General features: G+C 35.7%; 13 protein-coding genes and 1 pseudogene across 16 annotated transcripts in view; 6 read left to right on the top strand and 8 right to left on the bottom strand.

The window, feature by feature from the left end:
- LOC105163083 (cellulose synthase-like protein D5) overlaps positions 1-1,444 on the top strand; it is a 4,381-nt gene extending 2,937 nt beyond the window's left edge. Inside the window, exon 3 of the mRNA XM_011081303.2 lies at positions 1-1,444. This exon is cut by the window's left edge and continues 684 nt beyond it. Within this exon, the coding sequence (XP_011079605.1) occupies positions 1-1,089 (1,089 nt within the window). The 3' untranslated portion in view covers positions 1,090-1,444.
- On the bottom strand, positions 4,962-7,221 carry LOC105163082 (probable galacturonosyltransferase-like 7). Its single transcript, XM_011081301.2, is given in 2 exon segments — positions 4,962-6,471; positions 6,473-7,221. Coding segments are annotated over 2 exon segments (1,128 nt in total). The 5' UTR covers positions 6,611-7,221; the 3' UTR covers positions 4,962-5,481.
- Positions 12,025-12,798, bottom strand: LOC105163081. The gene has a single exon (XM_011081300.2). The coding sequence runs from the start codon at positions 12,582-12,584 to the stop codon at positions 12,129-12,131; it is 456 nt and encodes a 151-aa protein (XP_011079602.1). The 5' UTR covers positions 12,585-12,798; the 3' UTR covers positions 12,025-12,128.
- On the bottom strand, positions 16,933-17,956 carry LOC105163080 (histone H1-like). Its single transcript, XM_011081299.2, has 2 exons — positions 17,757-17,956; positions 16,933-17,656 (listed from the first exon to the last, which is right to left on the bottom strand). The coding sequence occupies exons 1-2, from the start codon at positions 17,832-17,834 to the stop codon at positions 17,165-17,167; spliced, it is 570 nt and encodes a 189-aa protein (XP_011079601.1). The 5' UTR covers positions 17,835-17,956; the 3' UTR covers positions 16,933-17,164.
- On the top strand, positions 20,368-21,874 carry LOC105163079 (annotated as a pseudogene).
- Positions 22,713-23,812, bottom strand: LOC105163078. Its single transcript, XM_011081298.2, has 2 exons — positions 23,595-23,812; positions 22,713-23,414 (listed from the first exon to the last, which is right to left on the bottom strand). The coding sequence occupies exons 1-2, from the start codon at positions 23,742-23,744 to the stop codon at positions 22,845-22,847; spliced, it is 720 nt and encodes a 239-aa protein (XP_011079600.1). The 5' UTR covers positions 23,745-23,812; the 3' UTR covers positions 22,713-22,844.
- Positions 25,423-26,763, bottom strand: LOC105163077 (GATA transcription factor 15). The gene is made up of 3 exons (XM_011081296.2): positions 26,268-26,763; positions 26,068-26,175; positions 25,423-25,968 (listed from the first exon to the last, which is right to left on the bottom strand). The coding sequence occupies exons 1-3, from the start codon at positions 26,286-26,288 to the stop codon at positions 25,705-25,707; spliced, it is 393 nt and encodes a 130-aa protein (XP_011079598.1). The 5' UTR covers positions 26,289-26,763; the 3' UTR covers positions 25,423-25,704.
- LOC105163076 (importin subunit alpha) lies at positions 29,803-34,769 on the bottom strand. Its single transcript, XM_011081294.2, has 11 exons — positions 34,319-34,769; positions 33,858-33,954; positions 33,673-33,764; positions 33,448-33,579; positions 33,131-33,316; positions 32,874-33,037; positions 32,662-32,740; positions 31,452-31,580; positions 31,025-31,152; positions 30,581-30,954; positions 29,803-30,328 (listed from the first exon to the last, which is right to left on the bottom strand). The coding sequence occupies exons 1-10, from the start codon at positions 34,526-34,528 to the stop codon at positions 30,582-30,584; spliced, it is 1,590 nt and encodes a 529-aa protein (XP_011079596.1). The 5' UTR covers positions 34,529-34,769; the 3' UTR covers positions 29,803-30,328; position 30,581.
- Positions 37,725-40,592, top strand: LOC105163075 (kynurenine--oxoglutarate transaminase 1-like). The gene is made up of 9 exons (XM_011081293.2): positions 37,725-37,985; positions 38,097-38,227; positions 38,332-38,417; positions 38,537-38,631; positions 38,813-38,909; positions 39,144-39,258; positions 39,405-39,559; positions 39,867-39,992; positions 40,099-40,592. Exons 1-9 carry the CDS (start codon positions 37,804-37,806, stop codon positions 40,300-40,302), a joined length of 1,191 nt encoding a protein of 396 aa, XP_011079595.1. The 5' UTR covers positions 37,725-37,803; the 3' UTR covers positions 40,303-40,592.
- Positions 41,331-46,806, top strand: LOC105163074 (heparan-alpha-glucosaminide N-acetyltransferase). Of its 2 annotated transcripts, XM_011081292.2 has the most exons (14): positions 41,331-41,599; positions 41,768-41,905; positions 42,118-42,199; positions 42,459-42,535; positions 43,082-43,188; positions 43,607-43,736; positions 44,134-44,250; positions 44,348-44,439; positions 45,018-45,084; positions 45,190-45,268; positions 45,355-45,446; positions 45,523-45,666; positions 46,125-46,266; positions 46,357-46,806. In XM_011081292.2, the coding sequence occupies exons 1-13, from the start codon at positions 41,405-41,407 to the stop codon at positions 46,263-46,265; spliced, it is 1,461 nt and encodes a 486-aa protein (XP_011079594.1). In that variant the 5' UTR covers positions 41,331-41,404; the 3' UTR covers position 46,266; positions 46,357-46,806. The 2 variants fall into 2 exon arrangements, with proteins under 2 accessions (XP_011079594.1, XP_020550749.1); XM_020695090.1 differs by lacking the exon at positions 41,768-41,905.
- Positions 49,968-50,921, bottom strand: LOC105163072. The gene has a single exon (XM_011081291.2). It carries the CDS (start codon positions 50,838-50,840, stop codon positions 50,487-50,489), a length of 354 nt encoding a protein of 117 aa, XP_011079593.1. The 5' UTR covers positions 50,841-50,921; the 3' UTR covers positions 49,968-50,486.
- LOC105163071 lies at positions 54,339-55,251 on the top strand. The gene has a single exon (XM_011081290.2). It carries the CDS (start codon positions 54,466-54,468, stop codon positions 55,021-55,023), a length of 558 nt encoding a protein of 185 aa, XP_011079592.1. The 5' UTR covers positions 54,339-54,465; the 3' UTR covers positions 55,024-55,251.
- On the bottom strand, positions 56,024-63,762 carry LOC105163070 (CTP synthase). 3 transcript variants are annotated; one of them, XM_011081288.2, is made up of 23 exons: positions 63,367-63,757; positions 62,997-63,076; positions 61,864-61,950; positions 61,726-61,776; positions 61,518-61,635; positions 61,354-61,410; positions 60,788-60,852; positions 60,601-60,684; positions 60,345-60,395; positions 60,180-60,242; positions 60,043-60,089; positions 59,789-59,858; positions 59,645-59,707; positions 59,224-59,313; positions 59,093-59,131; positions 58,380-58,529; positions 58,223-58,300; positions 58,046-58,131; positions 57,537-57,585; positions 57,357-57,437; positions 57,088-57,181; positions 56,819-56,926; positions 56,024-56,395 (listed from the first exon to the last, which is right to left on the bottom strand). In XM_011081288.2, exons 1-22 carry the CDS (start codon positions 63,482-63,484, stop codon positions 56,859-56,861), a joined length of 1,689 nt encoding a protein of 562 aa, XP_011079590.1. In that variant the 5' UTR covers positions 63,485-63,757; the 3' UTR covers positions 56,024-56,395; positions 56,819-56,858. The 3 variants fall into 3 exon arrangements, with proteins under 3 accessions (XP_011079590.1, XP_020550644.1, XP_020550643.1); XM_020694985.1 differs by having other exon boundaries at positions 56,838-56,926; positions 59,645-59,858; positions 63,367-63,762; XM_020694984.1 differs by having other exon boundaries at positions 59,645-59,858; positions 63,367-63,761.
- On the top strand, positions 65,561-67,177 carry LOC105163069. The gene has a single exon (XM_011081287.2). It carries the CDS (start codon positions 65,869-65,871, stop codon positions 66,943-66,945), a length of 1,077 nt encoding a protein of 358 aa, XP_011079589.1. The 5' UTR covers positions 65,561-65,868; the 3' UTR covers positions 66,946-67,177.

The following is a 69,036-nucleotide window of genomic DNA, read 5'->3' as shown; positions in this document are numbered from 1 at the left end:
TTTGGAGGCAGGCTGCTTCATGAACTGAGGGGAAAAGGCTGTCTGGGAAGACCGGCTGGTTCTCTTGCAGTGCAACGTGAACCGTTGGATGCTTCAGCACTAGCAGAAGCAGTTAGTGTCATAACATGCTTCTATGAAGATAAAACCGAATGGGGCAAGAGGGTTGGATGGATATACGGTTCTGTGACTGAAGATGTTGTCACTGGTTACAGAATGCACAACAGAGGTTGGAGATCGGTATATTGCGTTACTAAGAGAGATGCATTCAGAGGAACAGCCCCAATAAACTTAACAGATCGACTCAATCAAGTTCTTCGTTGGGCAACTGGTTCCGTCGAGATCTTCTTCTCTCGCAATAATGCTCTATGTGCAAGTCCTAGAATGAAGTTCCTTCAGCGAGTGGCATATTTCAACGTTGGAATTTACCCCTTCACCTCCATTTTTCTCCTTGTATACTGTGTCCTTCCTGCACTTTCGCTCTTCTCAGGAAAGTTCATCGTCCAATCGCTGGATGTGACTTTCTTGGTATTCTTATTGACCATCACTCTCACACTCTGCATGCTGGCTCTCCTGGAAATCAGATGGTCCGGGATCACTCTCCACGACTGGTGGCGGAACGAGCAGTTCTGGTTGATCGGTGGAACTAGTGCACATCCTGCTGCTGTAATTCAAGGCCTACTCAAAGTCATTGCAGGAATCAACATCTCCTTCACACTGACATCAAAATCCTCAGCACCAGAAGATGGAGAAGACGAGTTTTCCGAGCTATACAAGTTCAGATGGACAACATTGATGATCCCACCAATCACAATAATCATGTTCAACGTCATTGCAATTGGAGTAGCCATCTCTAGGACTGTTTACAGTCCTTTCCCACAATGGAGCAAGCTACTTGGTGGTGTATTCTTCAGCTTCTGGGTGCTTTCTCATCTCTACCCTTTTGCAAAGGGATTGATGGGGAAGAAGGGGAAGATTCCGACGATCGTGTATTTATGGTCCGGACTCATCTGCATTATTATTTCACTGCTCACAGTGTATATATATCCTCCTCTGGGGACTCAAGGAAACATAAGGATTGAGTTACCTTGACCAAAATAGCCATTGCCTGTCCCGGGCAGCATCCGATTCTTCAGATTTCAAGTTGCACTCCACGAGAATGAAGTTACTCTACTTCATCTTGAGTTAAGTTCTTCAGTTTTCTACTACATATATTTATTGTTGGATGACAATATTAATTTCCTTGAATTCGTGTTCATCGTTTGGTTCATTGTCTTGATTTCTTGAGTGTAACGTCGTGTAATTGTAGTTTATGTTCAAGAGTTTTTGTACTTGTCTCATCTTTGCGTAGAATGCAAATGTTGTACATGATGTAATCAACCTGTGTCTTGTTTTTTCCTAATATGTGCAGCAACTATAGTGTTTATAAATGGACAAGGATTGAGCATTGACACAGAATCTTCTGACAGAAACACAGTTAAGTTTCTAGTTATCCTAAGAAGAAGGTAGAGATGGGGACCCAGAAGAAAGCACATGATCAACTTCTTATATCTATTTATACCTTCCATATTGAATGCGGCCTATTTTATATGTGCAACATGAGAGGACCATTTGGATATTATTTGGATGTTTGCCGTCTTTGTGCTGTGCTGGGCAATTATTATCATCTTAGGACTCAAAGAATAGCAAGCATGCAATTCCACAGAGTTGTACCACATCCCAATCTTCTCTAGTTAATGTGCATCCTTCCTTCACATTTGCAACGCTAGAGCATTAATTTAAGACCTAATCAAGGTATTAAATTTAGATGGCGATAGTGAAGAAGATGGATGAAGTCTCGTTGACATCAGATGTGGTCACGTTCAACCAATCACATCGCACGTAATTAAGCAATCAGATTCTATAATATTATAATGTGCAGTATTTTAGAAGTGCCTCTAATTTGAGGGGTTAGGCAAGAAGAAGAACAAGGTGGAGAATATTGGCAGCTCACCCTAATCCTTAATGGATGAGACACAAAAAATTGTGATTGGTCCACACCCAATTGAAATTGCAGTTTTCCAGCTGTAAAGTTGGGTGCGGGCTATGTGGGAGGGTTTCACTTTCACTTTCAGTTTCATTTCACCCATTCGCAATATTTTGTTCCAATGAAGCCAAGGCAAGGTCCTTAACACACATGCTAAAACGACAGGGGAGGGGTACGCTGGGAGTACATGGTTAGGGTTGGCAGGTCAACATGTACAAGCTTCAATTCAAATGAGCCCAGTCTGTCCGATGCCACTGTCTTTTTGCCCCCAACCATTTCAATTTCATAATAGGAATTGTTGAATGAATGTGTAGTAGGGGCAGATAGAGATAAAGAAGGCAACAAATACGGGGGATTTCCTTTTTGTACAAGGGATTTCCTTTTTGTACAAGGGATTTCCTTGTTCAGATCTCCCCACTAGTCTTGTTTCTATCATACCATGTTTCAAGTTAGATTTGCACGTTCAAAAATCCGATTTAAATAAATAAGTTAAATTATAATATTTTTTTTAAATTTATTATAATTATAAATATTCTTTCGTTATTTCAAAAATTATAAATATTTTTCTAGATCATGACAGCTCATTGTTAGACGATGAGCATGAAACTTATTGTAATTTGTCCAAATAATAATAATAATTTGTCACCAAATAACAACAAGGTTACTATGTTGAAATAAAAAGGCCAAATTAATTCTAGAAGCATCTAGTAATATTTAATTCCGGATCAAGATTAAGTTAGTGAAGCTATGATTAGGATAATTAGGATTTAGGACGAAGCTGTCAAGGCCAGATTGATCTTTTTGGTTTACCTTTTTAACAATTGGGTAGGGCAACTGTCAGATGCCCAGTCCCAATCACCCTTTCTATGCGATTATAACAATAAAATATATATCTATAAATACTTGACGCATATTAAATAAAATTAATGGTTAACTATACCTAACACTACTAAAGTATATCCTATGTCACAAATACCCCCTAAAAAACTCAATCTGATTAGTGTCAGATGTGGGATTAGGATAGGAGATATCAACTAAAACTGCATAAAAACTCGTATATGCAAATGTTTCAAGGGCAAAACAAACCATGTACTTAACTAATATACTTACAACGGTAACAAGGACCATGTCAATGTTAATGTCACTAACTACAACACATGCGTATCAACCAGAATGGGTCATTTTAGTACGTTTTAAATATTAAGCAAGTCTTTGCCACACAAAACATATTTAAAGAGTAATTGACCTTAAAACTAATTTCAAGATAGAGAAACAGAGAAATTGGAGGTGCATTGAAACAGTCCAATTCTGGTTAAGTTAATAGGGAGAAGCTGGGGTTGGGCACGTGTGGTTGGAGGGGGAGAGGGAATCGGGCCTTCTTTTTCAAACTTTGGACACTCTGTACGCAACAGGGAAAGCTGGGTCCCCATATTGGCTGCCGTATTTTATTGATATCTCCTACGCTCCACCACTCCAAATAATAATAATACACCACTATTACAACTCTCCTCCATTTTGAGAGCATTAGTTACAACGTTTTGACTAGCCGAAAAGAAGCCAACATCCATGTGGTGTGGTGTGTATTCTTCTACAACGGCTAATTATAATTGACTAACGTTGCTCCTAAGCGGTAAGCGTTGCCACACTTTCTATAACCGAATTTTGCTTATCATGGATGCAATAACAATGTGTTAGAAATCCCAATGATCGTAATCAAATAAGTAAATTGTCAGCAAGCAGTTGGAGTTTAAAAATTATCATTGCCTCGACCAAAAAAAAAACCAAGAAAAGGTCAATACCTAAGTGCCAATAAAGATTGGACAAAAATAAGAATAGAAAAAAGAATTTTCTGGTTCATGGCTTTCAGAAAAAAAAGAGTGCGACTTTGCTATTACAGATGCAACAACAGGACCAACACTAGCCAGCCAACAGTAAATTCAATAATAACAAGTTATAATAATGGTAACCAATGATCACAATTCACGTAAAGGATAGAAGGGTGGTGGTTAGGATGAAGGGTGAGATCACAAGACATCCGCCATTTCACAGGGAATCCCGTGAACTTTTTTGTAGCAACAACATTATCTCATCCCACTGCTGAAAGAATCCAATTCCAGAACAAACACTTCTCCGATGCCTCCAACAACAGCCGTCGCCCCAGCCCAGCCCAGCCCAGCCCGCAGCCGAAACACTATGTTTTATCTTATCCCACCTTATTATTAAATGAGAATTTAAAAGAAAAAAAAACATGGGCATTTTCTTCAATAATACAAAGCTTACAATTCTTCAGTCCACCTAGTTTCTTTAACGCATACAGGCCAGCACCACATGTGCTCCCCACTCACCATAATATTCGCCCCTCTCCATAATGTTTCGTCCCTTTAACATTATTTTCTATTGTACTACTCCAGAATAATTGTTCCAATTATCTACTGTGAAATGAGCTAGTTTTTTCTAAGTATGTTAAAAGGGTTGTTAAATAAGTCAACCCAATACCATGATTCCTTTACGACATCCACAGAATGGAGCATTTACTTTGTCAAAAAAAGGAGTAATTTCAAGATTACATATAAAAAGTCTGATCCAGGTGAGGAAGTAAATAATCAAGGTTACAAAGGTGGGAGAGAGGGAGAGCATGCCTCTCATTCCTCTCACCAACCTTCTATGAATGACCATTCAACATTTCCCACAAAATATGCCTCCATAATTATATCATATTCTTCCATAAACCCACCCACTAAGTCCAGCTGTCTACGAAAGTGCTATAAACATATACATATAGAGCAGACCAGTTTTTAGGAGAAAGGAAAAAACAAAAGAAAGAAAGAGACATCGTATAATAGACCAAAATTAGGAAAAAAGAAAAAGAAAGAAATAAATGAATAAACATATACAACGACAAAGTACAGACTGAAATTACTAAACTAGACGCAAGTAGACCGACAACATCGAGTCCTCTTAACGCTTTTTGGAATCCTTTAAGTTTCTGTATTCGAAGGCAATTCCGTCATTTTACTAGAACTTCCAGCCATTTCTCCACTAAAACTAATTTTGCGTTATATTGTATTGTCAGTCCAGCATGAAATCTTCGATTTTCCGTTCAAAGATTTCGGCAGAAAATGCACAGGAAATGGGAACTGTGAACATTCCCAGATAGAAAACCACACAACATCCGAATATGATATCCTTCTTTTTACTTTTTTTTATTTTCAAGAAGATAATAATAATAATAATAAAATACAGAGTACAAATCGATCATCACAGATAATGAGTTAATAATCAAAAGTTTAGAAGAAGAAATTAATAATTAAACAAAAGGAAGAATTGTAATGGAAGAAGGTTAAAAAGAAAAAAAATGGAAATTGTAGAAAGAAATAAAAAATATGAGCAAATGTAACAAAATGGGAACAGTCACTGGAGGAATTTACCGGCGGATTGCGGAGGCCAACCAAAAATTTTCACGTTGAGCGCCCGAACAAATCGAATGGCGCCCACAACGAGTCGAGTGGACACGGCTCCTTCGAGTCTAGCCGAAGCCAAGGCTTGCCGCTGCCGCTCCAGTGCAGGAGGCTCACTGGACCAGGATGAAGGTCCCTGCAACTCCCCCGTACGTTATCCCCACCCAGCCCATGCTGATTCCACCTATGCTCGATGGGCGCCACGTGTCCGGCGAACACCAGTAAAAATGGCGGCAGTGAACCGAGGTCGTAGATCCGGTTAACGCTTGTCTTCTGTATCTCCATCCACCGTTCTATGCGGCGCGTGTACCCAAACCGCCTCCATTTAGCCAGATCTATCACCATAACACCAGTGTTGAAATAACACGGCCTCCGACCAGAAAACACGCCGGAGAATCTAGAATCCGACCAGAAATATTGAGTGAAATATTTTGTGAAGTTCGCGTGACAGTATTCCGGTGCGCCGATTGTTTTCTTCCCTAAGCTTGTGCTCCAAAGCTTTGATATATCATCGACAACAACCAGATCCGAATCCAAGTATATCACTCTACTCACACAGGTTTCTAGAAGATCCGCCAAGTAATTCCGAGCGTAATTCAACGGCTGTTCAAGCGCCTGCCTAACGGAGCTTGAAATCAGGCTCCTAACTCTCTCCGGGTCGAAATAATACACTTTGAACTTCAATTCCGGGAAAGTGGATCGCACTACGGCTTCAAGACCGGTTTCCGAAACCAGGAAATGGAAAAATACGCTTTCCGGACACTTGGCGTGCTGAAGAATAGAATGAACTGCGGCGATTGAGCCACGTAGGTATTCAACATCGAGAGTAATCGCTACGTGAACAAGAGATGGATCGCAGACGCTGGACTTTTCTAATTTTGGCGAACGGCACTCATCTGCATTGCGGAATGCCGGGGCTCTACGGAAGGAGAATTTGTCCAAGGAATGTGTGGCTGTCGGCAGGCGGAGATACGAATCAACCAAGGAATGTTGTCGGCAGGCGGAGATACGAATCAACATGAGAAGATTTAATTGCCTCCGCCGGTGGGAAGGATTGAAGAGAAGGGGAGAGCACAATCATCACCATTGCCGCGGAGAAGAACCCCGAAAATCTCATTATCCACAGCATTTTCGCTCCTCTATAGAAGAACTTGTGCCCTTCTTTACTCGATTTGAAACCGAAACCACCGGACGAAACCGACGAGATAAGGAACGCTAGGGTTCCTCTGAGGTCCGCCAGAGTTAATGTGAGAAACAAACACGATACTGGGAGAAATTTATGGGGGGGGCCAAAAAGAATTGAATAAAATCCCAAATCCCAATGGGCAATTTGTGCTTTGCTTTTTGTAATTTCTTTTCTGTCTAATGGTATGCCGTGGGAACGAAGCGAGGTTCCATCTGAGAGTGTGGAGAGAGAAAGAATCAATCCATGAAGCGGAACGGTAGTTCAAAGCCAAGGTGAAGGAGAAAAGGCAATAGGCCTAAGGACTCTTGACGTCAATATCCGCCGACGTGCGTTGCAGTCACCCAGTCACACACGCACTCTCTCTCTCCTCTCTCTGTACATATCTCTTCTTTGGAGAAGGCGACAAACCCAAGCACAGAATTTACACAACTAGAGAGAGAGAGAGAGAGTCTGTGCGTGTGTGTGTGTGTTTTTGTGAGGGTTTTTTGTTTCCCCCATTGAGTTCTCCATCATAGAAATACAGAGACAAAAACCATGTTGTAATTTTTTCTGATTTTAATTCACCGGAGCATAATTCCCTTAATCAAATTCAGCACCAAAAGATTTCTTTCCATAAAATAAAAAAAAAAGAAACTAAAATTAAATTTAATATAGTGAATAGAATGTGACATAATAGAAAGGCCAGCTGTCTTTGTCCTCCCTCACATTCACAATCACAATTGCCTCCCAACACGTCCCTATTCCATTCAAGAAACACACACATCCTCTCTGTACACATGTGCTTTTACATACATCATCATCATCTACCTTCTCTTTCTTTTTCCTTTTTTCTTTTTAAAAAAAAATTCTGATTTCTTTCCAAAAAAACTACCAAATTTACAGGGTTTTTTTTCATGTAAATTAGTCTCAATTGTAATTGGGAACTCTTTAAATTGAATTGATTTGATGCCCATTCAGTCGATCAACATTATTATGCAATCACAGTTGTCTGGATGAGCTTATAAGATGTAATAAAGTATTTGGTAATTATTTAATAACTTTTAAAATCTTACCGAATTCTTTTAAATTAATTACAAATTCGTTATTATACTATAAATTCTATAAATTCAATATTTTGGTTCCGAACCAATTGAATTAACAATAATTGGGCTGTTTTTGTTTAGATTTGCATAGGCTACACAATAATATATTTAGTTATGAAAGGGTGCATGTACAATAATTGGCATGAAAATTATGCGCAATCATAGGACAAGGTACTTGGTACATGTACTCATCTACTCCTCCTTAAACTTATCAACTTGGATGCATACATTTTTACATAGTAGTAACTTTTCTTCCACATGTATATTAATACTAGTTGCATAATTCACATAGTTTAATATTCTTATATTGGGTATATGTATACAAAAGAAAGTCCACTGAGAAAATAATAATATCACCAAGTCAATAATCTTATGACAATAAATCCTTCAAGGAAACATTCTAGTTCATGCATAGCAGATTTGTTTTTATAAGATTGTCGTAATCTTAATTTGCTCTTTTTCTAACACGCTAACGTATTAAAAAAGACTTTAAAGTTTTGTAATTGTTTTATTGCACACACTAAAAGTATATAATACGCAGAATTGTATTTTTGTTATATTTGTTTCTTGATTTACTGTATCTACTTATAACTCAAACTTTTAGTATATTACCATAAATTGCTTAAATCATAAAAATAAAAAATCACAATTTCCGTGTATATATATATTAATCCCAATTCACGAAAGAAACGTGAGATAAATTGGTTTTCCCAAACAAACAAATATGAGCAACGTAGTGCAATAAATAGTCTATTTAAATTTTTTTGTCCTGAAGCAGAGACCGCTTCTGAAATATTCTCTCCGGACTCAACATGGGCTGGCCCATCTATTCACCGATGGCCCCATGTTTGGTAATGGGCTACTACCATAACTTCAAATTGTGTTTCTCAGGGTAAATTAGATTGATTTTTTTTTTATATTAGCTATAATTATAAGTAAATCGTCATTATTTTAAAAATTATTAATAATTTTTATAATTAATGATATTTTAATAAATATATCCATCTAAATAGGCTGTTGAGGTGATACATATTAGACGGTTTATTAATTTAAAATTTATTAAATAACGAATAAATATTTATAATCATACTTAACGTTATTCAAATATTTTTTCTTAAACCACAAAGATAAGAAGGTGAGTCCATCAAACAGAGAAAAGCTATTCTATTGAGAAAATTGAGTATAAACTCTTCAATTGATGTGTTAAGAGTGATCAAATCAAATATATAGTGTGTTGGTGTGACTATAGCGATTAAATTGAATAATAATTCAATAAGTTTTTATGGTGGTTACATCTTTTAATTAGAGTAAAATAAGGTGATTTAACCTGATTTAGTTTTATATTTTCCTTTTATTCTTTTGTAAAAGGAAAGTGTGGTGCATCGTACGACTGCCTCCAATGGAAGAGAGAAAATCTAGAGGAAATGAATGAGTGTAGTCATGATCATTGACTGAATGCATCTTTCCGCCAGTTATAAGGCGACACCTGGAGAATCGTAGTCTGGTTTGTCGTGTCATGTCAAATGAAGACAGCGACTGCAGGCGTACGGTGCACCAGTGGCAATGGGATTCATTCAAGCGTGCCTCGGTCCGTACGACATGCTCCGCCATTGCCAGCCTGGTCTCCATTTATGGGCTCGGGGTTCCCGCCCGCCCGCAGGATCCATCTTCGTTTAAACGGGTGGATCCGACCCGGAACCACTCACCAATTATTGTAGAGGTACACCCATTCTGGTGCCCGAATATGGATTGGGCCATAGACAAATATAGAGATCACTAACACCATAAACTGTAACGCCACAGGCAAACGAAATCAGACTCTGAAAATATTTTCTTCTTACTGGGCCTAATGGTGGGCCACTCATTAAAACCCTATGAGAGGACTTCTCCACCGACATTTAGCTCAGCCCGTAGGAGTTGTGTGAGGAAGGCCCACATGGAGTTCAGGCCTCACTTCTGTACATGCACAATTATTTTTATGTCATTTAGCAAATATTCAAACGTTAAAGATCAATTAAATATACATCTAAACAAAACATACTAATTCAGACAAGCATTTTATATTGATGGTAAACGATGAGATTGAGCAGCTTATAGATAATAGCTTGTGCGATGAGATACCAACATAAATGTAAACGTAGAGTTGGCAATCTTAATTTATTTTGAATTTAGACAATTAATTATTTTATGACGTGTGAAGAAGATTTTAGAGAAAACTTGTTGTTGGAGTTGCAAGCTTTGTCTGGTCCCAGAAACTATGGGAAGAGTCAATGGTCATACTTAGGATTGAATATTAGACAGCTAATAGATTTGTTTTGTGTTTGAGATTAGTCAAAATTCAATCTGAATATAAAAAAATAAAATTATTGTTGCTTATCATGCTGACTATCTACATCTGTAATTACTTGCCACATTTCTCTCCTTCATTCAATTCAAATAATACGTAACATATTCACTTAGGTTTTTAGTTTCTAAGTTTGGATTAAGTTGATAATATATTGAATGTCAACTTTCTCTTATTTATTTATTTTGAATCTGCATCTCAAAGTTGACTTCCCTATATCTGAAATGGTATTGATCGTGTCCCATTCTTCATACACCTTGATGCCTTTGCAATATAAGCCAAAAAGGCGTGAAGAAACATGTCAAAGAAACGCACAGAATAGCAGAGCTCTCGGATCGGAATCTTTGGCTGTCTAATGGAAGGATTGCACGGAATTATAATAAAGTATAGGCAGCAAGGACCAAATTGTAGTAAAATTTTAATACGTAATTAAATTAATGAATGGGATTGGGATTGGTTGCATGGTTGAGTTTTTGTCCAACACTTGCAGTTAAGCATCTCATGTATTGTAATTTGTGCACTGGCACCAACCAACCTAGGGATTCGGCGGTATTAAACACGACTTTACCTGTGATGTGATGATGCCTATTTCCGTGTGGAACTCCTTTTCCCAATTTCCTTTCTTTCAAGTTTCAACATCAATCACTTATCATAAGTTTGGTGCAGGTAGAATTGGTCGCTTATTAAATCATCATCATACTTTCACTATACTCACTCTATTTATCGTCCATGGATTCCACTCTTTTCCATTTGATCTTTTTGGCTGGATTTACATCAAATTCCCTTTCAGTTTGTTTCCATTTTCTATTCTCGCAATCCGAATCTTTTTTTTCATCTTTCTAAAAATTTAATTTAATTTTTCAAAAACAGCATGTCCAACTACCAATCAAATCAAACAACTGTGCACATATGAGATGTGGGCTTCTCATTCAATTGTCAAAATTGTACCGCAACACAAACGCTTAGGATGAGTCAGAAGTAAAGTTTGAATCTACTTAGGGCTCCTCTAGTTTTGTGGTTTGGATAAATAATTGATAAATTTGATAAATTAATAAAAATTATAAATTATTTACCTAATTAGATTGAGTGATGGATGAAAAAATTTTAATACTAAAAATATTAAATAGTTTGTGGATTTCTCAATCAGACCATATGTGGTTTGATTTCATATCAAATCCAATCAAGATTTGTCCTGAATTTGTAAGATTAGAACTGAGTCGATATCTTGAAAAGAAAATAATTTACACAATCAGATAAATGGCTCAATCCAAATTTATAGCTAAATGTAAATAGACCATAAGGGAACAAGTTGAACTCAAATTCAGTTCCAAATCGAGTTGGCTCGAGAGGTTCAACTCGCCTGCCATCCTTACATTAATTTTTTATATTCTTGATAATAAATGATATTAGTTATTTCATATTGTACTTCATTATCTCCAAACTATAAAGGACGATTAAATTATAGAATTAACTTCAATAATTAAAGGAACTATTCCAGAAAATTAAAGTTTTAGCAAATTCATCTGATCTAGTAATTTCTTCCACCAACCAAAACCAAAAAAAAAAAAAAAAAAGGGAAAAAAGACTATGTGTGTTGAGGTTAAAGCAAGAGAAGAAACATGAATTGATGTCACAATCAAGCAGGAAACAGTAGGCATTTGATGGTAATATGGGTAATCAGCCCATAAAAACACACTACCAACTTTTCCAAACATTAATTTATCACCAATTTTAAAGAAATAGGATACGTTAGTTCAGTTGACATCATCCCCTACCCTATCATCTATATCATTCCGGGTAAAAATTGAATGGAAAAAGAGATTTCTAGTTAATACATGGAAAATTGCAGTCGTATTTCAATGGAGTGAGATTCATTTCATTCATTTGTTTTGTGTGTGTGTGTGGGGGGGGTTGATAAAGCAAACAAAAAGTTAAACGAGAAAAGGTTGAAGTCGACTTGAAATTTTATTGATCTGAATTTACTGGAAATTGAAATATAAACAACAGCAGTTATGAATTAGTGATAATTTATTCATTACCGTCGGCAGGCAATTTCGGAGTCAATACAGGCGGCGTCGCGGGGCACCAATTGTCCCTGCGCCATCACAATTGATTTGTAGATCTCCACAAGCATCCGCTCGTCATACTCTTTCATCGGTCTCAATCCGAATTCCGCAACACCAGAGCCGGTATACGCGCCGCCAAATCCACCGGCTATTACCCTCGTGTTTGCGATTTTCATCATCATATTAACGTAGGCATCTCTCAAACCCAGAAGGAATTTCTTCGGTGAAAAGCGGAGCTTCAGTTTCAGCTTCAGGCGCGGCATCAGCTTTATCCGCCAAAATCGACGCCTCCGTGCGGATCCGCCGGGAGCTAGCTCCACCACATGAGTCTTTCTTTTCCGGCCGGCGCCGTTGAGCCGCTCGTAGCCTTTCCTCCTCCAGTATCCTCTAACTCCTTTGTATACTGTGGCTGAAACTCCTTCCATCCGGATTCCAATTTTTCTCTCTCTTCAATTCAATTGAGTGTATAAATAGTGGAAAGAAATGGGATTATCATGTCGAGATAAATAGGTGGGAGTTTGGGAAGAGGCGTTGGATATATTAATAGGGAGGAGAAAGAGGAGGAGGAGGAGGAGGAGGGTGAGCAATTAATGCTGCCTACTTGAAGTCAATCTTTACAAAACTTTTCATTATAGGGCGCGTTTGGTTGGAACAAAATTTAGTGGAAACTCACTTCCATTTACTGATAAAGTGGGTGATATCACAACCTTTATTTATTTGGCCGCAAAGTAAAAAACCTAATGAAAATTTCGAGTTCAAAAGTCAAATTACAAGTTTTCGGATAAACCTTAACCATTATAATTATTTTAAAAATAAAAAAATAGGACAAGATTAATGCTTAACGTAAGCTGGAAACAAGATTGTTTTTCAATTATGGACCATTCTCAAGTTTTCAAGTCTTGCATGAGTTGTCGTCCTCGGAGCTTTAAATCACTATAATACATTAGACTACACTAAATAGGTTTTGATTATAATTTCAATGTCTAAGTCATAGAAAGTCCTTTTGAGAATAATATCACTATATTAAATGAACCAACAATTATGAGTTATCGATCTATAGTAATTAGACAATTTTAATATAAAAATAGATCAGCTACATTCAACCTTATAAAAAATGCAATTTTTTAGGTCGGGAAGTTATTTATTCACTTCCTGACCAAGTCTTGGTACAAGCTAACTAGTGGGTACATTACACTTGAACATGTAATATTGAATTCTGTTATTATATTAGTATTTGACTATAGATTAAAAATTTTAATGCAACGTCATTTGATTTAAACCGATCGGATCCAAAAACTTCATCAACCAAACGCAGCCTAGCTCCCACTTCCATTTTTAGTATAATATTCACGGCTGCTGCTGTAGCAGGAGTTAAATGCATGTGTGAGCACCGAGGCACGCGGTATCCGTCGTATGTCCAAAGCATCCAATAACATAGATACAAAATTTTAATTTAAATTGAGTTTGATCCAACTGTTGGCTAAACATAAGATAATTAAAATTTTTTGTGATATAAATAATATAGAGTTTAAAAAAAATAATCAATGTCATATAATAAGTATATCATATTTATTTTATTTTTTAAGAATTATTATTTAAATAATTCAATAAAATCTGATTAGAATTAAAAATTTAGAAAATGAAGTTGCTTGACCGAAAACCATGGGCTCTGCGGCCCACCTGCAATAATGTGGCCTTCTTCCCATACGTCCAAAAAAATAATGTAAATTTTAATATAAAATTATTATTGTACTTTCTCAATATATAATCTCTTGATTATTTTATTGCTTTTTTTATTTAATTTCATCAAATTAATAATTGAGATATGTTTATATTGCCAACATGGAGTCATGATCTCTGAAGCCGATGTATATGTGTGCGAATGAGAGATGAATAGAGACAAAACATTAAAAAGTGGACGAGAAGTGGGTTAATTAATAATTGGGTTTGCAGATTTGGGACCAAGAAAGATAATTTTTTTAAAATGGGGTTTGTTGGAATTAAACTATTTATAAAATAAGTGTAATATACTTATTATATGAGTAATTATTTTTTAAATTAAAGACCAATTATACTTTTAATGTATTATATATAATTATTTTAAATTCGATAAAATTTGGATTAATATTTAAAAAATATAATATATATTAATAGAGTGAGACAGTGGTTGGAGGTGATTTAATTCATATAAATTGGATGGCATGAAGGAAGGAGATGTAATGGTACAATAATGAAGGTGCGAGAGAATTGTTTTTCACCTCATTTATGGTATGTGGTGGGTCCTGTATTTTAAATTTTGCATTTCACGGACAGACAACCAATATTATTCAACATTCATTATTAATCTCCTTCTACATCTCATCAACCTCTAACTTGTACTGCATTTTTTCCGATAATTTCCTCTAAAAAACTTGAAATTTATCTGAAAAATACACTTTTTGATTCTTCAAAAAAATTCTTTGCTATTAATAAAGTATATTTAGTATAAAAAAAAACAGCTAATCTTTACTTTTTGATACTCCAGTAATTACATTCGCAAAGTCTACTAAATCTTATGGGTGTTCAATATTACAGTTTAGGAGTTGGGTTCTACTCGAGAAGACAATCGAATCGATAGGTAAATTGTCAACATAATTCTACCTTCAAACCACGTAAATAAACCACTACGAGAGATGTCTATTTCATCACATAATTGTTGAAAAAATATTTTCTTTTTAGTGTTACTATATGATAGTATAGGTGACCCAAAAGTCAATTAGTTGGTTCTTTTTGTAATTTTTGATAGTAATTTTATTCGATATAATGTTAAGTATCATAACTACAGTTTATTCTTATCCAATCTATAGAGACTATGCATTCATATGATAAATGTAAAGTCTATGCACTTTAGTGGGTGCTTATGTGGCATCTTTGCATTTTTATATATAATTGTAAGACTAATCGATAATTATTAAATAAATTCAGATTTGATCACGAATAGATTGAAAGCAAATTTAAACGGAGTAAATTGTATTACAGTATAATATTTGAAAATAAATTATATAAATTAAAAAAAATAAGAAAAATTTAATGGATATTCCTAAAAAAAAAATTAAGTTAAAAAATGAATAAATCATATATATATGTGTGTGCAAATAGTATTGAGAAAAGAGAACGTGTCGTGTGGGACATCACCCCCACCGCCTCACTGCATACATGCAAACTATTGTTGGAGGAACAATTGAAAAGCATAAATTTTGCACATGCACACACATAAACTTATTCATATACACATTTGCACACACTCGAGGGTGTGATTAAACAAGTAGGCGAGTTTTTTTTTTTTTTAATTTTAATTAATTAATTTATATAATTATATTATTTGATTAGTTTATTTACAAAATGCAATTTATAATGACTGATATACTGTTTAATCGAAAAATTTTTATGAGTTTGATTATTAAAATTAGTGTAAAATTAAATAGTCCAATTAACTTAAAAATACTATAGTTGGTTAATTAAATTATTAGATTGTTATATTTAACCATTACCATAATTAATTTACTCAAATTCAGCGAGTTTACTGACCAAATACTTAATTATATGTATTAGTGTTTCATCATATTATATAGTAAAGAGGAATTGATAGAAAATTACTAGAAAAATTAAAGAATTATACTTAAAGAATATTAGAATGTCATATTTGAGAAATATTATGATTATGATGATGATGGTCTCTTATGTCCTCTAGATTATGTTAATTTAGAAGTTTTTGGCCACAACTGTCATCAAATAGGAAAATAGTTTCCGACATTGATTAATGAGAAACATAGTCAAAAGTGGAAAAATAGTTGCAGATAAGTTACATTTTTGTCATCAGAATAATACCCGTTTTTATATTGTCTTTTTTTTTTTATGAAAAACCATCTCAACTTGACGAAATTTAAACTTTATCATATATGACTATCTTTTTTATAATTTTTCTGGTAGAAAAAACATCACATACTGTTCGTATGTTGAAAATAAAACATCACATAAGCATTGCATGTGATATTTACTGACAAAAAAATGGTTGAAAATATCTATAAATGGTAAGGTGCAAATTTTTGTAAAGTTGAGATGGATTGACTCACACACACAAAAAAAAATTTAAGATGTTAAAATATAAAAACGGTCATAGTTTAGATGGAAAAATGTAATTAACCCTATAGTTATTGAACTCCAGTATTGGAACCGATTTAGAATTATGTACCTTAAACTTTGATCGGGCAACAACTTGATAGAAAGATCATATCTATATGATTTGTGTAGTTTAGTTAAAAATTAACATCAATTTCACCTTTTTTCTAGTACTACGGACCATTTCTAACGATTACCTATGGTAACGGGTATTATTGGATTACTGAATTAATCGGGATTGGTTAATTGATTATGAACAATCTATTTTAAATGAATCATCGTAGAAAATAGAAATATATTAATTAGAATAAAGCCTTTTTATTTCTTAATGTTGATGGTAAATTAAGTTTTAATAATAATTCTAAAATTATATAAGAAAGTGTAGAATTAATAGATGGTACCAATGTCCAAAACGCTTAATATTTTGACAAACTTATCTAACTTTGATAACATCAATTGTAAAATTTTCTTTATTTACATTATGTAAAATTTATAATCTTATTTTATCCTAAATACCAAAGCATCCATATCTTTTTAAATGAACTTATACATCTAAAATTTCATATAAAATGTATTTCTAAACAAAGCTACAAAATAAGTTTCTTGTGTCCCTAAGAAATTAAAATTTTGTACGTAGATTACTTCATGATATCATCAAATCAATCAAACAACGATGAATTCTAACCTTATCCAAATTTCCCAATCAATTTGCAAGCACGTTAAACGATGATACCATAAAAAAGCACATAAGAATTCACAAACAACAGAGATAAAAGCATTAATTCTTAAAAGCAAACTAACACAACCTAACATCTTAGCAAAATAATTTCACAATTTCAAATTTCCATCAATTCTTCGCTCTTTTGGCCGGCGGCATCGAACCTGTTTTCACCGACTTCGGAGCCAACTTCTTCTTCGCCTGAGTTACAGCTTTGCTCGTCTTCATTTTCTCTCCATTAGCATAAGTCGTTCTCATCTTCTTCAATACCTCCGGAGTTTTGACCTGGCTCAGCCTCTTTGTCCTCTTCCCGACGGTAACTTTTGTTTCGGCGTTTCTCACAACAGTTGATTTGTTTGCAGTCTCCTTTTCCGGAACTGTGCTCGCTTTCTTCTGCGCTGAAACTGATGATTTCTTCGTCTTCTCAGAGGCGGAGACCTTGTAGGAGTTCTTCACTTTGACTAGCTTCTCCGATTTCACAAATCTCTTCAACTGGATGGACAGAATTTTCTTAAAATTTGGGGGAAGCAATTTCGTGTAGTTCTCCTCAATGAATTTCGCGATCGCCGGTTGGCTGGAACCCGTCCGATCCTTCATGGTGGTTATTGCTTCAGTTATCATCTGAAAAACACATACAATCAAGGTTTGAATACGTATAATTCCCACCGTATATATATATTAGAAAATGATGATGAATGGAACTGAGAATTTTTATCAGCACCTGAATGTATGGAGGATGGTGAGATGAAAGGGACGAGCTGTTAGCTTTTAGCGCGGAATCCTTCTTTTCGGTCGGCATTGTTTTCTTGTGTAGATCGGAGAAACTCTATTGGGAAGCAGAAATCTTCATATGAAGTGAAAAAGGGAAGAGCTCCAGTTTGAAATATTCAAATTCAAATCTTGGTTAGGCGGAAAGTTTGAAGTTTTTATTTATTTAATGTACGGGAGTATTAGAGTTTCCCGCCTAAGAGTTGGGTGGAAACATTAAATCAACCACCAAAATAGGGATGTGAAGAAATTGCAATGTGAATTGTGAAGGATAAGATGAAGAGATAATTACACTCTTCTTCGTTGAGGTATGGTATAATTACACGTAAATTTTTTTTTTATTTGAGAAAATTATATTTACTACTTTTAAGATTTGATTTCATCTAACAAATTAATTTCTCCGTCTCTCAAAATTTACTGAATTTGTTGATATCAATAAAAATAAAATTAAAAAAAAATATATTTACCCCGATTGACTTACTATAAATCAAATAGATCTTTTTATGATCAAATTATCTTCACATATCTTCACGCATTAATGCATATGAGAAATTATATTTTCACTTTTATAAGGGTAGTTTAGTTTGTAAAAAAATTATTTGGCCTATAATAAGGCAGTAATAAATTAGTCGATGGTATATATAAATTTTTCCATTCAATTTTTTCTATTAATATTGTTAAATATAATGAATTTTGACTAACGAATAAACTAATTTGTTATAATTTTTCAAATTTCAGAGATGCTAAATGTAATTTTTTAATCAATATAAGATTTACATGTATTGATATCAAATCTTGAGAGATGTGAGTGTAACTATGCCTATGATGAAATGAGGAACACAGGGGCAGAATACAAACATTTCGGAAAAACCATGGTCTGATAATTGGATAACTTGGGCCAAAGCCCATAACTAGAATTTGGAAATTTAGATTAATGATTCGGTCCGGCATTTGTTTGGATTATTTTTATTAATTATTTGTATGAAGGAATTAGCGATCATCATGTTATAATGAATGCAACTTTTGTCTTTCAGTGGGAAAAGAAGAAACCGCTTCTTTATTTTTGTCAGTTGACTTGTAATTTTGATCGGAAATATTGTTGTTTACCAAAGATTGATAAACACTGAGTTGCGGAAAAATACATGTGAGAGGATTTAGGGGGTGTTTGGATAAATTTATAAGCTTTTTCAAATACTTTATAAGTTCTAAACATATTTTATAATAAATATATATAAGCATATAAATTTTTTTAAATAAATTTAGGCATACACTATTAAATTATAAAATAATATTAAATATGAATGTTTCATGTAATACAGACACGCTATATAAATGAAATGGAATTTCATTTAGGTGACGTTAGAAGAAGAAAACAAATCATGCCCGAATCCATCCGATATATACATAGCTCTGCCAAACATGTAATACAGACAAGTATAGATGTACGATTCTTCTAGACATCGCTAATAGTAGTTTTATTGCATGTAACTAAGATAAATTATTATTGTACTGAATGCTCTTTGCTTTACAAAAGAAAATTTACGAGTTTGTATTATAGTGTTTGTTGTGTTTGAGGTTTATGAGTTAGGAGCTGTGTCAATGTGGGCTACACGGCATTAAATATGTGTGGACTGTTCAATATGGGTGGCGACCTTATCGCCTCAACCATTGATTTCTACGCGTGTTTTTACATTCTTGTTCATGAATTGTACGCCTCAGCCTCATCGGATCCATACATTTCACGTGCATTTGCTGCTCTCTCAGTTATAACTAACTGTGCTACCTTATTCGTAATTATAAGTTTAATTAATAAAGTAACTTATTTACATATGGCAGAGAAATGGGTAGACAAAGAAGAAGAGCGCAGTTTATCCACCACATTGTGGAAAAGAACAAAAGAATGGTGCATGACCATGATTTTTTAGCTGGACTTTTGTTTCTATATGTATCTTTGTCCTGGACTCCATCTCTCTCTCTCTCTCTCTCTATATATATATACATACTAACCTCATTTAATGAAGTTGATCACGTTGTAAATGGTTATAATTAACAGCCTTGTTAGTTATTTAATACATTTCCACACTAATTATTTTTATATAATTAGAATTTAATTTTTATGATTTACAATTATCACAGCTATATATATAAAAAAAAAATCTCTGGTAAACTCATATGTCTATGATTAAATTATTAGTTCTATTAATGATACGAGTTTGAATTTCACTGCTAAGTAGTATTTAGTACAGTACATGAGTAATTAAAATATGTATTTTATCTCAACTAAAAGGAAAGTTTAATTCATAAGGATAGAAGATATTTGTGTATTTTAATTCAATTTCAGGATATCAATATAGTTTACCCTTTATTTTGTAAGGTGTTGATTTGGGATAATGATATTAAATTGTAATTATATGCATTAATAAATGTATTTGAAGGAATTAATTTGCAAGGGATGAAATGAGAAATAATAATAATAAAGTGGAGATGGCATTATTTTTGTAGCGTGTTGATGATAATGTAGCGTAGAAGATAAAATTAGGGAGGATGGGAGCGGCTACCAATACACATCACATGCCCCCTCTCCCCTCTCCCCTCTCTTCTTCACTTTGCTTTTCCTTTTCTATCTTTTCTCTCAACTTTCCATCAAATCACCGAATATTTTCCAAAAATTAAAAAATCGCTCCACTCTTCTTTATATACACACACACACACACTGTTGACCTTCTACTTTACCAATCTCTGTCTCTGTTTTTTATCATCAAGAGTTGCAAGAATGGACGCTCTTTTCCTCCTCCTCTTCTTCTCACTTTTTCTCACTCATTTCTCCTCGGCTATGAATACAATTACAGCAATGTCTAAGGACCAAATTGCCTGCACAATGTGCTCCTCTTGTGACAACCCATGTCAACCTATTCTCTCTCCTCCCCCGCCCTCGCCAGTCCCATCCCCTCCTCCGCCCTCTCCCCCGCCACCCACGGGCCCCAACTGCCCCCCTCCACCTTCACCACCCAGCGGCGGTGGTGTGTACTACTTCTCACCACCACCTCCTCCCGCACAATCATCCAATTATCCTCCACCCTACGGTGGTGGCGGGGGGGGGGGGGCGCACCCCCACCGCCGAACCCAATTGTTCCGTACTTCCCTTACTACTACTATAGCCCTCCGCCACCTTCCTCTCACTCCGACGATGACTACTCCCATTCCGTTCAATTCAAAAGCAACCTCCTCATTTCTTCTCTCCTTATCATCACATCCTCCCTTCTCTTCTTTCTTTGAATTCCCAGAACCAAATCGCACGCTCCAAAATTAACACTTCTATAAATTACATCTATATTTTTCCTTTTTTCCTCATAATTTTCAGGTTAATTTTACAAATGCGGTGCGGAGATTTGGGTTTGCAGCAGATGGCGCGCGGCAACAGAAGCAGAAAAAGAATGCAGATTGAAGTGAAGTATTCCTGATTCTTTCCAAGTATAACCTCCTCATCATATATCCTACAATAATAGTTACTTGTAGTCGCTGCCTCCAATCCATTATTTGTAGAATAAGGTGTTGAAGAAGACTAGTAACTACTTTTGCCCTCACATTTTGTACCTAAATTATTGTCCATAAAAGTTCTAATAACTGTAATTTCTCTTGTCACGAAATTTTCGATTTCATATGAATTAGCATACGGCATTATGTTGAATTAGCATGTGGGTAGTGTAGTAGCACATGATAAAGCGGCAGCAGCAAGAGGGAGGGAGGAATTTCTGTGTAAGTGATGATGACATGATAAAGCAGCTGGGTAGCTAGTGTGGAGATTGTTGACGGAAGCGGTACATAAATCGGGAAGGAAGGGCGGGAGGGGGTGGGGGGCTGGAGGGCACTAAGGAACATGTGGTTGTGGTTGGAAATAGAAGCAAAGGGGAAGGGGTAGTGTTTATTGTTTATATGGCCCCATAGAGATTCGTTTTCCTCCGCTTTAGTATGTGTTGCTGCACATGCCTTGTTTGTTCTTTAATGCTACTTTTTCTTTTTCCCTTTTTCATAATTTTTTCTGGAAATGCAATGCATAGTGTTTTTCGTAAAGTTGGTTTAGATTGTGTTGGTGGATTTTAATTAATTATATAATAAATATAGTATTTTTGTAGCATGATTGACATCTTTCCTGAAGATGGATGTTTGCAAAAGGGTCAATATGTTCTTTTTATTAGATTAGCTGTCGGGCACAATTGACTAATATTCTTGAAACGAATAAAAAGTTAGTACAAATTAGACTGATAGTTTTCATATTTTATATACTATATATTTTGGAAGACTTATGAGATATATTTACAACATATTTATACTTAATTTGTAATAAAAAAATGTATGCTGTTAACTTTACATAAACTTTGTGGTGTGAAATTGTTCGGATTTGTCATAAGAAACAAATGTTGCTGTGGAATTGAAAACATATTTGGATTAATAATACGAATGTATTTTATATTATTAAACTAATAAACTCATTTTCTTATTATTAAAAATGTCAGATGAATTTCTTGTTTTGCATGGCATTGACAGATAACTTTTTTTTATTGAACTGTACAATCGTCATCAACATTATGAAAAAATATTAATTTATAAAATTATATAAAAATGAATGATGGGAACAACAATAACCGTAAAACATTACAATAAAGGTAAGCGTTGTATTTTATTTTAATTATTGTTTAAAAAATAAAAACAAAACCAAACAAGACGTAGATGACGGGAGAAGTTTTATTACAATCTAGGACTTGTAAAATAGAGTAGTGTGATATGAAAACAATCAATTAATTAATAATAAGTTTAATGAGTGTTGAACTCTATACTTATATTCCAATTAGGCATCCTTCCTCTTATCAACGAATTTATTTAATACGTCACTAATACATCAAAATCCAAATTAATATAATTTAATCATCCCATGAAACCACATTTCATTTGCTTTTTCTCCAGAACAGAGCAGATTTACAACCACTTATTTTCAAACTCAAAAGCCCAAAACCATAGGGGGGAAAATCAAACATACAGCGCTTCACCAATATTCACCACGAAGCTCACGGAGGACTCTGCCATGGGGAGAATCAGGGTCGCCCCTCATCGCATTCCATCTAAATATCTCCACCGCTCTACGCAGCGACTCCTCCGCAGTATCCAGCTGCTCCGCCCTCCACACCATTGCCCCACCCCCTACACTCTCCTTCTGTCCCGTTCCATCAGTTGCCCTACTTATCGGCTTTCTAGTATCCGCAACTTCAATTTCCGACAACGGCGACGCTTTGTGGTGCTTGAAGTACTCCCTATCATCTTCCAATTGCTCTTCTCTTTGTTCTTTCCTGTCGGTTTCCTTTTCATCGTCCGGCCACGGGCTGCCGTCGATTCCCACGCAACTCACATCGCCGATTTGAGCAGGGAAAGCGGAGTTCCGCCGCTTTTGTTGCGCGATCGGGTCTGTGCGGGGGCCGACGCCGCTGGATTCCAGTTTTGACGTCGATTCAAATGGCGATTTGGGAGGAACGTATGGTTCGTTGTCCTTGGTGGTCGGTCCCTGCTCTTGTGAGTGACGGCGCTTTTCGTCCTGTATTGCTTCTGTTACGTACACTTCCTGCAGAGTTAGTTAATCAGAATTTCAATACGTGGAATTTTACTTGCTCCGTTGTTATAATGCTCTACTCTATAACCTCAATTGGCGTTCTAATATTCATATCGCAACCTACACTCACAAATCGAAATCACTATAAGAAACTACACATGCATAAAAATCAAAATCACACGGTGCACTTACATCAGGTTCTACGGCATGCTCAGCAGGATCGGCAGTTCTGCCACTTGAGGTGGCGCTGCAAAGCCTCTGCGCCAGAAACTTCTTTTGGTGACCGGAAAATAGGTCCCGCGGACTGAATTTCACGGCGGTGGCAGCTAATCTGGATTGCATTTTTTTTTCCTGGTTGATTTGAATTCAGCTTACAATTTCTCCCCGATTAAAGGAAGAAAGTTCACACTAGAATTTATGGGTTTTGGGTGAGATGAATTATAATCGTTTTCTGGATGACGCGTGTCCGGTTTCCTACACGCGGCAGTTGGTTCGAGGAGTTGCCAGAGCCTTCGTGTCATTTTTGTTCTTTCAATGGTTGGAGCACCATTTTGGTTGCTCCGAATGAGCTAGAAGCACCACGAAATTTGCCCATCTTGCCTCTGCATCCTTCTTTTTTTCTTTAACCAACCATCTCTCGGGTTCTAAAAGTAATGATTGAAATGTTAATATTAAACATATTTTTTAAATAATTTAATTTTTTTTACGTGATAGTTTGAACAAATTTTACATGAAGTATTTGCACGCACTAAAATATTAATATTAAATATTTTTAATTATTATAATTTAAATTTTAGATGAAGTATTTGTTTCACAAGTACTTGATTGGATTTAAGATGAATTAGGTCAGAAATGGTCGAATTGATGCACTTAGAGTTGTAGACTTGAGTGGAATTAGATGGAGTAATCGAGACACTACTACACTAAAGAAATTCAAATTTATTATAAATTTAAGTTTGGATTTTAGGTTGTCGAGTTAGTTCTTGCTTGTCTGAAAGTGGATTTATTTGGCTTACTCATCATAATCCCACTACTTTAAAAATAATGGGAATTCAGTCTGATTTTGATGAGGCTAAATTGAAGTTATATGTTGTTTCATAGTGTGATAGGATGAAGATGAAGATCTTCAATGGCAAAGAAGCCATGTCCTCCGATGAGGAAAGTCGCAGATACAATTTGACTTTTAATCATATAATTGACGGGCAGCTATCCGACTTTACTGTATTCATCACCTTTAATATAGTCATTTTGAACAACTCTTGTGGGTTTAAGAGTGTTTAAGGAAGGTGACATGTGTGGATGACCTGTCATTTCTCTTGTTTTCCCAGTAAAAATCCAATAAAATAATAACAATAACAATAAGAAGAAGAAGAGTTAATTATACTTAGATTCAATTTTAAAATATAAAATTATACTTTATTTCTAAAATTACACTTTTTCCCTTAAAAAATTCAATATTTACACCTACCTCATTTCACTCGACATATATATAATACATTGATCACTAAATATACATGAAAATATTAAATGGAGTCAAATTAAAAATGTATATATTTTTTGGTTAAAGTGAGCATTTTTTGTTCAAATCTTAATAGAAGGATATCAAGTATAAAAAAGAATTTTACGTAAGTATAATTTTAAAATCACATTTTCAAAAAGAATCTAAGTGATCCTAATAAAATAATAATTTGAAGCAAATTCGTAATACGTAATTAGGCGATTAAATCTCTTTGAATTCGTAATTTATAACTAAATTTATTAGTTTTACTCTCTGAACAACGAATGATATTTCTTGATTGTTCCACAAGTATCCATAGGTGATTTGGTCCATATCAGCAATATTTGTTAGACAACTCAGATGAAAAGTGTTCTAATCTGCAGCATATGTTTCGAGATTCAGATTCCCTTCCTTTCTAGCACAAAATTATGCACATTATTGGCATTAAATTAAAAAATATTTCACATACACGCGTTCCATTTCTTTTCCAACACCACAAACAAGGCTCAAAATCACTTCACATGAAGAGAAAATGTGATTACAGTCCCATTTGTGGTTCTCGTTTTCTACCAACAAAGAGTGCGACGTCACAGCCACAATATAATAACAGCAGCACAAGTCAAATATGAAATTAATCCTACTAGGAAAAAAAAAAAAAAAAAACATGTCCAAAATAATCATTGTTAGTGATTACATCAGTGCATCCTATCATTAAATCGATTACAATGGGTTAGAATCATTTCTTTTTTCCCTTTCAAATTTCGAAATCGCTGGTACAACCGCATCAACTTGAGGTACTACTCCCTAAGCATAAACAGATCCGCAAGAGAGAGCCATCAACAGTATAGCCGCTTGCTCTTCCTCTCGCAACTTGCTCATCAGTTTTCCTGATCTCTGCAGAACCATGTCGCTTCCCAACGCCATAAATCGCATTTTCAGTATCTCTCCAACTTGATCACTCCGACTGACGCTTGTTCTCTTCTTTTTCCGGTTACTTCTTCCTGTATCTAATCCCAGAAGCTGCCTCCTCTTCTTGTTATACTTGATCCCGCAAGCATTGCACAATGACTGAAAATCAAGTACCACAAAACAAAAACATTAGTAAAACGGATAGATCATCTCATTTAATAAGAAAAAAAAAGAAAAAAAAAAAAAAGAGTAATGCACCTTGGGTCCAGCTGGTCCGCCTCTCCATAGGGGAGTTCTGGTAGTGTGACAGTCGCTGCAACTTTTCAACGAAGAGCTGTTGATGTTTTTCTCCTCCGAATCTGCTTTCTGAAAAAATAAATCAACCTTGTGAGTGAAGTTGTCATGATTTGATCCTCAACGATTGTGCAAAATAGTGGTGTAATCACTTGATTCCTCACCTTATCTACCTTCAGATCCATATCATCAAGCAGAGTATTACTTCTTCAATAATCCAAAGTAATTAAAAAAAAAAAACCCACAGAGTAGTGTTGGAGGGTGCGAGAGAAGGTCACTCAGAAGATGACATGATCAAATTGAACAAAAGAAATTGAAAAGAGAGAAAGGGAAGGGATGGGATTTTAGTGATCAGGGGGGGATTAGAAAAGGGTAGGAGGGAGAGAGAGAGAGAGAGAGAGAGAGAGAGAGAGAGAGAGAGAGAGTGATCAGTGGGAAGTGGATGGGCCGTTATTGTGAGTGAGTGAGAGAGTGAATGTGTGTAGTGTGTGTTTTTCTGTGGGCTGATCTAATCGTTTTATATATCTCAACAGAAATATTTGGAAAGCCAGCCGTACACGAAACCCTAGCTGACTCTAGATTTCTTGCCGATTGACTGTTATGCCCCTCAACGATTTCAAATTTTGAATTCCACAATCTCAGCCGTTCATTCTTCCTGATCTCGCCTGTGAGAAAACCACACGGAGGATGTAATTAAATGCACATATATGCATTTTGCAACAAAACCACCTAAGTCACAATTATTAGTAATTTAAGGAAAAAAATTTATGCAATAAGTAAATTACCTGGGCCATTTTGTAATTATGGCATGAAATGGTTTAACTAAAAGTGGCAGGGGTTTGTTTGAGGTAAGCAAGAGGGCCAAGCAAGGAATTTGTCTGATGAATTGGGTGCTATTTGACAAAAGTCAACACAATTTACAGACAGCACAGCAGGCAAGTTTTCAGCTGAATTGGAAATGTTACCATGATTTTACTACTCAATAACTATTAATAAAAATAAAACCAAATTAATTTACATTAAATAAAATAAAAGAGTAAATCATAATATGTTCCACTCATATTTACAAATATCCGATTATTATTTATAAAATTACAGATATATCATAAAATTAAAAATAGTCTAATAAATTCTCATTGTGAGGACATTTGTTAGACAAATATTAATTTTAAAAAAATATTCATAATTTTTAAAATAATAGATAAGTATTTATAATTACCGAATAGTTAGATGTAGTTCATCTTAAATATAAAAAATACATGTTAGGTGTAACTGGATTTGGAACGTGAAAATAAATAAATGCATGTATATATTTATTTTAATCTAGATTGATTTAACAAGTGAGAAAAGCCAAACTTACTAGACAAATGGGGCTGACTTGACAGTAGCTGCGTAGAGTTCCCAAAAATTTGAGTTGACCTCCTACCTTAGACAGTCAAAAGCTATCGCACCCGCACCAACCATTTTTTTTATTATTACCAACAAATTAATAAATATATTCAATTAAGGCAGTAGAAATTGTCCTAAACTACAGAAGAGAAGAGCGAGCAGCACGCAAAAGGCAAACCCAGTACCGCGCCCAGCTCCTGATAATCACAACCTGCTTCACTGTTACTTGTACTGTAGAAATCGGAATGTCTCGCAATACAAAAACAGGGAAAGACAAACAACAACAACAAAGAATAAAAGAATGAAATACTGTAGAATCGGTTTTAACCAAGTACTCTATTAACTTTGTGTTTGACTTTGCCACCAACTTTTATTTCAATTTTATCTTAATTAAATTGTGAAATCTACATTCCAATTCAAATTTCCGTAATATGGTGATAAAATTAAAAAATATTGCGGAGAAAAAGTTGGGGAGAAGGACAGAAATCCGGCTCATATTATTGGGGTTGGTATGAAAAGACAGGACAGGACAGGACAGGCCCGGACCCATTTGTCCTCAACTTCAAAAGTGCAGCCCAACCCCCCCGTTCATTCTTTAAACCACCCTACATTTTGGACACCTCTTTTCATCATATTCTTTCAAAACCTACTTAGTGTGCACAGAAAATAATAATTATAAGGATGATGATGATAATAATAGTCAGTATGCTCAATTAAACTAAATTATGTAAACATAAAATATACGAGGGAAAAAAGCGAGAAAATATCCCTTCTTTCGTGGCCAATTGAGCATCAATGAAATAACACAAGTCGGTAGTATTATGAAACATTGTTTTTAAGATAAATATAAATAATATACTAGTGGTTGACGTACCGAATAATTACGGAATATTTTATTGGTACCCAAACGACTGTTTATGTCAAATACTCAATTTAGGAAGATGAGGTGTGGGTTGGATTTAGGAGCAGGTTAATTGATTAACCATATTTAAAATTACTAGGTTAATTGAGCAGCTCCAGCAATACTATCTACCTGAACATCATATAAACAATAACAAGAATACCTTACTGTGTTATGTAGCTATAAATAACGGAAAGCCCAATACCAATATCTTACTGGTAATGAGCTGGCTGCTCCAGCCATGTAAGTATGGAACTGAGGATCCAAGACAAAGTGAATGCCCAGAGAAGACTTCCTAAAATCTAAATTTATTTACTAAACAATAAAAGACCAGCAAAGTATAAGTCACCATATTAGAGAAACCAATTGTCGATTGAGGGACAGCAGATTCCCCTTCAGCGTACTCTCTTGCACCTTTGTAGATGTTAAATCAATTAATTAGCTCTGTCTTGAATTACTCAAATATGATTTCCATAATAATCTTAGTTTTTAACAGTGTCTATCAGTAACTCCTTAAAGGATTGATCATCTTTCCCTCCAGTACTTAAGTCTCTCAGCAAGACTAAGAAGGTGTTTTAAGACATTTTATAAACTCCTACACATGATGTTTTAAGAGCGCAAAGATGTTAACACTTATTTTAAAATTAAATAATGGAAGCGTTGGGCAAATAAAATGTCGTAGCTTCCAAGATGTCAGAGTATCAGCATAATAAGCTCTCCACATTATTAACAAAAAAAATTATCAAATTATTAGAATTTAAAATTATATAAATAGATAGTTTTGCTTTGGGGGGAAAATGCCAATGATACGATGAATAAAAATAAATTATTAACAAAATTATGAGGGCATTTTTATTCATTAAATGTTAAGATTAAAGTTGGGTTAGGTTACCTTCTTTTAAAGAGATTATAAGTTCTAAATCACCTTATTTTATAATTTTATAAGTTATTAAAAAAAAAATTGTCAGACAATTTCAAGAGCTTAAGAACTATATGCTTTAAGTAGCTTATAAGAAACTCAGTCAAACATGCTCTAAATCCCACAAAAGTTGAGAATAGTGTACAATAAGTGAGAAAATATAAAACCAGTTAATAATCTGAGCTGTCTCGTTGGGGCTACAAAAAAAGCATTACCTTTTTTGTCTTTTCCCAGGGGCTTTGATGTTTAGCTAGCCTCTGGTTGCGCACTGACCAAAATCAGTCTGTCCACCAGAAATATGAGCTGTCAGCAACAACAGAAATATAATATTGATGATGACATCCAACTTAGAACTATAGTAGAGAAAAGCAGCAATTAGAAGTAAGTAGCTCCAGCCTGCTGGATGCAGATCGCTGAAGCATAACAGGCTCCGGAAACCGGGAGCCTGAATTGTTTATAAGAAGATAAATCAACCTAAGAAAAATCAGTATAAAAGAAGAAAATGACTAGTAAGATTTCTTGGAAATTTTCAATAATCGCATTAAGTTACCCAGACAAATACATCTTCAAAACTACTCAAAAGAAGAACCTTCAACAGACCAGACTGTGTTGACCCGAAACAACCAACTAGTACATTCACAAAAAATTACATATGACTCGTTTTCGATTTATTTACTCCGGCCGACATGGAAAACATTTTCCATGTCATATACATAAGATAGGTTATATCTTCCCATAACATGGAAGAAATAACTGACAGCACAGACCCAAATACGCAAAAGAGGACTCCAAATTTCAAGAGGTTTGATTTGCATCAAAAACTTGCAATAACTGGCTGATAATACCACAAGATCCTTTTTATTATTCAGCCACCTCGGAGGACCAAAGACTCAGATGGACTTCATCTCTTCATGCACAAGAGCATTTGCATCTTACAAGGAACCTCCTCCTAACTCCAGATGACAATTTCAACCAGCCACATCCAGGGGACACCCATTCCAACGAGATAAGAAGTCCTGTACATTTCAAATTTGTTGGTGTCCTTGATGCACATGAACATTGAAAGCAAAGGCTCGAAAAATAAAGCTAGATTTGCTCTGGGTAAACATAAAATGAACATCAAAGGACTATATTTATCTATGATACCCTACATCGGGTCCTTTACACAGGAAATCACACGCAGCAGTAATCCATTATGAAGAATTGCGCCATTATTATAATACATTATTCAGCATATGCAGATTGACATTGTAAGGACTTTATTTTACCTTAACTGAATTTGAATCCCCCTGATGGAACTGGAAGATCTCCACCTCCAAAGTTGAAGCCAGATTGTGGAGCATCACCAGAGACCAGCTGCTCATCCTCTTCTTCCAACCAATATGTTTCTAGAATCTTCACTGCCTTTTCATAAATTTCATTGTTGTCATGACTTTGAAGATTTTCAATCTTCTCAAGACCTTCTGCACTGTCAATCATCTGGGCATAGACATTCACATCTCCGGTATTGCCTTGGTTCTTCTCAGCTTCTCCAACCTTCAGAATGTTCTCAAGACCTTCCAAGCAAACCGTAACAATTCTTGGGTCAGGACAAACGAGAAGATCACAGAGTGGTTTTATACATCCCTCGCGTACCAAAAACCTGCCAAATAAGTTGGATAAATTTTCACACCTACCACAATAAATATGAAAATGGTGTCAAAATATCATACTTGATTTGATCACTAGTTCCACCAGAAGTGGCATTTGAAATAGCCCAGGCAGCCTCTTTTTTTATCTCAAACTCCGCATTTTGAAGCAGAACCACTAGAGGGGAAATAATGCCAGCCTCAATAACAGCCTGTGCACAGTCAAACAATAAAGCCCCCACATATTTTCACTTCAAAACTTAAAAGAAAACATAAATATAATTCAATTGCCTGATTCATAAAAAATAATGTGATCTACAATTAACAAGAAAAATCTTTTTGAAAAAAGCAAACAAAAATAAACAGCTTAGAAGACAAACTTTCTGTATTCAATATAGACTAGCTACAGCTGAATCAATTTTCTTCCCACAACAATTGAGGAATGTTGCTCTCTTGATTGATTAAAAAATCCAGCAATTAAAGCAAAATAGATCCACTGCAGGCTGCATACCTGTATCTGGTCCCTATTTCCAGCAGTGATGTTTGAGATAGTCCAACAGGCTTCCTTCTTGATGCTTTTCTTATAATTTTGCGTCAACAAGTTAAGCAGGCAAGGAAGAGCCCTATTATCGATGATAACCTGAAAATGATTGAAAGGAAGTTAAAACTCCACTACAGATAAACATAATACAAAAACCTAACAATAATATCCAAAGGATGATCTAGGGAGAACAAACTTCTGATGGCGTTACTCTCCAGAAGATCTTTGTAAACCAGCGCACTGATCTCTAACTGTGGTACTAGTTAAAGAAATATATATGCTTGGCAAAAAGTTGAGACACTCCCTCATAATACAATTATTTGGTATTACGGTGAGCAAAGAGAGCAAGTCTTTTTCCAATCAAGGGTTCTGATATCTCTCAAGGCTTAATGATCCTCAAATAGATGAAGGTACACACCCTATAGGGCTACAAAACCAAGTATGAAGTATTGTGTTCATTAAATGATTTGAAATTATTATGCCGGAAGTTCCAAGGCAACAGGAATTAACCAAACAAAGAATAAGGATAAAATAATTGGTTGAAGAGATTAAGAACTAAATTTCCAGAGAGAAAATATTGTTAAAAACATAATGAACACTTAAACACGAATAGAGCAGCACCAATAACTTTAACTATACATTTGGTTGCCAATCCAATCAACTTACACCTAACTTTTCAAAGAAAATACAGCTTATGCCGACTATGAATAACAAGACACAAAAATTTCATCCTGAAAACTGTGTTATTAAAGCTGATTATCATAAGCCAAACACCACCTGGAACCTAATGTTTTGTATGCTCAAAGCATTTTACTCAAACAATGGAAAAGATAAAGTGACAAAATTAGACAAGCTAAATATGGTGCATTTTTGCTGCCCTATTAAAACCATAACAAAGTAAGCAACACTTAATCACACTCAATATACTAATTACAACAAAAACACAACCAATGAGGCTTACATATAAGTAAAAATTAATACAAGGACAAAACAAGCAGAAAGATGACAAAGCAATTATCAACTCATAACTCCATAAGAGCAGATTCAAGAAATTATTTTCTAATGTCCTCTACCAAGGTGAAGTGCAGTGCTAACAAGGGATAAGTAAACTAGCCATGGATATGAATAAAAGATAGCATATTAAAATCACTGATGAAAGTATGAGTATCCATCCAGATACCTGAGTCTGGGCATCATCACCAGTCACAATATTACCAACTGTGCGCAAGGCAGGAATCAGAACTGATGGTGAGGGATGTCTGCAAAACCCAAAGGAAATAGGGCAAAACACTAAATAAGAAACTACATACAAAAGTTCAACAAACCAACCGGGACTTTAAAGGATTTAACAACCATAAACATGAAATTTAAGAACATCATTTTGTCGCTTACAGTAAAAGCTCAACCAGACGTGGGCATACACCAGCTTCAATTACAGCTTGGATTTTATCATTAACACCATCAGACAGATATGAAAGCGCCCAGCATGCATCTGTAAGGACTTCTTCATCATTTGTATGTATAAGATGAGCAAGAGCAGGAAGTGCTGGTTTGACCTGGTCAAGGTTTTCAAATGCAGGTTGCAGTTACATGGGTTTTGCAGAAGATATGATCAAAACAAAACAAGCTGACACATAGTAAGGACATACCTGCTCAAATTGAGGTTGCGGCTTTCCCCGACAGAAGTTTGACAGTGTCCATGTTGCATTCCGCAACATGGATAGCTTAGCTTGATCATTAAATTGTGCTAATAATGGCATTAAAGCTCCATAACCAAGGACAAGATCACGACATTTAGGCGAGTCACCAGCAACGTTACCCAATGCCCAAACCGCCTACACAACATTGTCAAACAAAATCAGAAAAGTACGAATTCAAAGCAGTATTGGTCGGTATTACTTAATCGGAAGCAGGAAATATATTGTATCTAAAAAGTGCATGTGCATCAACATTTGGCAATACATACCTGTTCGCGCACGTCATCACTTGGAGAACTAAGAAGTCTCACAAAAATCGGAACAGCACCATGATCGATCACAACTTTGGTGTTGTCAGATGTCCCAGAGGCAATGTTCGTGAGAGCCCAGGCAGCCTCAAACTAAAATAGGAAGAAGTCAATATGCGACCCAAACAATTAAGATTACATCAAACAATAGACAAAACCTGTAGCAACAAGCCAAAACTTTTTTACCTGAAGCTGTGGGTAATCATCTCTCGCAAGAAACTCAACAAAACGAGGAACAACTCCAGACTGTATCACTTCCTCAATTGGCGGATTTCGCTCTGTGGCGCAATAACAATAAAAAAGAACATTCTCAAACAAAAATGGTTAATATACAGAAATGAGATCAGCTCCAAGTGCAAATAGTAAAGTACCTATTGACAGAAGTTTACGGAACTGAGTTGTGGCCTCAAGCTGAAGTGCACCATCATTAGACCAAACGCCAGCAACCATAGCTGGAAGACTTTCTAACTGGGAAAAAAAAAAAAGCGAATACTAGGCTTAATTGAAATGCAAGCTTAAAGCAATCTGCATATACAGCTAGTGAAGGATGTGAACTCTTATTTTAGGTGAAGTTTCCTACCAAAATCCATTGAGGACTCCAAGAGAGAAATATACTTCGTGTTTACAAAGGCTACGGACTTCATCATAAAAACTGAGTATTTGATCATGATTCAGGAAAATATCAATACACTCAGGTCGACGTGCTAAACTTAACAACAAAGACCTACTAATTACAGCAGGTTCAGCAATCAATAAATCCATGGATCAGATCCAAACCCTATGTTCAAATATATAATCCAAAAATCGAACAGCATCCATTAATCGTATTTACCTTCTTATCTAGCTGCGGAACGTTGACTGCTGGCTGAAATTGCTGAGCTTGAAGCCCCTCGCGACGCTTCTTCAGTAAATTTTCCTCTCTTCTATTCTTCCGGATCTCCACCATATTATCCTCCCTCCGCCGGCGCCCCTCTTCCGCATCCACCGCCACCTTGTACCGGCTCCGGCGAACCTCCGTCCTCGCATTCGGCCTCAACGACATCGTCGCGGTAGATCCAAAACCAAAATAGAAAAGAAGAAAAACAATCGAATTCTTAAAAAATCGATACCTAATAATTTCCTCTTTCTTCTGTGCCAGATGAGAATGGAGTATGGGAGAATATTTGGGATACGGACGAAACCTTGAGATGAGAATTTTGAGATTTTCTTTTTGTGCAGAGAGAGAAAATTTTCTCTTTTTCTTTAGAGCTGGATAGTGAGAGGAGAGAAGAGAAGAGAGGATTTTTCAAGTAAAATTAGAATCAGGCGATGATCATTATAGCGGCTCCACCCACCGCAACGATACGTACTAGCCTCGGTTTTCTTACTATTAACGGTAATGCCACTAGGTTTGAATTTTGAATTGGAAATTAAAAAAGATTTTGGGGGAGCGGAATTGCCTGCTTCGCAAGATTAGGGTTTACTTTAGATGGTAGCCGTTGGAGTGTGCGAATTATAGGAGGTTTGTTTTTGTTGTGGGCCTCCCAGCTGATAGGATTAAGGTTTGTGGGCCAATAGCCCATATGATATTTGACAAAAGATTCAGTACTCCAACCGCAGGGGCTGGAATTCGAGTCTTTTCTCGTAGGCCATGATATAAACTTGACTATACAGGAACAAGTACTAGAATCCACCAACACTCTTCAAAACATTTTTTAGTAGAGTCCTGTAGATTGTTTGCATCGCGATATGTGGGGCCCGATTTTTAGTGTGACACTTGCTATTAATTTACTGTAAAATCTAAATGAGAGGTGGGATGAGTTATCAGTTCACTTATACAATTAATTTCATAAAGTGTAATGGCTTTATGATTCATTTTGAGGTTTTACTTATTTCATAAAGCCCATCAGCCCAAAAAGAGAATAGCCCACCAAAAGATCCGCTGATTCAACCCAAGATAGGGGCCCAATAAAATGCTTCAGACCACAAACCCACCTTCAAGATCCAATTAGAACAGCCCCAGAGAAGGGAGGCGCCCCCAAAACTCATGATTCCTAAACCTAGGACTCCCCATAGAATAGGAGTCCTCACATGAAAGGAGTCATCCTTCGAGCAAAAACGTACTGTTGTAAACTGATCAGCCAAAGATAAGACCAAATCATGCCTTATCTACATGTATCTTACCATCTTTTTCAAAAATACAGGTAGTATGCAAAGTCCCAACGAAAGGAGACCCCCCTCTATAAATATAGGTACAGTCCCCCAATGGGGACACATTCCAAAATCAAGAAAACTGCTTTCTACTCTTGTTGTAGTTATCAACTTGCATTCTAATCATAATTTTCTCACGAATTTTTTATTTATATCTCAATTTCTCATTACGATGCTAATTTGGGTATCAGAGTTCTAGTGTGTTGTTTTATAGGTCCCCTCAAGATCTTTTGCTTAATCAACTTAAATTCATTATCAAAGTTCAAACTCATCGGATCCGTGCGAAACTAGCAGGCATCATACATGTTTTGTAAAGATGTAAACTAATATTTAATATGTTTGTGTCTTTTTCAATTGTTACAAAATGAAAACAAGCAAGCCTCCAACACGCACGTATAGGACTATAAACTATTCGATTTTAGTCGAATAAATCATTATTTAATATTATTTGAATTATTATCAAGGTTGAAAATTTGAGTTTTAATTTGATTTGATTATTAATTTAAGTAAATTTCTAATTGGGTCAAATATAAATCGAGCTCGACTGATTGATATTTTTAATTATAAAATTATTATATTTAGACTAATCGAGATCGAGTTTATCGAACGAAAAAAAAACCTTGTTCAAGTTTGGTTTGTCAAATCGAATTCAAATGAGTTTTTATCAATCAAATATTTAATAATTTGATTTATTTTTCAATTTTATACACGTAATAGGTTAAGTAGCATGCACATAATTGAATAAATATCAACATAATGTCGTATCAAAAATATTTTGAGATGATATAGTATTTTATACTCTAAATTATATAGATTGTAAAAACTAAAAATTAACTAAATTTATTTACAAGATACTTGACATTAGTAGGTATGATTAAAAAATAAATAAAAATAGATGTAATATAACATTTAAAGAAAGTTTTCTCCTTCAAAATTTAGCAATATAAGCATACGTTTATGCAACTTTTCTTACTACTAAGATGATATATGGTGTGGAGTTGTTTGGCACATGGACAACTGTACCATGTCAATAGGGAGATTTTTATTCACATAATCGAACTAAATTAGTTATTATGTGTTCATAAAACACATCTTTGTAATTGATTTGGATAATGTTTAAGGCTTAAACCAAATCGAGTGCAAATTCTGAAAGGGGGATTTGCAAAAAAGGTCGGTGCCCGAGTTAGTACTGGATTTAAAATTAAATGAAATCAAAAAGTAAATAAATGTGAATGAAAATCAAGATATGGTAAACAAAATTGATGAAAAGTATAAGAACACGTGATAACATATTTGTAGAGTGCTTAAAAAATGTTTAGAGAGTGCGAGAGATGGTTTAGAGAGGGTATCCACAGAGTGAGAAAGGTGTCCCCATATGGAGAAATAAACCTGCATTTATAAGGGGTGCCCCCGTCTGTTGTGGGTCTATCCCCCACCCAAGATTTTTGCGAAAGTTGGTTAGAATAAGGAATAAATCATCATTATCCGTAGCTGGATGTGCAATTAGTAGGAATCCTCTTTAGTTGGGGGATACCCCTCATCCGCAGTGAGTCATAGCTGCTAAGGAGGTTCTCCTTGCTAGGGTCGATTTGGTCCAAGGTGGCTGCTGAAACCTAGGTTGATGACGCATCACATGGGAGAGTAGGTTGCGACTTGTGTGAGCCTTTTGGATTGAATGTTTTATTGGGCTTTAACTATGGTTCGAGTCGGAGGATGTCCTGAGCCTCCTCCTTTCTTCATGGGCTACTTAGGTTGTTTGGGCCTCCCTTTGTCAATTTTTTTTTTGACGACACATGTTAAGACCGCTTGTCAGGTCTCATTTAGCCTTCTAAAGTATTACAAACCTCTCATGACTTGAACCTTTTAAGGGGTATCATGCGCTTTTCATTTATTTTTTTTGGTTCATTTAGACCTTTTTGGCCAATATATTAATAATTGTTTAACTAGTTGAAACAAAATTCTTTGTATTAGAAATGTTCAAATCAACGAAGCTCAGTCCATAAAGGACTACCATTTTAAAGATGTAATAATGGCTCAAGTGTATTATATTTCTGTTCTAACCATCAAGGCCCAACACTCGTCTCTTTCAAGGAGAAGATAAGGCGACAGCAGAGTAAGCAAGCGAAAATGGAAGCGAAGCTATCCTCTCTAGCCAAGACTCTTACACCCTCTTCCATCCAACAACTATCTTACCTTGCTCAAAGGTGCAACGCTGTTAACCTGGCCGAGGGCTTTCCCGATTTCCCAGCCCCTCCCCACATCAAAGACGCCGCGGTTTCTGCTATCCGTGCCGACTTCAATCAGTACAGGTACATTAGCTAAAATGACAAGAAGTCGGCAAACAAAAATCCTTTTCTTGTACAGAATTGTTGCATAATTATTGCTAACTAGGACTTTCTTTTTGGTTCCATTTTCTGAAGTCACGTACAAGGAACTTGCGACTACGTCGCGCGTAAGATGAAGGAAATGCATGGAATGAACGTTGATCCACTGACGGATATAGTAATTTGCTGTGGCCAGTCGGAGGCCTTTGCTGCAACAATGTTCTCAAGTAGTACTTGTCATATGTTAAAATTGTTTGGCGCATTACTCTTACTTTGTTGAATTTGCTTTTTCATGATCTTTTGTTTTTTGTTCTCTTTTTGTTGGTTTCAGTAATTGATCAAGGGGATGAGGTTATACTATTTGATCCGTCTTACGAAACATACGACGCTTGTATTAGGCTTGCTGGAGGAATTCCTGTAAGCTGATTTAATTGCATCTATAGTTATTTACTCTCTTTCGTTTTTGTTTTTCCTTGATTAATTTCCTGAGAGAGATGAAATTATAGTTTTCTCATGGTTTTGTGGAAAAATGGCAGGTGTATGTAGGGCTTGATCCCCCTCAATGGACATTGGATTCAGATAAACTGGAGAAGTCCTTCACTGAAAAGACGAAAGCGTTAGTGTTGAACAGGTATTGTTTGGATTTTGAAATGGAATTATTTGCAATGGAAAGGGGAAATCATTGTTTTAGGTGTTCGGATCCTCCGAGGGAAATTTGGGGCATGTTATATAATGAAGTGGTGCCATCTTCAGATATAGTTTTGTGATAGTGACCCTAAATTATAGAAATTTACTAATTCAAAGTGTCACAGTCCTCACAATCCAACTGGGAAAGTTTTCAACAAGGATGAGCTTGAGATCATTGCTGGAGCTTGCCAGAGAAGAGACGTGGTCGCTGTAACAGATGAAGTATGATAAACATTTATTAATAACTCGTTGCATACAAGCTGAGGATTAAGCCTGTTTTAATTACAATGTTATTAGGGTTCTATGGTGATGATCTTTTCTTCCATATAGAATTTTGTAGAATTTCATTATGTGAAAAATTAGTTCAATGGAATGCCATTGTCGCTTTATTATATGGCTGAGGTGTTCTGTACACAGAGTTCCTCAGCATTTTTATTTTCTTAATAATTTCTACAGGTTTACGAGCATATAACTTTCGATAATCAAAACCATATTTCACTTGCTTCACTTCCTGGGATGCAAAGCCGGACTGTCATCACATCATCTTTGTCAAAGACTTTTAGTGTAACTGGTACATATCTGACTTGGAGGTCACTCAAAATCCCTTTACCGGTTTGTATTTTTCGTAAACTGAATATTTGTTGCCCTTATTTTAGGCACAAGGTGTCTGAACAATTTGGAATAATAAGGTTTTAACTAGCTTGTAATGCATTATAGGATGGAGAATTGGCTGGGCAGTTGCCCCCACTTGCATTGCCTCTGCAGTCAGAAACATTCATATCAGAATGACAGATTGTGCTCCCGCACCTTTTCAGGAAGCCGCTCTGGCTGCCTTAAGAAGCCCTCCTGCATACTTTGAGCGTTTGAGAAGAGTAAGATTTCAGCACTTTCAGCATTCAAGTGTTGAATTCTTATCACACTAATGCTCGTTTGAATCTTGCAACATCAAATCCTTTCCAAGTATTTAATTTGTTTACAATGAATTTGAACTCATCCAAATTTTTGCTGTGTCTGGAAGCTGCAAAGTTCGATGGGTGTTAATTGAACCTAGAAGCTGAAACATTCATTAATTTTGGATCCTGAAATCCACATACAACCTAATGATACTCTTTTTTCATGTGCTTTATTCCATTTGTATTGCATATGAGTTGTTAATAGCTAGATATGTGATGTTCTCAGGATTATGAATCAAAAAGAGACTGCATTTTCAACTTGCTTGCAAAGGTTGGGTTCAAGATGCAGTTTAAGCCTCAGGGTTCGTTTTTTGTGTTTGCGCAGCTTCCTGAAAGCTGCCCTCTTTCTGATGTGAGTTCTTATCTGTTACTTCACCTTTCACACATCCGTACTCTCTCTTCTTCGGATCATGAAGGGGTTTTCCAGAATTGTGTAATCCGATCGTAATACATTGCAGGCTGAGTTTGTTGAGGAATTAATTAAGCAGGCAGGGGTAGTGGCGGTACCCGGTGCTGGTTTTTTCCACTCAAAACCATCTGCAGATTATGCGTCTAGTCGATATATCCGATTTGCATTCTGCAAAAGTGAAGACACACTAGCTGCCGCATCAGTAAAAATCAGTCGGCTTGTGGATGCTTCAGGAAATCTCAAGCTGTTTTAACTTGTTAGAAAAGTTTTTGATTCTGAAAGAGATTCTATTGTAAGGTTGAGGTTGATTGTCTCTCCGGGAGAAGGCAGTTTCGAATACACAAATTGTATCAATTTACATCTATAGGTTGTGAAAGTGCAGTATTTCACCTGCAGAAGTGATTTTTACGCTGACAATAGATAATTTTATTAGATGTTTAGAAGCATTTTGGTTTCTAGAATAGAAGTGAAAAGCGAAATAGTGAAATGTGGAGGGTTTATAGTATGTAAGTTGAAGCATTAAGGAGTAGGGATTGGGATATGCATAAAGCAGAAATTTTAACCTAAATTAGATTTGGTCAGAATGATATTAAATAAATGAAAAGTGCAATATGTTTGTGGTGTATAATTAACTTAAAATGATCAATTAAATAACAAATTTATTATTTTTTGTATGATTGTGTTCTAAATATAATTGAGATGAACATTTTCCAGCAAAACTGGGCCAATTAAACCTAATTAGTTTTTGTTCAAAGAGTTGTTTTGAACAATTGAAGGAAATTGGTATATGATTTGTTAAAATATAAACCCAGAAGTTTCTTTGTAACACCCTAAATTTGTCTACTTCAAAATTTTGTTTAACTGCTAATTTGATTTTCTATGAGATGAAATATTATAACATATAAATAATGATCGAGAATTCGAAAACGTCAATCGTCCAATATGGTTATGTTATCAAACTTATCAACTTTATGTATTTATTTATTGGTTGTTGTATCATGTTATTTCTGTACGTATATAATAAATAATTTTTTATATTTTTAAAATATATTATAAAATTAATAAATTTCTCATAAAAAAAATAACTTTACAAATATTATTGATGTCATAAAAAAATCAATATTGTGGTATCATAAATTCTGTAGGTGAGTGAAAAAAAGAAAATAACAAAAAAAGAAAATATTATTGATGTCATAAAAAAATCAATATTAGTATTCATAACAAAAAAAAAAAAAAAAAAAATAGCTGAAATTGGCATAAAACTAGTCGACAACTGAACTCAATGGTCAATACATTAACATTTCAACATTGTCCAACTGATGAACCAAATCACCTTGAGCTGAGGACTGCAGGGAATGGCTTCAATTACGGTGGTGACAGACACTGACGGCGAGCGCACGCCACTTCTTCACGACTCTCAGCTCGAATACTCCGCCGGCCGGACGGAATATTCTTCCCCGCCTTTAGGGGAGGAGCCGTCAACCAAGAATTCAAATGATCCTAAACAACGCCTTGTGTCGCTTGACGTGTTCCGAGGCTTGGCTGTCGCGGTACGCCTGCTGTGGGAATATTTTTTATAGCGTGTTTTTTGGAGTTTTAATTCAGATACTGCGGCGAATTCTTTGAGTTTCTGGTGGAAGCTATTATCCTTTGGAATTCCTATTTACAGTTCAAGTTTCTTAATGTTAACTTTTAATTTCTATATATTCTTTTGGTAGCTGATGATCTTAGTTGATGATGCTGGAAAAGCATTCCCGTCGATAAACCACTCGCCGTGGTTCGGAGTAACACTCGCGGATTTTGTTATGCCTTTTTTTCTGTTTGGAGTAGGTGTTTCTGTGAGCCTCGTGTTCAAGGTATCAAGCAATAATAAAAAGATTAGTAGGTAATTGGTTCTGAAGCTTTTCAATCGACAAGAAAGAAAAAGGAAAGACAATTTGAAACTGATATACATTGCTCAGAATCGAACTTTTGGGTGCTTGTAATATAATTAATGTTGGAATACAACGTACACATATTGCTTCAGTTAAAATAGTTGGTAAAGAGGGTCTGATTATTTGTGATGCAGAAAGCAGCAAAAAGATTAGCAGCCACCAAGAAAGTAATACTGAGATCCATTAAGCTCTTTCTGTTGGGAGTGATTCTTCAAGGTAGACCAATATTATGGTTTCAAAATGTCAAATTCCTGATGATAAAGCCAAGGAATAGGGTTTGATTGCTTCATATGGAAATAATTTCGATACACAGGAAGTTAATGCATGTTATGCTGGGTATTGAACCATGAGTTGGACAGTTGTTATTTTGTTCCTTTACTTCTTATAAGGAGCTACCTTCCATAACTAGTGACCAAGTCTCAACTACAGTTACCTGTTTAATCACACTGTTCCTTATATTCACTTATGTGTTTAGGTGGGTATTTTCATGGGCGGAACAACCTGACGTATGGCATTGATGTGGAGAAAATACGAGTGATGGGTGTGCTACAGGTATTACAACTTGACTTTTAGCTAGGTGGTTCTTTTGCAGATGGCCCTTTGCCTCTAATGATATAAACCAACACTTTTTTTTAAATATTCGACTGCATTACACATTTTCATCAGTATCAGTGGAGATGAAATTGTGGCTATGGTTCTGATATGGTTTCGCCTGATCTTCTAGAAATAAGTTTGTGTCCCTGACATAGTCAGGACCTCAATATTGGGCAAGTATTCTGTATTGAATAAGTCTCAATTTGCTTGGAAGAGATCATTTGAAATGTTTATTGTATAGCACATTGGAATGTGTGCAATTTCCAGTGTGATGGATGGATGTTGGCCAGGGCCAAGCTTGTATGTCAATACTTACTAAGTTCTCCGACCTTGTGTGATAATCAGGTGATACAAATAGAATGAGTCAAATTTTCAGTCATCAGCAGCAGCTTCTGGTGACATTGTTAGAGGAAACACTTATATAATATGTGATCTTTGATTTTTCTTCTTCTCCACATAAAATTTATTTATCAGGATTATCACGTCCTTTTACTTATATTTCAGAGGATTGCAATTGGTCATCTGCTGGCTTCAGCTATGGAGATTTGGCTTGTTAAAAATACTGTCGTTAATTCAGCCATAGCATTTGTGAGAAGATACTCTTTCCAGATGTGAGTTTAAACTCTTAGTTGTTGAACTCTTCTGAATCAATAGTGAATACACAAAATTTAACTGACAGATGAAAGATAAGATACACTTCAAATTTTTGAACAGTCTTGGCAATGATAAAACAGTGTAACTTCTAGAGATGAGGTAAGATGTTACTGCTAGAAGATTTAGAGGACAGATAAAGAACCATGCACATTATCATCAGTGTAGTCACATTCTTTCAGAATGAAATTGCTTGATATATCTAAAATGCATGGTCTGATATATCAATTGAAACTAGCTGAAATCGTTCATATATGGTAAGGTTAAACTTTTTCTCATTGTAACTGGAGAAAAAATAATGACGCAAATGTTTTAACTTTTTTCTTTTAAAATTTCTCTAATCATGCTTCTTTGTATCTGCTAATCTCTTTGATGCAGTGGGGCTGGAATTTTACTTGGTTTATTATACATGGTTTTGCTGTATGGCCTGTATGTTCCAAACTGGGCCTTTGATGTATCAAGTCTCACCATGATCTTACCAACATCACTTGGAGCTAGTACTGGAACTGTGAGTCAAATTTCAGATCCTTCTGGAGAAATTCTTTTAGGAAGATTTTGTTTGATCTGTGGTCATATCAAAGAAGGAACTTGGGTTTTATTAGCGTAATCTTTTTAACTGAAGTTATTTGTACACAAGTGGCTGGCTGCAGCGCTTGTGTTCACTTAAAATGCTGGAATGCACCGTTTAGCTACCTAGTTTAGCTGTCTTGTCAACAATAGTGTTCTATCTATCTTCAGGAATCTTATTCCAGGTTCCTGCCTCATTCATTCAAGTCGGGGGTGCGAATGTCTAATTTTCTGAATATTATGTTTTGCAGCACGGTTTTATCTTTGGCCTCTCTCCTTGCCTAAATTCTTGAATTGTTTATATTTGTTTGTCGATCATGTCCTGTCTCCTTTTCTAGGTTAACTGTGGAATGAGGGGCAGTCTTGGACCTCCTTGCAATTCAGTTGGCTTTATTGATCGAACTCTTCTTGGTGAAAAGCATCTGTATCAACGTCCTGTATATAGAAGAACAAAGGTTGTTATTTTTGCATTTGTGTCTCCTAGTAGGTTAGTGAATTCCTTCCAGTTTAATACTTTATTTATTTGTGAGTCATGTGCACTGTTCTTTAAAGGAATGCAGCATCAACTCTCCAGATTATGGTCCCCTACCACCAGATTCACCTACATGGTGCCTAGCTCCATTTGACCCAGAGGGAATTTTAAGGTTAGCTAGGGATCAATGCCTTTGTTTTTGTTCCTCTTTTTAAGTGCCACAATTCGACAAACTATACCATCTATCTGAATCCTAGGTACAGTTTCAGTTGAAGATCCAAGAGTTAAAGTCAGGCTTCCTTTGGGCCATAGGCTTCTGTTTAGGTTTAGTCTGTATAGCTGTCCATTTTTTCAGATCCTTTTAATTTAGATAAAATTTAGAGCGGTCAAAGTTTCAATTTTCTGTTCATTTAGGCAACTTCATATTGAAGTCAATATCTTCTACGTGAGTCCTCTTTAACAATTCCCGGTATTTCCTACTTTTGTTCTTCCGAGATCACTATTATTTGCCATGCATTCTTTGTCTATGTCCTTATTATTTAATTGCCCAGGAGACTGGTTTGGATCTTCAAATAGAATTTCCCTATCTTCTGTGAGATCCTTGTCTGGATAAATAACAACTATTCACTTTGTTATGCGGTCTTTAAAATTGTGCTGTTGCTCTATTCATTAAGTTTCTGGTTGTTGATAGTTGCCATCTCGGCTTTGTTAGATGACTCATTTTTCATTGCTATTTGAATGAATTTATAGCTCTTTGATGGCTGCCATTACATGTTTTGTCGGGTTGCATTATGGGCATGTTCTTGTCCATTGTAAGGTAATATGCATTTTCATGTTGCTTCTAGACATGCTTCTAGGCCCATGAATGCTTTCTTGTATTTATGATTGTTCACCTCCTAAACTCTCCACCTTTTTCCTGCAGGACCAGATGCAGAGGGTAATTTTCTGGTTCATATCATCCCTCCCTCTTCTAATCTTGGGTTATCTTTTAAGTGTTCTAGGTATTTTGTATTTCAGAGTATCTCTTTGCTTCCAGTTTGGTTTGTGTCCCACATAACTGGTTGCAATACATTCTTGATTCTTTCAGGTGTTCCTTATTCTAAACCACTGTACACATTGAGTTATATGTTCATCACAGCAGGAGCATCTGGTGTCCTTTTGACGGCTATTTACCTTATTGTGAGTTTATGGTGTGAATGGTACTTCATTTCACTTACTTTCAGTCATTATTGACATTCGAGTTACTCTGATGCAGGTCGATGTCAAATGCATTAGAAAGCCAACTGTAATATTTCAGTGGATGGGAATGAATGCTCTGATTGTCTATGCTCTGGCTGCTTGTGACATATTTCCAGCTGCTGTGCAAGGTTTCTACTGGCGCTCACCTGAAAACAACCTGGTGATCATCTTAAAATTTCTATCAAAAGAAAAATTGTTGCAAATAATTTTGGGGCATTCTATGGTTCTGTAGAGCGGAGTTATAAATATTTTATCTAAAATATCGATCTCGATTCAGTTAACTATGATCATTTAAGAGAGCATCATCTATATGATCTCTATTCATTGGAAAATATTTGGACAATCACCATTAAGTTGAATTATGACCATTTCCATGAATAGGTTCCTCCACATTCCGTTTTATGAAGAGATCAATTTGCATTGTTGTAAAGGCCTATGGTGGCCCAGACTCTCTGAAAGATTTTTCAAAATCTTGTTAGATGCAATTCTTTTCCTTCTCATAGAAATGCATGTAAACTGAATTCTTTGTTTTCTTTATCATGCAACATCTTGATTGTTAATAGCATTTTTTTCTTGTGCAAATGTTCTGTTAACTGTAAAAGTCGACATTTATTGTAGGTTAGCTTCTCCGAAAGGCTACTGCAATCACTGTTCCATTCAGAGAAGTGGGGTACTTTGGCCTTTGTTATTCTCGAGATTTTATTTTGGGGTGTTGTCGCCGGTTTCCTTCACGTGAAACGGATATATATAAAATTTTAAGGTACTTATGTATTATTTTCTCTCTACTACATAACAACCAACCGCAAAGTTCACCACCTTTTCCCTCACCATCTAGCACATGTTTCTGCAGCATTGAAGGCCAAATAACAAAGGAACTCTAGAAAAGGTTCTGTTCTTGTGGAAATCCTGATGCGAGAGATGTTAATTTCATGTTTCAACTGAGGATACTCCAAAACGATACCTCTCCCTAGATTGACCCAAATCTGTATCTGCAGTTACTTGTTAATATCCAAATAATCAGGTTACATGGACAGTTGCAGGACGAGATGCTTCTGGGAAGTATTTCGTCTTCCCCTCGAGACAAAAAGCTGTATGATTACCCTTGGTAAATATCTAGACAGTGTTTGGTAGAAAAGTGTCAAGGTATTGGCATTTGAAATAGCTGTGTTCTAATTTGGAATGTCTAGGACTCCACCCCAAACTTAAGGATAATTACACTCCTCTCCCTTGAGGTCTGGTGTAATTTTACCCAAGTCCTTTGTGGTTTGAGAAATCACATCTAACATCCTTGATATTTGTTTTTATTTAACAAGTCCTTTCATCAGTCAAAATTTACTGAAATTCTGATATTAATAAAAAGATTGGAAAAAAATTTGTATTTATCTCCAATTGATTTATTACAAGTCAATTAAATTATTTTATGATTAAATTATCCTCATATGTCCTTCACGTATTAATGCATGTGAGATGGTATATTTTTATTATTATAAGGGTAGTTTAGTTTGAAAAAAATTATTTAACCTGTTATAAGTTAGTAATAAGCTAATGGAGGGTAAATATCTATTTTCATTTAGTTTTTTGTTAATATCAATAAATCCAGTGAATTTTGATAACTGAATTTTGATCAACAGGTGAATTTTTTGTTAGACGGAAGCAAACCTTATGAGTGTTAGATGTAATTTTAAATTATAAGAGGGGCTAAGTATAATTATACTAAAATTTAGTTGAGGAGAATGTAATTATCCCCCATACCTATTGGCCAGTGTCTCATATGGTAACTTTGAGCTATTTTCTCACGCTAGTGTGGGGAAAAACACTGCTGAGGGTGAAGTTTTGGACAGGAGGAGGAGAGACCAGCCTTGATGTTGTGCATCATGGCAAAGTTCTTAAATGGTGGTTCTGCTGAGAATATGGGCCGCGCTTGGGCCTAAGGAATGGTGGCGCCTTTTACAGTTGAGATTTTCAAGCAGTGTCTAATAATTGACGTGTGGAAGTGGGTCTGGGATTTTTGTTGTCAATGGATGAGATTGTAGTCGGAATTGGGTCCTAGTCAATTCAATCTGATTGTAGAGCATGACCAATTATGAAATGCGATGCAGGATATCCACCTGGAAGTGAAACACATAATAAAATTTGAAATAATTGGAGTCAACAGTCATTTGTCTGACATTGTGACCTTTACTATAATGATGTTGCCCATGAATTTTACTACTCATTGATATTAATATCCTACTATAATAATACCATTATAATATATAATGAATTACAACGCTCTCTTAGAAAAGTGTTTGCGCTAATTATAATTTTTTTTATATTTTTAAAAAATTAAAAATATTATTTTGAAATTATAAAATATTTTTTATAATGGAGTATTTATAATTTTTTAAAATTAATAGAATATTTATAATTATAATAAATTTTAAGTTTGGGAGAATGTGGTGGTGTTTTAAAGTGAGAAGAAAAATAAATAAAGAAAATAGAAAAGAAAAGGCATGGGAAAGAAAGAAGGGTTATTGATGAGTTGGGAGAGAAGAAAGTGAGGGAGATGCGATGAAATCGAGGTTGGCACGACATCATGAATCAAAACCTCTCGAGTCTTGACATTAAACTAAGAAGGCGACGCCTAGAAAAAGTGAAAGAATTGGCATGCGAGTACAGGAACCCCATTTACTATTAATTAATTAATATTGAACCCCCAGGATTACAGCTATTACGCGAATCCTTTGATCACCTGCACCCTGCCCATCTATTTTATATTCTCATTTCACCCCACATCCATCTACATAAAATCAAATTTTTAAAAGATTAAAAAGAGGTTTTACATTCAATTTTTTATTGCATTTGCTACGTACTATATATACATATATATATATATGTGGATCCTCATGAAACAAATCCTAAACATTATTACTAAATATTTGAAATTTATAATTTCAAATCCATTAATTCAAATATATGTAGAATTTAAAGTATTTAATATTGCATTTATATGAAGATTCTCAAGTTGATGATGGAAAATGCAATAGTAAATAATTAGACTTAAATTTTCTTAACGTATTGCTATTTAGATAATTTCCATGCCAAGAAGCTTTTAATATTTAATAATATCAATAATGTGTTAAATATTAAATTACGTGAAGGAATATTTATTTGTGGTTAATTCGGACACATAACCCTAATAATAAGAAGTCTCCTCCGCTCCTGGATTTGTGAAGAATAATACCACCACGTCCCCCTCTCTCTCTCTCTCTCTCTGTGTGTGTGTGTGAGTGGCATTGTTGTAATAACATGGAAGGCAGCGGCGGCAGGCCGAGTTTCCGGTCTGGTGGCGGAGAAAGGAGGCTAGAAATAGTGAGTGGAAGAGGATACTATTACTACAATGGCAACCAGATGTACACGGCCGCGAGCCGCCCCCGGACGCCCGGTTCGCCATCGGGGGGGCATCATCAGGCAGCAGCAAGTAGGGCGAGTGAGGCGGCAGCGGCGGCGAAGCCCTGGGGATTTAGTGACCCGGAGATGAAGAGGCGGAAGCGGATAGCCAGGTACAAAGTGTACAGTGTTGAAGGTAGGGTAAAGGCTTCAATCAGGAATGGGCTGCGTTGGATCAAGAATAAGTGCTCTGAAATCATCCATGGCTATTAGCTGTCTACCTCATACAAATTTCTCTTCTTTTTGTCCGATTTTTTGCATGCTAATATAATTATGTCTTCACAGAAACTGCTGATGAGATGAACACATTTTCATTTTTGATTGAGAAATTTGAGGATTTGCAAATGTGAATTCAGAGACTGAGACAGTATCTGGGCAACTAATTAATTTGGGATATGCTTTCTCATATTTCAATTGTTGAAATGCTTCTTCATTATTAGTTAAATTCTGGATATATTTAATTATTTTGGGTTAGTGGATTTGGACATTTAAAGTTTGGGCTGACCCAAAGATCTCATTTGTTATATTTCTTCCGGAATTGTACAAAGGTGATGAAAACAAAGGAAAAAAAAGTAGTGGTGGTATCTGCAGTAATGGGATATGTTGGTAAGATTGTTTGTTCCATCCAGAATGTATTTTGTGCACTGTATGAATTCTATCAAGTGTAGCATTTACAATACAAGATGGTTGCTGGGTAACTCTCCTTGTGTGGGAAAGTAGAAACTTTCAACTTGATATTTCAAGTTTGCGTATGTCCCGTGCCTTATGAATGCCGATAATCATGATATAAGGGAAAGGTAGCCTAGCTAGTGGAAAATGCATTTTCATGCAGAATCAAATCAAAACTTATTTGGCCCTCTCGCATTCCCTCAACATCTTTGGATTTACATTTTAGTTTGGTTTGAATTAATTTATGACAACTTGGATTGGTGTAGAATTCAATATATATATATTTTTTATATTAATATACTTTTTCCTCATAAATTAATCAAAAACTTCTGAATCCTACACAACATTGGCAAGTGAAGGATGGCAAGAGAACAAAAATCTATCTATTTGAAAGGATGCGAACTAAAACAAAAACAAAATCTCTACGGGCAATGTAAAAGAAATGAACCTAGGAAAGCAAAATTAGAAAGAAAGAAACAAGACTAAAATGAAGAAATAAAAAGACAGGAGACGAACATCCTAATATTATTGAAACAAACAGAATTGATATGAAGAGGGGTCCCGGGGATCAAATTTAGTACCACCAACACATCTAATGCTGAATTGATTATCACGTAGTGGGTACGGTCCATTCATCTGAAAATCCCACATCAGCCCCTTTCCTTTCATTCACATCCATCTTTCATTTCTTACTCTCTTTAAACCTAATCAACGTACGAAAAGCAGATGCAGATGATTATTGTGAACGGAAACGTTTTTTTTTTTTTTTTTAATTTTTTTTTTGTTTTTTGTTTTTTTTAATATGAACAGAAGAAAGATGTAAGAATTTTCAGGTTACCAGTATATGTGCATGTAACGTATGTGTATGTTTCAATTGCATGCTTAAATTCTCGTGTGACGGTGATGAGTGGCGGAAGTTTTGGTGTTTTGGAGGTGGATCTGCCTGTAAAACTGAGCGATGAACTCCTCGGCCTTGGCGTCGATCATTTCATCTCCAGTAATTGCGTCGAACACCTCATCTGGATCTTCTTCTCCTTCCTCATCATCACTGACATCTAGATCGCGGAGGCTCGTGGCCGATGCGTACTGGCTCATGGTACCGGAGCAGGAAACCTCCGGAGAGGCCGGCTTGATTTCCTCAATGCTCTCGATGACGGGCGGCGGGATCATTTCCTCGATGTCCTTTAAAGCCGGGGGTGGCGACAGGGCAGCTTCCGGCAGGCGCAGGGGGCGCATCGACCCAACCAGCTTCTTCCAATGTGCACTACTTGAAGACTTGGTGGTGGTTTCTTTCGTTACGGTTTTCTTCGCCCATTTCTCTTTTTCTTCTTCTTGCCTAAATCGGTGGGCGGCTTGGGGGCAGGGACGAGGGCGTTATTGTTGTGGGCCGTAGCCTCCGCAGTTTCAGCGATGATGACGCCATTCTCCGGCATGAATTCCGTCATAGTGATCACGTATCCGGTATATTAATGAGTTGCCTCTTTCGAGGAGGTGCTTTATCTCTCGTTGTTTGTCACACAAATCTAGAGTTAGTAATATGTGCGTGTGTGCGCTTAGAAGGCCTCTCCCTGCAAATAGCAGGGCAGAGATGTCGAGAAAAGCTAATGGGACGAGCCTCCTATGCTGTCATCTCACCTCTTTATATACCAACACGGAAATCCCACTTCAATCAACGGACCAGAGCTGTTTTCGCGGGAAACAGGTGAAAACTTGTGGATTGGAAGTTTTCTATATATGTATGTATGTTTTCTATCGTGAGCCGGTTGCGTACATCGCCACCATTAGATTTCTTTAATTTTAATTTTTCATATATATATATATATAGATGCATCATGCATGTATGTATATGTGATATACTTTTACATGCATGTATGTATGGTTGTACACATGAAATCGTCGAGTAAATTCCATCTTGCAATTTGGTAGGCGTCAATAACTTGGAAATATTGAAAATTTATGCATAATTTTCCTATACGTATAAATTTGACAAGGCCAAAAACTTAAACAGAGTAGAGACACTAGTGTGGCCCAATTATGTATCCGAAGATCAGCCCAAAACTTTAACAAAGCAGATACCCTCGTTGGGCCCATTTATAGTCCAGTACTTAAAAGAGTTGGGCCGGCCCAACAAACTGAAAGGAATGAAAATGAAGAGAAAGTATTGATAGGTGTTGTCACATACGCGACAAACATCGCATGTTCTTTATAGCTTCTCTTCCCGTTTCTTTCTCACTCTCTAGTTTCCGCAGCCGGAACCTTGGTCCGTACTTTACTCGTTTAAGGCCCCACATCATGTTTTCTCTCTTTCTTTTCGTAAGTTGTTGGAATTTTCATCCGGACTTAATTTCATCAAATCAAATTAATTACGAAATAATTGTAATACACTTATTATATAATTGATTATTTTTTTTAACTATATACCGATCATACATAAAGTATATTTCATTTGTTATATAATTAATTCAGTTTTAATTGAGTCAAACTCGAATTAGAATTTTCCTTTATTCTTACAGATAATGTAAGTTTCAATTATTACCAATAAATGCGAATATATTTTTCATGCGTCCATGTCTTGACATTTTTCTTTAATATACAGAATGTGATGTGCAGGCATATTTTAAGCTCTTCATAGAATACTTATGATTTTCAAACATGTTTTGAATTTATTTATTAATTTAAAATTTCTACGACATTAATCCTAATGCAGTCTAAATCCTAAAATTCTTACGATTATTTCTTTTACAATCTACTCAACTATAAACATTGAAAATTGTAATAGAAACCTTCTCAATTGTGATTCTAATGATGATTTATTTCATAAGTACACAGTTGAGAAGATCAAATTATGTTATACTCATGGATACAACATAACGTAGATGTCATTGAATCAAACCGAATAAAAAATGATGGGTTGGTCCAATCCGACTTCAAATACAACAGCATGAATGAACCGTATAGCTGGGATGCGGACTGAATGAATACCATAGGCTAATTTTGGAAGCAGACAAATGACATATGTTATGTAACAAGTTGTTGTAGCGGCTACAAGTTTTGATGTCCACCCCCCCTCACTAACAATATTTGAACATGTAGGCCTAAAATTGTTGCACTGGTTGGTAGGACCAATCGGGAATGGGAAAACCTTGTTGCTTTCTGAACAACACACTGTCTGCCAGTTCGCGTCAGCTGTTTTCATAGTAATACTGCATGCTCCCATTGCAACTACTGCGCAGCTCCACCCATCCCTTCCTCTTTCTCTTTCCTTCCTCATTCAAATTGTTTATGCTGCAATACCTTTATTTTTTATTATAATATTTATTTCCATATTCTTTTACTCGCAATGTATTAATATAATCGAATTTATGTTTTCTTACAAAAGAAAAATGATTGATATGAGAAAATATATTGTTATTTATTACATGTAACTACTGGGGAACATGTTTGTTGATTGGTGCACCACACTTTCTGCTAAATTTCCTTTGACCTTCATCTTTTGGTCTCCTCTTTGTTTAATGTTTTGTGTTGGGGAAGTTTGACAGTTGTTTTGATTTAAAATGAACAGCTTCTGGGTTGTTGCCAGTAATGTTGAGAGAAATTATGGTTCTATAAAAAAAACAATTTCAAACGCCGCCTTCTCAACTAAGAAATAGGAATCGCGTTTTTCATTTCAAATTTGAGTCAGCTCTTAGGATTCCCTTTTCTCTATCTGTAACTTGTACTAATCACTACACAAACAAACAAATGATTAGAAAGGGAAAACCTCTCGCTTTCACATTTTTTTTATTTTCATAATATACTCCAAAATTATTATATATATCAATAGGGCCTAATTATCATTTTGATTATTTTTTGAATCTTAATAATCCTTTTAAACGAATTAGTGCTATTATTTTATAAATATATATAATTTAGAGAGAGAAAGAATATATATATATATATATTTAAAATAATAAAAAAAAAACATAAAAATGAGAGGACTGGGTTTAGTTGATGCAAGACTTGCACCTTTATTTCAGGGATTTTTCTGAAAATATATATAAAAATAAGGCGAGAATTGAGAAATGTGAAAGCAACGTCATAACCACAACCAAAACCTCAAGAAATTATGTGCTTAGCTGGGCAACTGCAATCATTGCTCCAAACTTTTCCCAATTCTCAATAATGTCCTTCCTCAATCTACCTTTGATTCCTCTCAAACTTGCTCATTTTTCATTTCTATATTTCTACTGCATTTAAAATATCAATTTACAATAAAAAAAAAATAGAAATTATCGATTTAATTCACGTAAACACTTGCTCATGCAGAATTTTTAGGCTTGCTCTTCTAAGCAAACAATATCTTGTAAAAAATGATGTATTTAAATTATACATTAATCACGTAATAAATATATATAATTAATTCAAACGGGCTAAAAATTTCACTTGCCATTCAGAAGGTGAATTGTGAGGATTTAGGCCAAGAAAAGTTTGAGAACAAATAACTTTAGCAGATGTGCAAACTTTGAGTTGGGGTAGTTTGGTAAAGAAACATCCGTGCAGGTCGCGTACAGGCGTGTATACGACGAGGCTCCACCGCCCATAAGCCAACACTAAAATATGTACTTTTCAACACAGCAGCGGCCCACAACTCCAAACGCCGAAACCCTCTCTCTCCATACCGCGTAACGTCAACAACAGACTCCACCACCATCCATATATAAACACCTTTGCCACCTTAATTCCCTCACTACCTACAAAATCTTACAAGAAAGGCAAACAACTTTATTTCTTTCCCCCCCCCCAACTCCCATTACTTCTCTACAACGTATAACATATATATATTTCTTCGAAAGTTGATCTCAAGTACTAGAAATTAAGCATAATGTACATGAAAGAAAAGCCAAGGAGAATGTCGAAAAAGAGTTCACTGGTTGCTCGTAGAGCGTGGAACATTCTCCGGCTGGCTCTGCTTTGGGCTAGAAAAGGCGGCCTCTTCAGGAACAGGCTCATGCTGAATTTAAACATATATGTCAGGAAGCTCCTCCACTCCAACGATGCGCGCGGCGCCCTTGCGTATGGCGACCGGGAGTTCTCCTTCGACGACACCCCCATCATTCATGTCAAGATGCATCGTGGTTCCTCTTCTTTAAGATTCAAGATGCCGCACATTCCATGCATCAAGCCTCAGGTGGATTTCGAGTATGATTTTGATTACGATGATGATGAAGATGTAGCGAACGATCAGGATGAAATGTCTTCTGATCGTGAGCAGCGGCGGCGGCTAAGTTTCTTGAAGGATGTTGAGGAAGATGATGAAGAAGAAGAAACGAATGAGAGTTGTGATGATGAGGAGATTGATCTGAAGGCGGAGGAGTTCATAGCGAGGTTCTATGAGCAAATGAAGCTGCAAAGACAAGTATCGTATCTGCAGTACAATTGATAAAAAATCCTCCTCCTCCTATACATACATATATACCATGTTACCACATTACATGCATTTCATGATCTGACTTCTACTGTATATCGGATCTGGTTTTGTGCATACACTTTCGCGCTTTTTACTTCCGTTTTGGTCATTTTTGTTTTGGAGTTGCGGCATTTTTGGTACATATGCCTTAGAAGCATTATTGTGCGCATGTGGAATAAGAACTGGAATTTTGTTGGCTCCTTCGGATACTCCTTAATCATATATGAATACTGATATCACATATGAATATTCCTAAAGCAATCAGGGTCCGCATAGGGCTGTAAATGATCATTAATCAAAATCGATCATTGAATTAATATTCAAATTGAAAAATTAAATTTAACTTTGATTTAATTATCAATTTAAACAAACTAAAACAATTTTTTATTTGATCATACATGATTAGACTTGGATAATTTGACATTTTTAAGTATACTTTATTGTTTTTTTACAGTAATTGAATTGAGCTCGAAAAAATCCAATTCAAAAGAAATTATTTCAATATTTCATTAATTTTTCAGAGCTAATAACTGGGGAAAGGTATAAAGTTAGAAGAAAGAACAGGAGAGGACAGCCTGACCCCTAAAAAGGATGGGAATTAACTTCACTTATGGGAAGCATGCGCTTAAATCCGATGGAAACATAAAAAGATTGGAAACAAAAGTTGTAAATAAAAATTGTTGCTTTAATTCGGTAACAGGAATTCCTTTTCTGGGTAATATAACTCAACCACATTCAACCCCCGAAATGAAAAAAAGAAACAGAGAAATCAAATACATACTAAATACTAAGAATCAGGCCAACCGCGAGATTTAATGAACTGGTCAAATGAAGGTTTATTATTCAACAATTAGGGTCCACAACTTGGTGGAGAGTTATGAGAGAGCTATAATATGCAAGGAGCCAGTGTCCGTCTTATCTTGCACCTACAACACTGGAATATAGTCCAAGTTTTGTGATGCCATCTTCCAAATTTACAAACACAACAACAAAATTCTAAACTTTTCTGTTCATTATCCATACATATAACTCAATGTTCAAAACTTTTTGTCTCCAACTACATTCGCTTTCACCCAGGGTAACGACTTCTATCAGCCGTATTGCAAAACCACCCAGGGATCCATCACTGATACATACTTACAATCAGCATAACATACGATTTTCTTTCTTGTATAAAAGCTCACATAAAAAAAAAAAAAAAAAAACTAAATTTACTTCACCAAGCATCAAAATCCACACAGTAGGTTGTGTTGGCCTAACCAAATCAGTTCTCCAATTGTTTGGCAGATCCTTTAGAGAAAACTGCCAAATAATATTTCGTCTCATCTGATGGCTCCCGGTTTTCCTGCACCCAGAATAAACTTGTATGAGATTGCTGACATCTCAGATTACAATCATCTTTATTAAATAAAAATGAATTTCCTTGATTCTTACCAGAAGGGAAATCGTGCTGACCATTGTGTAGCTGGTCATCTTATTAAGTTACAAATAAACAAATAATACATGATGTCAAGTTGGCAAAACATCGTATATATGAACGCGAATTATCAAAAACTACTCCAGCTTCGTTTGGTTAAGATGGTTAAAACCCCTTTTAACCCGAATTTAACCTGTTATTTAGCCCAACCAAGGGTTTGGGACCCACCTCAATAGCATCAATTCTTGTAAAAGATAATAACTCGAAGTCCTTGCAAACCAAATTCCATATACAAAATGGGATTACAAATTTCTGAAAAATGGTACTTCTGAGAATTGACCAACTCAGTACCTTGAAAATTTTGAAGTACCTCCTAGTCAAATGCATGATGCTATAAGCTTCCATTTTGAGGATTTTGAAGATACGGTCCTAACTGTCCAATTGCTGCCAGAATAAAACCTACAAAAATAGAAATTCTAAATAAACTAGTACAAAATTTCTTCCGGAACTTCCAAAACAAGAGAGTAATCAAGAATAGTGCATCAAGTATTGCAATAACCGCAGGAGTGCTGCACAAGAAGAATCCCAACACTTGTGCTCATCACACAACTGATATTTACCTAAGAATGGAGGCGACGGCCTCCCAGGGCGTGACTTGAATTCTGGATGAAACTGAACTCCCACATAAAAGGGATGGTCCGCAAGCTCCACAATCTGCAAATATAGGAGGGAAGAGATGCAAAAGGAATATATACGTTAAATTTCAATCTCCAATGTAACAACAAGAATATCATAAAAAGTTAATGTGATGATAAATCAAACTACAAATTACAACAGCTATAATTGCAGGAGAGTAAATTGAAAGACTGGCAGGAAGCAAGAAACTGACCTCCATCCGCTTTCCGGTTTCATCCTTCCCAACAAATTTCAACCCAGATTCTTCCAAAATGCTGACCATGTCTGGGTTAACCTATATCAATTTGCAAAGGTTATGGCATGGTTCTTGCAAGCTAAAATATAAAGATAAGACAATCAACTAAAAAATCAACTAAATTTCTGATCAATTAACCTCATATCTGTGCCTATGTCGCTCATCGACATACTCTGAGCTATGGTAGCTGTTGGAAAATAAAAATCATATTAGAATATTCAATGAATTAATAAAAAATTATGGGTATATTCATACATGCTAAAGTTAACTTGGATCATGAAAACTGCTACTTGGCTAAGTTTTAGCACACCCAGATGACAGAGCTTTTGAAAAGCACTTCCAAAATCCAGAATTTAGAACATATAAGAGTTTAGATTTAACTGATAACTCCAGTCCAAGTAAAAGGTAATTTCTGTGTCGAGAGATTATCAACATTCTAAACCTAGAAGATGCTATCCCTTACTTTAAAGTCAGCCCTTGTTCATATGAATAAAAGTAGTTGAAAACTAGAAATAACATGTAATATTTAATGCAATAAATTGCCAAAAAAGACAGTTAAATCATTTCGCACTTAAATGCACAGAATTTACATGAAAATTAACATATTTGCAGAATTCGCAAAGAAAGCGACATGGTTCAGCTCTTACAGCTTTGCTGTTAAGCAATCTGAAGTCTGAAATAAGGTTCTTCGGCTACCAAGTCTCATTGTGCTTCCCATATGTGTTTTTGAACCCTACAACATATGTATAGAAAGAATGTGCCATTTGTCAAATGATTGGATATTTCTAAAATGATTATATCTTTAAATGTGAATGACAAACTACCTCTGGCATGAAAATCACAACAGGATTGGGCGTCTGATCATCAAACTCAGTGCTGTTTGCTCTTTCCAAGCCCAGAACCTGAATAGCGTATAAAGGCATATAGATCTCAATGTGGTCATAAAAGAAGGAATATCTGTGGTTTAAGGAAATATCTTACATTTCTGGCAACCTCAATTACAGATATCTGCATGCCCAGACAAATCCCAAGATATGGAACTCGGTTCTCTCTAGCATATTTTGCAGCCAAAATCATTCCTTTCACACCCCGATCTCCAAACCCACCGGGAACCAGGATACATGAAGCATTCTAAAAATAAAGAAATGCTTTTGGTGTCAGAAGCAACTGGTTTAAAAACTTAAGATCATTGTGCTACTTCTCAAAGAAATACTTCACTACCAAGTATAATTTTTGCAAATAGAGCGAGTTTTTGTATAGACGGGATCAAACATGATTAGGTCTTAGCATCGGAGGCAACCACAAGTACGCAAATAGAGAAACTCCGATCCTTTTTAAACAGTGAGTGGACTTAATACTTTAAGCTGATACTTAGAGAACAGGAACAGATATGAAAGCCAATTAATGACTTTCCACAAGACATGTTGGCCGATTTCTGGCAACTAAACCAAATTGTCTATTTTATGTAACCAACCAGCCACATACATAACATGATGCCCACACAATAGCCTGCACCCTTTGCTCCAAAACAAATGCAGAAAATGACTAAAGGAACTGGTTATGAAAATTTGGTAACACGCATATACAAATCCACAACACAGCTTGTAAACAGGGTCTCCAAGAAGAGGAGCTAGACAGCTAATACTGGAGCGAAAGCAGAAAAAACATATTGAAAAGCAGGATATGGAAATTACCCTAAGAGTTCTCCAAGCTATTTCATGAGTTTCTGGTGCCTGTGTGGATAACCGAGTTAATTTTCAAGACTAGTACGGTTCTCAAATGAACAGATGGAAACATCAATTATGCAACAACCAAATATATGTACCGATATTGCACTATCATCCTCAAGATCTGTGGCTGCAATCCAATCTATTTCAGGCTTTAATGAACACGCTATGCAAGCATGCAGAAGGGCCTGCCGACAAAGCAAAAGATATCACCAGCTAAGTTAGGAAACTATTACAAAGGTTTCACTTTATAAATTAAGATGGAATATCTGGTTCAACAATATGTTTTACAACAGTACGCAAATATATAAGATTTCACAAACCACTGTGACAAAAATACCCAGCTTTAACAATTTCGTTCTCCATTTTAAAAAGAAAATAGACAGTTCACTAACCACTGTGACAAAAATACCCAGCTTTAACAATTTCGTTCTCCATTTTAAAAAGAAAATAGACAGTAAATTGGAGCACTCTTTAAGAGCATCAAATGTATGGAACCAAACGATAGAATTTTCTCACCTTCACAACAGATAAATAAGAATCTGCCATCCCAACATACTTCCCCACCATTGCAATTCTAACCTGCAATAGAAGCCAGAAATTCATATTTATGATTTCAGAAGGGAATGAGTTAAGAGTGCAAACAAGCGGTTTGTGACTAACAGAGTTGCTTAGGTTGTCGAAAATCTCAGCTCTATTGGTCCATTCGTGTAAATTGGGAGGACTGGCAACACTGAAACAGTAAATATACAACTGTCACTTAAAGCATCCATCCAAATTAACTCATATGCAATTCATTTCCATTAGCATACAGAATCCTACTTAATTCAACATTGCATCAACATCATTCGACTTGTGAACAAGGAGAGATAGCCAGAATGTGAAACGAGATGATAAAAGCACATAATACAACTGACCTCAGTAAATCCAGATGTCTTAGAACGGCATCATGTGCATTTTGATTCTGGAAAAATATGATATAAGAATTAGAGAATAAAGATCTGGTAGAGCGGAGATAGGGTAGAAACCGGGTTTACAGACAGATATTACGCACCCGAAGCAAAAGTGGAATGTGCCAAATGTTTGGGACATCATGTATATTAAGAATATTGCCAACCTAGGTATAGCACCACAAATTGTTGAAAAAAAAATAATTATCGACAATTACGTGTAGTGAACAGAGCAAAACCACAATTAACTAATTGCAAAAACAACCCACAGGAACATGGCAAAACTGTGATAATTTCTGCCTTGTACTTTCCAGCAATGGCTGCAACAAAAACAAAAACTAAAATCAAACCCCTCTACTCTTAGCACCATGCTGCAGCACAAAAATCTTACTATATAAAACCTGAAGAGTTAGAATCAAAATGGAGTGCTAAAGTCAAACAGGAAGAAACAAAATATTCCTTGTTCGAGTTGGCTTCATTTCAATTATTAAAAAGAGTACGCACAACAGCACAAGAACCACATACCTGTGCAGAACGGCAAGCCAAGAAATGAGGAGTCAAGCCTAACGCTCTCAGTTCCCGCACGCTATGCTGTGTTGGCTTAGTTTTCTGCAGACAATTGACATGTGTGAGACAGGATGCGACTTGCATAACTAACAAGGCTTATCACATATAAAAGAGTAAATGAAGAATAGTAGGTATAGAGTATTACTTGCTCACCGACAACGCCAAGAACGGGTATAAGACTCACATGAATCAAACAAAAATTATTTTGCCCTGTGCGAGAAAACAACCCAAAAATGATATAATAACAATGATAATAAGAAAAAGAAGAAAATAGTAATATGATAAAAAGCACTCAAATGCTTCACCTCAAACAAACCTAAAGGTTCAAGAGAAGGAAGATCGGAAACTTTAATCCTAACCCTAGTAACAAATAAACAACTTACATTTACACCAGGGGCAAATATTAATCAGTTTACATGTTGAACTAACCAGGAACAACAAAATCCAGTAAGAAATCATATTTCTGAAACTTGTCGAAAGAAACAAAAAAGTAATGCTCAAACATAATGATTATTCATAAGAGCACAACACAGACTAGAAACTAAGAATAGGATTGAACACACTAACAACCAAAATAAACAACATAAAAACTAGATAACTCCAGTAGTGCACAAGACCCAGAAGAGGATAGAGCTCTAGCAAGTACCAAGAAAGACAAATAGAAAGCAGATTTATTCTGTTCCAAAGATACAGAACTTGATAGAACCTTACCAACTGTGAAGAATAACTGCCTTAGAGCTTCAATGAATGGCATCGACTCGATATCACCTGGGGAGGCAACGTTTTGGATTATGAACCCCACCAAAAAATATAAATCAAGTTAGAGAAGTATTAAATGTCTGATGTAGGAAATATTCTTTCCAGAGAACTTTTACCTACAGTGCCTCCCAACTCTATAACACAGACATCTGCAGGGCCCTCTTTCCCATCGACAGGAATAGCTGATACTGATTCAATCCAATTCTTAATGGCATCAGTGACGTGGGGGACCACCTGCATCCAAATCAGAGATGAAATCAAAGCACACAATAAGTTTCAGCATCCCCCATTCTCAAGAACCAAATGATACACACAAATTAGCACCTGTACAGTCTTCCCAAGATAATCCCCTCTCCGTTCCTTCTCAAGTACAGACTAACAAATGAACCACCACGTCAGTCCCACAGAAAAGCAGGCAGCATATAATGTACTTCCATGCCAAGGTTATAGTGCAAAAAATACCTGATATATTTTTCCTGTAGTAATGTTGTTGTCTCTAGTTAGTCTCAGATCCAAAAACCGCTCGTAGTTACCTAAATCTAGGTCCACCTATTTAAAAGTTGCAAAAACAGGACTCAGACAATAGCAATGAACCTCCAAAATAAGGAGGAAAAAAACATGAAATGTTTACACAAGAAAACTTGTCCAGTTGAAGTAACTTTTGATTTAACTGTTCTTTAGAAGAAAGAGACACCTACTATTCTATTAAGAGGCATATAACGCATTAAAGATTTATGAAAAGGAAGTAATGAGCCAGTGTGGGACAACTCAAATATTTAACAAAGAAAATGTTAAAATTTCTAGGAACAGATTCACAAGTAAGAAATGAGTCAGTATATATGAGTCAAATATTTAACATTAAAAAAAAAAGTAGAAAAATCTAAAGACAGGTTTACAAAATGTAAGAAATGTGCCAGTGATGGACAATCCAAATGTTTAGCAGAGAAAGAGTGAATACATTGAAGTCTAAATGCTAACATGTCAACAGAACACCTATGTCCTAAACACAAAACATTGAAAACATTTTTATCAGAAGAAATGTTCAGTTATTGTACGGAATAATCATAAAAAATGAAGTATATACTTTATTGGATGTTTAGTTTTTTTTTCCCCATTATACACAAATAGTATCTTCCATGTATCTCATACATGCAGTACTTTTTATGATTAATAATGTTACGTTAATATATGTTTTATATAGATATATTTTTTTCCATGTACCATTATTTCTATGGTCTGATTTTTGTTGTCTGAGCATGAGAAAATGCATGAATTACTTGATATGCCATCATTTTTGTGGAGAAAATAAATAGGGAACAGGAAAAGCTCATCGTCCTGTTTTGATCGTCTCCAAAATCAAGATGAACTTCATTAACATCCACCATCAATTAATTATATGTTGCAAACCAGTAGGAACTTTATGAAGTACTAAACATAATCAGTCCAAAAAGATAAAAGCGTTTTGTTGGACAACGTTAGAAAACATTATTAATCATAAATATTTTCCACGATGACCAGTCATTGGTGGTAGCAAAAAATGATTAAAACTTAGTTACATGAACATAGTACAAAAGATTAGTGGATGATGATGAGACCTCTCCACCATCATCGAGAACAAATACTTCCCCATGCTCAAATGGAGACATTGTGCCAGCATCGGTATTCAAATAGGGATCTGTGAGGACAGAAGAACAACATTTAGCACCAATAAATAGGATACACAACCAAATTCGTCTAACATCACAAAGCCTAAAAAGAAGAAACGGACAGAATAGTCTGCATAAAGCTGAACTAATTCGAAATATGTAGTGCCAAAACCGAATCCACCAATACCATAGTTGTAGACTACATGTAAAGCAAGCACCAACAAACGGCACGCCGAAGAGAGTCGAAGCATAAATGAAGAACGGTAAAAGAATAGCAATAAACCTCCATAGACAGCACAAAATAACATAACCAACGCACCAATTTTAATGGAGGTAACGCGAAGGCCACAAGCTTTGAGTACAACGCCGATGCTGCTGGCCGTGACGCCTTTGCCGAGACCGCTGACCACCCCTCCGGTCACCAAAACGTACTTCATTTTCCTATGGTATGTCAGTACCTTATATGGAGCTCCCCGTCACGTTCAAGCAATAACAAGAATGAGTGAAGAAGAATCAAGTATTCGGCAGGGGAGATGTTCGTGTTAATGCCCGAGCGGGAAGAGGAAACCTACTTGACTCCGAAAGGACTCACTCTGTCAAACTCCAGTCGCTTTTCCCCTTTATATACAACGGCCTTCCTTATCCGCTAGCGAGGGTTTCTTTTCATATCATAAAAACAAAAGAAACATAATAAAGCCCTAAACCCTTTTTTCTGCTCTTTTCCCATTGCATTTTGGCATTTGCATGTAATATGATATAAAAGAAACCACGAAAAATATTCAGAAAACCCTCTGTACATTTGTTGACTTTTTCGGCCCATCCTTAATGGGCCGAAGAACAATTTATCCGCATTTTTTAGCATTATTCCAATGCTCATTCTTGCTTTATTCGGCATCTAAATCTTACAAATGATTTTCCATATATTCTTCTTGTATTATATTCATACTGTTTTCCCAGCATCTCTTCACTTATGGCACATGGGGTTCACTGTTCATTCCATGGTTATTTTACTCTGGTCGAATTGGGCCTAAGTTTAATACAAAAGTCGCCCACCTTCGGCCCAATACAGAAAAGACAAGTACAGGAGTGAAGCGAGCATCAGTATTGGAAATTGCAAAACGCACAAGTCACGTGCCGCCACGCCTCCACTATAATGGTCGGCTTCGAATAGTCGTCTGTTAGATTATAATATTTTCAACTAAAATAATTAATAAGGAATATGTCAGGCAACCAAATAGAATAATAACTTCATTATTAAATATATATAGACATATGAGCATACTTTGGTTATTATTGTACTTAAATTATTGGTTATTTTAAAAATATATTTAATTAGTTAATATGAGTAATTCCATTAGCTGAGCCTATTTGCACCTTTTAGGAAAATATATATATGAATCCAAAATAGTGTATATTAAGATTTTAGAAAATTTACTTTTGCTAAACACTGTGAATTAATTAATATGTTCTTTTCTAATACCTATAACTTTTAATTAATCAGCCACATATATAATTTTTTATTTAGACATATTTGATGGTATTTTTTTATTTAATTAAATAAATACAATAAAAATTTAAATTATAAACGAGTGTGCTTTATTATTAGTAAATATAAAAGAAGTATTCAGAGAAAATTTGATACAATGTATGTTGAATCTTAAAATGCATGTCTAATACTAATACGACACGTATTGATAGGCCTCTTAATTGCATATCCAATACCACTTATTTTTTAATTTTCCACAAAATTGAAAACTTTAATTTGTCGTTACTATGCAACTCGAAATAAGTATTGAATAATTGTTTCAGGAACATAATTATTTATAAAATTAATTATGTTGTATATTATAAAATATAAATTATTTATAATTGTTTCAGAAACATAATTCTCCGGTGCTTTGACACGGAGACTAACTATTTTTCATATACTTTTAGCTGGGAATTTTTTTGGCTTCAATGTATCTAGAGGAACAAATTGAAGAAAAGCATAAAAAACAAAAATGAGTAAATTGCAATATTTTTTTTAAAGTGTGATATAATTATAAATATTTTTTATTATTTAAAAGATCCAAATACACTTTCAGATAAAAAATAATTATGTAGTTTGGAGAAACTTACTACTTTATATTGATGATATTTTTTTAAACAAAATTTGAAAAATATAAATAAATGGTAGAATAAATAGTTCAGTGATAATATTAGTTTATAAAAATATTTTGTTAAATTTCTAAAAAGTATAAGAAATTATAATTTATAATTTAAAAAGATATTTTAGACAATTCACTATAAAAATTAAACCAAAACATAGTAGAATGAGTTTGTAATTTCACAAAAATTAATATTAATAATTTTTCAAATAATCAAATAAAAAAACATACTTATAATATGTTGGTTGTAATTTACCTAAACATAAATTGATATAGAATTACAATTGAATTAAAAAAATTAGGATGAATACAAATTTTACCCAAAGTCAAATTGAAGCAGGGCAGCAGTATATGTGGATGAAGTAGCAATTTATGCTTCCTAGTTTTGGCCGAACATGAAATATGTAAGGGCATATCCGGCCTTTCATCAACCGCACGGATAAATAAACATAGCATATGTAAATGACAAAGGCCTACACGTAAAAAGTAGCCTCAATTGTTTTACGAAATTTAAAAGAAAAAAAAGGATTAAAAAGGAAAACAGAAGGATGGCAGAGCCCATCTTCGCTCTCTGCTCCTGCGTGCAATAATTTCGTGTCCAACAAGAGTAGTCAGTCATTCATCAGTTTCTCCCATTTCCCCATGCTCCTCCTCCTCTTCCCCTCTCTCCAATAATGCTTCTCTCCACCCCTAACACCGCCGGGATTTCCATTTCCTCCGCTGAGGAGCCGCCTCGCTTCAGCGAAGACATTGACAGCACTTGCTCTACCCCTTTTGTCAGTGCCCCCTCAAGCCCAGGCCATGCTCCCTCCGGTTACTTCTTCAGTGCTCCAGCAAGCCCAATGCATTTCATTCTTTCCAGTGAGAAAACTAAAGCGTCGTCAACCGATCATGAACCCGTGTTTCTATCCTCGGGTTCGGGTTCGTTTGAGTTCGAGTTTTCTTCCCGGTTTTCACCTAATGGGTCGGGTGGAATCGCGTCAATGACTTCAGCTGATGAGCTGTTCTTCAACGGTCAGATCCGACCCATGAAGCTGTCGTCTCACTTGCAGAGGCCCCAGGAAGTTGTTGCCTCGTTTGGAGATCTGTATGCGGAGGAGACCACGAGTGCCAGAGGCAGAGATCTGAGGATGCGCGGTACTAAGTACTCGCACAGAAAAGCCAGATCCATGTCGCCGTTGCGTGCCGCCGTGCAGTACGAATGGCAAGGTTTAGGAGCCATCGCTGCGGACCAAGAGAATGAAGCGAAAGAAAACGAATCAAGCGAAACGACGCCGTCATGCTCGGCGTCGTCATCACGGTCGTCGTCATCAGGAAGAAACTCGAAGAAATGGATATTTCTAAAGGATCTCCTCAACAGAAGCAAAAGCGAGGGAAGAGCCAACAACAAGGAGAGGTTCTGGTCGGCGATCTCATTCTCTTCGCCCAAGGAGAAGAAAACGTCGCCCTCGTCGCCGGTCCTATCTCCCTCATCCTCCCGTGACGAGAAGAAAGGAAAAACCGAGACGAAGAAAGGAAGGAAAACTCCGGCGGCCGGAAAACCAGCGAACGGCGTGTGGAAACGGCGGGTTCCTGCACCATCGGCTCACGAGCTGCATTACACAGCAAACAGAGCTCAAGCGGAGGAGATGAAGAAGAAAACATTTCTGCCATACAGGCAGGGGCTACTGGGGTGCCTGGGGTTCAGTTCCAAGAGCTATGGCGCTTTCAGTGGATTCACTAGAAATCTGAACCCCATTTCCTCAACGTGAAGTGAAATCAATTTGACTACTGTATTCAAGTACTCTTTGAATTGAAATATCCGTGTATAGTTTGTTTGCGAGTTATTTTTTCTCTTTCTTGGTATTGTTTTATGAAAAAGAGCTTCTGTATATGCGAGAAGCTATTTTTCGAATATGGATCATTTTTTTTTTAAATTTATTTATTTGGTGATTTTGTATTTTCCATGGATGTGATCTGAATCGGTTCTGTTGCTTGAAGCAACTTTGTGTAATATTTCTATTATCATTTTGCTGCATGTGGAAAAGATAATTACCAAGGATATTGTGATAATTGCTAACTCCCATTTTTACACCTAAGTTTTATATTATAAGGCCCGTTATCTTGTGTTATGGGATGATTGAATTATATGATAAATTTATATTAAATTAATGTTTTTTTAATTAGATTATTGTATCTATATTGGGTGATTATGGTGATGGGATTGGCATAAATGGAAGGAGTTAATTAAGTGGAAATTTGCATATAATGTTCAAATCCGGGTTTCCATCCAACCAGTAAACAGTCTTAATCCAGACGGGTCTAGAAAATTCCATGTGATTGATCTTAGATAATTTTCGTTTTCTATCATATTTGTGTACTAAATGTGGTGAAGATAACTCGAAATCCATAATTTTGAAACATTGATGCTTTGCGTGGAATACATTCATGTGTTACTGATAGTATCCATTAGGAACAAGTCACCATGTGAGCTTTCGCCTTTTGTATGTTTGTTTGGTTTTATTTTCTTTTTCCCTTTCTGTGTCTGTGTTAGGTTTAAGTGAGTGACGTGCAATTTTCGTTTATGACGCCATTTTCTTCTACTCATCTACTCCTCACATGGGCAATATTAGATATGAATCTTGCTCTTGGTAGGTGCACCCTGCATCTGCCCCACGCTTGTACCTTTTAAGAGCAATGAGTGATTGTACCTTTTTGGACGTTCTCTCTTTTTCATTTCTGCCTTTTAATACTAGGCTATATGTTTCTCTCTTTTCCATTATTATTTCATGAGGCTTGGACTCGATCAGTAAACATTGTATGAATTTTATAATTTTATCTTGAAAAGACGTCTCGCTAGGTAGAGAATGTCTTGGGGTTTATAAGCCACTCCAGCTCCAGTTTGCAATCAATGTGGGACGCTTGCATATATCATTATTATTATCTCCATTAGTTAAATATTTATTCCAATTATTTTAATAATATTGATTTATACAAGCGTCTCACATCATTTGCATATAAGAAGCTTGAGCAACTTTTTCTCTCTAACGAAATGTCTTTTCATATTAAATCTGTTAAATTTTTGTGAAGTCAGAATGAAAAATATTTTACACATGGGATGCCATTGAGTTACAAGTTTTATCAGTGGGCACCGTTTGTAGGAACGAGGCCACATATCTTTCCAAGACTCTTTGTTTGGGGGACTGATGATATAGGCAAATCGTGAAATAAAAAGGGACAATACTTTACACAAAAGGGACCTCAATCGAGTTACAAATTACATTAAATATAAATAATATTCATGACATAATTAAAATGATTAGAGGTGATTTTTCTTCTTTAGTCAAGATTACGAGAGCAATTCACAAACTTGGACGTGTTAAATCGCTAACAAACAATGTGGAACTTGTTTTAGCTATGGAGTGCGAAATGCCTACTTTTTTCCTCTACAGTGTACTACTGCCTTTCCAAAATTAGGTTTTACGGATAGAATTGGACTTTAAAGCGTGCTCAAATTAGTAAAACATGCTTTGCTTGTGAGTATCGCATTTGTTGCCATACAATGAACACGTTTTAAAACAACTGTGAAGTCTTGTAGTTCACCTAAACAGTACTACCCCTTTTTCACTAATTATGAACTCCCTGTTTGGCTACGTGTGTCTATCCCTATTTGCTAAAAAAGGGAGCGACGCTCGTTTTCAACGCGAACAAACAGTGCCTACAAATCAGCCAACTTCGAGTTTTTTTCTAGAAATTTAAGTAAAAAATATATCAATAAATTCTGATTTCACATTCCTATTACTAAATGGGCCTGATTAGATCTGGGTTTGGATCGAGGGCTTAGGAAAGAAAAGCCCAGGCCC

This window comes from Sesamum indicum, linkage group LG6, assembly GCF_000512975.1.
Source record: "Sesamum indicum cultivar Zhongzhi No. 13 linkage group LG6, S_indicum_v1.0, whole genome shotgun sequence".
NCBI classification, from domain to species: domain Eukaryota; kingdom Viridiplantae; phylum Streptophyta; class Magnoliopsida; order Lamiales; family Pedaliaceae; genus Sesamum; species Sesamum indicum.
Note: the sequence above shows the minus strand (reverse complement) of the source record. Positions and strands in the feature narration are given on the sequence as shown.

Bases quoted from the DNA above. Each gene is read 5' to 3' on its own strand.
- LOC105163069 (XM_011081287.2), top strand. From the start codon at position 65,869: ATGCTTCTCTCCACCCCTAACACCGCCGGGATTTCCATTTCCTCCGCT.
- LOC105163071 (XM_011081290.2), top strand. From the start codon at position 54,466: ATGTACATGAAAGAAAAGCCAAGGAGAATGTCGAAAAAGAGTTCACTG.
- LOC105163070 (XM_020694985.1), bottom strand. From the start codon at position 63,484: ATGAAGTACGTTTTGGTGACCGGAGGGGTGGTCAGCGGTCTCGGCAAA. The intron at 59,859-60,042 runs GTCAGTTGTATT...TTACTGTTTCAG, and splicing joins AGACATCTGGATTTACTGAG to TGTTGCCAGTCCTCCCAATT. The intron at 57,182-57,356 runs GTCAGTTTCTTG...CTATATTTGCAG, and splicing joins AAACCGGAAAGCGGATGGAG to ATTGTGGAGCTTGCGGACCA.
- LOC105163078 (XM_011081298.2), bottom strand. From the start codon at position 23,744: ATGCAATCCAGATTAGCTGCCACCGCCGTGAAATTCAGTCCGCGGGAC. The intron at 23,415-23,594 runs GTAAGTGCACCG...CTAACTCTGCAG, and splicing joins AGCATGCCGTAGAACCTGAT to GAAGTGTACGTAACAGAAGC.
- LOC105163074 (XM_011081292.2), top strand. From the start codon at position 41,405: ATGGCTTCAATTACGGTGGTGACAGACACTGACGGCGAGCGCACGCCA. The intron at 41,906-42,117 runs GTATCAAGCAAT...TTTGTGATGCAG, and splicing joins CTGTGAGCCTCGTGTTCAAG to AAAGCAGCAAAAAGATTAGC. The intron at 45,269-45,354 runs GTATTTTGTATT...TGATTCTTTCAG, and splicing joins TTATCTTTTAAGTGTTCTAG to GTGTTCCTTATTCTAAACCA.
- LOC105163075 (XM_011081293.2), top strand. From the start codon at position 37,804: ATGGAAGCGAAGCTATCCTCTCTAGCCAAGACTCTTACACCCTCTTCC. The intron at 38,228-38,331 runs GTAGTACTTGTC...TGTTGGTTTCAG, and splicing joins TGCTGCAACAATGTTCTCAA to TAATTGATCAAGGGGATGAG. The intron at 39,259-39,404 runs GTACATATCTGA...AATGCATTATAG, and splicing joins AAAGACTTTTAGTGTAACTG to GATGGAGAATTGGCTGGGCA.
- LOC105163077 (XM_011081296.2), bottom strand. From the start codon at position 26,288: ATGGATCTGAAGGTAGATAAG. The intron at 26,176-26,267 runs GTGAGGAATCAA...TTATTTTTTCAG, and splicing joins TGGATCTGAAGGTAGATAAG to AAAGCAGATTCGGAGGAGAA. The intron at 25,969-26,067 runs GTGCATTACTCT...CTTGATTTTCAG, and splicing joins GCGGACCAGCTGGACCCAAG to TCATTGTGCAATGCTTGCGG.
- LOC105163080 (XM_011081299.2), bottom strand. From the start codon at position 17,834: ATGCCGACCGAAAAGAAGGATTCCGCGCTAAAAGCTAACAGCTCGTCC. The intron at 17,657-17,756 runs GTGCTGATAAAA...TGTGTTTTTCAG, and splicing joins ACCATCCTCCATACATTCAG to ATGATAACTGAAGCAATAAC.
- LOC105163072 (XM_011081291.2), bottom strand. From the start codon at position 50,840: ATGCGCCCCCTGCGCCTGCCGGAAGCTGCCCTGTCGCCACCCCCGGCT.
- LOC105163081 (XM_011081300.2), bottom strand. From the start codon at position 12,584: ATGGAAGGAGTTTCAGCCACAGTATACAAAGGAGTTAGAGGATACTGG.
- LOC105163076 (XM_011081294.2), bottom strand. From the start codon at position 34,528: ATGTCGTTGAGGCCGAATGCGAGGACGGAGGTTCGCCGGAGCCGGTAC. The intron at 33,580-33,672 runs GTAAAAAAGTTT...TTCCTATTTTAG, and splicing joins ATGATTACCCACAGCTTCAG to TTTGAGGCTGCCTGGGCTCT. The intron at 33,038-33,130 runs GTATGTCCTTAC...AACCTTGACCAG, and splicing joins CGCAACCTCAATTTGAGCAG to GTCAAACCAGCACTTCCTGC.